Below are 63,821 nucleotides of genomic sequence, written 5' to 3' on the forward strand. Positions count from 1 at the left end.
GGACTGCTTCAATTTCATTAGAGTTTATTGGTCTATTTAAGTTGCTTATCTGTCCTTGAATTAATTTTGGGAAGTGAAATCTGTCCAGAAAATTGTTCATTTCCTTTAGATTTTCAAATTTTGAGGAATCTAGGTTTTCAAAGTATAACCTGATGATTCTCTGGATTTCCTCTCTGTCCTTTGCTATGTCCCCCTTTTCATTCCTGATTTTATTAATTTGGATGTTCTCTCTTTCTTGTTTGGTAAGTTTGGATAAAGGTTTGTCTCTCTTGTTGATTTTCTCGGAGAACCAACTTTTTGTTATATTGATTCTTTGTATTGTTCTCCTAGTTTCCATTTTATTGACTTCAGCCCTCAATTTGATTATTTCCTGGCATCTGCTCCTCCGGCTGTATTGGCTTCTTTGTTTTCTAAAGCTTTCAGTTGTGCTGTTAATTCTCTAGTTTTATTATTCTGCTGTTTCTTCAAGTGTGATATGAACTTTCCTCCTAACACTGCTTTCAAAGTATCCCATAGGTTTGGATATGTTGTGTCTGCATTCTCATTGAATTCTAGGAAGTCTATAATTTCTTTTTTTATTTCTTCCTAGACCCATGAATTGTGCAAATGGGTGTTACTTAATTTCCATTAATTTATAGGTATTCTGTAGTTTGTATTGTTGTTGAATTCTAATTTTAAATCATTGTGATCAGATAAGATACACGGGGTTATTTCAAATTTTTGTATTTGTTAAGGTTTGCTATGTTGCCAAGTATGTGGTCGATTTTAGAGAAGGATCCATGTGGCACTGAGAAGAATGTAAATTGTTTTATATTTGTGTGCAATGTTTTATAGATATCTTTTATGTCCAATTGCACCATAACTTCTATTAGTTCTTCTGTTTGTTTGTTAAGTTTCTGTCTGGTGTTCCTGTTCAGTGCCGAGAGTGGTTTGGTGAAATCTCCCAAACCGAACTCCATCTGGCACGCAGGTCATTTGTGTAAAATGACTCTGAGAAGCACTAATGAACAGGAACTGGAAACAGCTCCTGGCCTACCTGGCCTGGAGGATAGAGACCGGGCTGCCTCTGGGTGATCTGTGTTCAGAACTGGCCAACAAACTTGGTCAGACACAAAGGTGGCTTGTGTCAGATGACTCTCTAACCTTTATTTCTTAAACTATTTCTCAAGATACAGTTTCTTTGTGTAATCATGGCTGTTTTGGAACTTTCTCCAAAGACCATGCTGGTTTTGAACTCACAAAGATATGTCTGCCTCTGCCTCCTGAGTGCTGGGTGACAAGGGCAAAAGGGAGCTCATTGATTCCAGACTGAAATCTGGAGAACCTGCATAAGACTGCAGTTGGCCCTCTAAATGTGGGTGAAAATTGGGGAGCTTGGGCACCTTATGTGGTTACTATCATTGGAACGGGTGTTTATCCCTAGTACATGAACTGGATTTTGGAGCCCATTTCCTGTGGTGGGATACCTTGTTCAGCCTAGATACAGAGGGGAAGGCCTTGGTTCTGCCTAAGTGGATGTGAGAGATTTTATGATTCCTCATTGGAGGCATACTCTGTCTGAAGAATGGATGGAGTTAGGTTGGGGAGGAAGTGGGGGGAACAGGTAGTTGGGAGTGAGTGGGACCTGGGATTGATATGTAAAATAAATATAAAATAAATATAAATATAAAAATAAATATAAAAAGCAACAAATTCAGATTCCTCATTAAATCACAATCTAAAGAGGAGGAATGTCATGACATACATAGAAATTTAAAGAAAAAATATTCTTTTTCTTATTATACAAATGCATCGATGTTTAAAATCTTACAGAAGGCAGAGCACTAAGTTACTTTATCTTTCCAATAAAATGACAGTTATATTACTGGTGCTGGTGAATTCTGGTCTATGTATCTTTTCTCAGAGAAATGCTCATTTATGAGCCCTCACATAAGATCTAAGAGTCAGAAAAGCAGTACGATATCCAGCAACAAATTTAGACAGACACAAGGACATATGTAAGAGCTATAGTATGTATCACCATCATGCTACTAAAGACAGATGGGGGCCCAGATACTCCAAACTTGTGCTACAAGGCCAAGTATCAGGGGCACATGTTTACCCAGTCCACAAGTTCTTTGGTAAATGAACTTCTTTACAAATGGACACAACTCTATGTAAGCAAGTTAATGGATACAGAATAGATCCCAAATCCTAGCTTCTTGTATTTATGCTGTCTTATGCTTTGTTTCATGATCTCAAATGAATATACCACTCAGACCACTAAGTATTTTAACCTATGTATTTATGGAATTTGGGATTGTAATTGTTTTTGTGCTGCTGATGCTGAAAATACTAAAAGTTGGGAACTCATGAGATTTGCTTTGCTAACCCTCCCCCTCCAGTGACCTTCAATGCCACACAGTGCCTGACAATGACTCTCAGCTGATGCAGACACAAGGAGGAGCAGGGGAGGCAAACCAGCCTCACAATTCTTCTTCTCTGGATGGTTTATGACATGACATGTATCACTGTTGGAGAAGTATCATAACCTTGCTGACAGAAATATGTGCCAGCATCTTCAGCCTCCAGGTTGCTGATTTCAAGAGAAAACACACTGCCACTGAACCTCGATGGGACTCCATGTTCCAAGATGTTTGCATCACAGATCAGGAGCTTAGGAACTTGCTCTGGTTTCTGCTGGTACCATGATAATGCATTAGAAATGTCCTTACTAGCCTTGCAAATGAGGGTGGCTCTGTCTCCCAAAGATCCAGACAGGGAGGATGGAGTTTGTGTCATTTTGATGTCACATCTGCCACCTGCAATTAAAATCACAAAAGTAAGCATGTAGTAAGATAAATTGCCTGATAAATTCAGTCAGGGCTAATCATATTGGACTAAACAAATGACCATTGATGTGCTTCCTTACCTGGGTACCAGAGCAACAGGAATAGCAAGATCTGAGTGGGGAACCCCATGATCATGCTGTGGCCTAGTCACACTGGCTATAGCACAGATTGTGACCATCTTATGAAGAAGTGCTGAGAGCAGTGGGCTGTGCTCTGCGCATATGCAAATCCCCAGGGTCTGTGCACAGCTGCAGGCCTGCTTCAGCTCAGTAATTCAGCAAGAGATCAGGGTCCCCAGTCAGGCATGAGCATATTTTGATAGAAAGAATGTCTGTTTCTCTGGTGGAAAAAAGGACTAAATTAATCCCGAGTCTTGAGAGGTGCATGTTATTTTGAATATTCCTTATTTCATCACATTATTTTATTCTACAGTTATATCTAGGAAATGATCATTCACTATGACATAATCTCAGATGTGCAAAAATATTCATAGACTCATTTATTTTGTTGATACCTCTCATTATCTTGGATGGCTGATTTTATTTCTTTTAAAGGGAAAGTGGAAGAGTGGTTCAGCAGGAGCTCAGAGTATTCTCTTAGGAGATAGGATGAGTTAATGTGCATAAAAGTCCTCTGAGTGGGAGTTTCTCTGATCCTGGGTCAGGTAGGTATCAATGCAATGTTGTTAGAAACTAATGATAGTCACTGAAGGAGTATTGGAGTATTGCAGCTCCTTGGGTATATGTAACAAAGGTGCTTGCATGGGAGGTGTAAGAACTGATAACAACTATCACTGGTCTTAAGCTGGAAGATTGGACAAATAAACAAGTTAATAAATGAAAATAAAAGTAATCAAATATTGATAAAATGACATATTTAATTTTTTTCAGAAATTGATGCATAAGTAGTACATTTATATCATTTTCACCCCATGCCTTTCTGTTTCAACTCCTCCTCTATGCCCCCAACTTCCTTCTATTAGTGATCTCTTCTTTAATTAATATTTGCGCACACACACACACACACACACACACACACACACACACACACACCACTACTGAGTTTTCTTAGTATTGTTCCTATATGGATTTATTTAGGCTGAAAACTGTGGTCTTAAAAATGTATTAGAAACTCAAATGTTGTGTTGTAGATTCATTAGTTGAGAATTGTAGCTTGACAAATTGAGGCTGTTTTTGTCAAGGTCACTTATGATCTGCATTTTGAACAGTTATATATCTCTGTAATACTTCCTATTTAAAAGAGAATATTCTTTGATGAGGAGTGAGAGTATCAGTTATTTGAGGGTACAGGCATAATTATTTAGAATAAAGTTAGTAGTTACATTGGATGAGGAAAATCATGACTATGAGTTCTCTTCTACAGTCTGTGAAAACTCCAAGCCCAAATACTAGCCTTACTTAAAAGTAGCAGGCATGAATACGCTCACACTGAGCAAATTTTAAAACCAAAGAGGCCACTTTTGTTCACTCTGAAAACAAAATAGCTACTAATTCACCACTGAGGATATCCTTCTTAGTCATTGCTGTGATTCATGGGCTTTAGTTTCAGGAAGATATATTGAATATTTTCCTCACTGGGCAACTTATATAGAACCATACAGTAGTGGGTGATCTAGTTCTCATGGAGGAGTCTTCCAAGATAGATCCTGACAGATTCTTCAAATTCCAGTGAACAAAATAGAAATAGAGTCTTCCCATCATTGAAGCATACTACTCTCACATAGCCAGAGTACACACATGCACAGAGGCCTCATAAGGCTAAATATGGTGCTGGAGAAACCTACAGAAACATTGGACATGACCTAGTGAGAGCACTGAGAAACTGGTCATAAATCTGGGGAATCAAAATTGGACTGAACCAAGCACTTTGAATGTTGGTGCCAGCTAGAAGGCCAGGGCAATCTATGGGACCTTTAACAGTGGTCCAGTGTTTATCCCTAGAACACAAATGAACTTTGGGATCTCATTCTCCATGGAGCGATACGACTGCAGACCAGATATGTGAGGAGGGCCTGGGCCCTCCCCCAAATGATGTGATGGAATTTGATGGTTCACCATGGATGGTCTCACTATCCCTGGGGAGCGGGTAGGGGGTGAGGTGGGGGTCAGTGGGGAGCATGGGAAGATGGGAGAGCAAGGGAATTGGGGAATTGATATGTAAATAAGAGTGCTTCTAAAATAAAAAAGTAAAAAAGAAATAGAGTCCTACTTTCCTTCAAATTCTGGGGTGTAACCAAGGACGACTGCATTAGCATACATTGATGTGGGAATCTCTGGGACTTATCTCATAAATAGCTCAAAAGGAAGTCTCCCATGTTTGACACTGGAATTTTTGTTAGTTTGTGGCTCTTAGTGGTAGCATGTTATGTAACTCCATTGAAAATTCATATATATGTATATACAAACACTTGTGTATATGGTGTATGCACTGTAAATATATAATTATGTACCTCATTACAGTGTTTTCAAACAGTGATAGTGTTCTTTGTTCTATATCCTTCCCACTCCCTCATTATTACCTTCCCTGTATCCATATCAGTTAGATTCCCCTCCTGTCACTGCTTCCCTTCACATCATTCACTTTGCCTAAGTCCTACTAGCTCTCTTTCCAGAATTTCTCCCTCCTCCAAGGTCTTTTTTTACTTTCCTCATTTCTACACCTCTTCCAGGATATATACTCACATCTCGAGATTTAGACCTAGGACCCACAAAATACAAAGTAATTGAGTGTGCCCTTCTGAGACACTCATTAAGTTCCTTCTCTAAGCAGATTTTGCAGCTATAATGAGAGAGAGATAATCTGAATGGAGCTTCAAGTGGATAATCACAGGAGCCTTTAGAACACACATGTCTACTCAGAGAAATGCAGAACTCATAATATAACCAGGACTTGATGTGAGGGACACACTCTGATGATGGTTTTGAAATGAAGAGGGCCATGTTTCAAATCATGACCTACATATTAATTCAGATCTTGAAAGAGCTTGAACTGAGAAACAAGCTACACAATAGTTTGATATGATGTCTAATATGAAATGAACATTCTTGAATTCTTTCCAAACTACTTGTTCTGCTAATGGATATAGCCATGAAAATGAGAATACTTTAGATCAAATCAGTGTTAAAAAAAAAAACATACTATGAAGATAGGCAAAACAAGGGTTAAAACAATGTATTAATATTGACTTAAAGGGTATCTCCTAAAGCTTGCTTGAGGATTAAAACACCAAAGTCAGTCACAAGCTATAGAGATAAGGAGATGGGGTGGTGGTGATACACACCTTTAATCCCTACAGCCAGAAGCTAGAAGGTGTTGGTACACAGTTTTAATTATAAGACTCAGGATTAAGAGATAGAGAGATCTCTGGGAGTCCAAATTCACCCAGATCTACACAAGATTGATACAGTCCTAAAGAGAAACAACTCATTCCTTTGATTCCAGGAACTGGGAGTCACATGCCCTTAATCCCAGCTTTAGGGAGGTATATAGGACAGAAGCAAGATCTTAGAGCTGGCGTTGATTCTCCAGCCAGACTAAAGAAAGAAGGCTCAATATGAGGCATTGATTCTCCAGCCACACAGAGAATAGGAAGACAATGAAGTCTCAGGATACTCCAGCCACATTGAGAAGTTAGAGTCTGAGGTTTGGTGGAGTCAGGATCATCCCATTCACCTGAGGTAGTGGTAAGAGCTTGTGGCTTTGCTGATTTGCTTTTCAGATTTTCCACTTGAAGCTTTAATTGTGAATAATATATCACCCCACTGATCCTTGGGAAGAGAGGAGAGTATATAACTGGGCTATGTAGAGAGAGAAAAGCTGCTGCCACAGATGCTGTCTCACAGGCTGAGCTCTAAATGGAGTTTGTGTTGTATGCTGAAACTCTGAAGAGGACACTACAAAAATATTCACAGTAACAATCTGTCACATCTTCAGCCTGAATGCTGATGGTGATGAGGGTGAATTCTGACCTAGGCCCATTTCTACTGGACAAGTCAAGATGCCCTGGTAGATACCCTGATGAATGGAGGACAGGCCTGCTTCTGCTTGTGTCAATATCAGGCTAAATAACTTGCCAGTGGAGCCCTGTGAGGACCCCTCCAACCTTGCATGTGATTGTGACCCTTGATTTGCAGACAGATGCAGGGAGACTCTCCAGCTAAACCAGTTCCCACCACAACCCCTCTACTCCTCTCTAGAGTCCCCCTGAAGAAGCCTACATTTGTATCTCCTCCTAGAGGGAACAACTGGAAGTAGTGTTAGCTCCAAGCTCTCTTAGAGTATGTTTTACTTTATACACACATTCAAAAATTTATCTGGAATTCCACACTATGTAGTATACAGACAGGGCTATAAGTTACAATCACTTCCAGTTCCATTGAGTTTTAATGGCAGGATGGCTACTGATGGTGAGACATGTCATAAGAAACATTTTGGCTGGCATTCCTATCACTTTTCCAAAGATATTTCCCTAAGGCCATTATTATTCTTAACTTGCCACATACTGTGGTTTCAAGTGTCACACCTCTGCTCAGCTTGCTGATCAGGGCCTACAATCCAAGCCTTTGGGAGGCTGAGGCAAGAGGAACAGGAATTTGCAACAACCCATGATAAACACTATATACTACACAGGAACACAGCTAGACACCATCTCAAATGTATGTATGTACACACACTTCTGTCTCCCATTGCATAGAACTCCATTAACATGTTATCATTTATGTGAAGTTAACAACTTAATTTCCTATTCCTTAACATTGATTCTTTCCCTTCTTCGGTGTTTCAGTTTCTATCACTGTCCCCTGCATGTGTTCCCATAAACACACAATCGAACTGAACTCCCCAAATGCACAGATAGAAATATTAACATTAGAAAAGGTCGTGCTCTGTCTGTTCTGTGTTCATGGCCATGTTCAATGATCACCAGAGGAACTATGGAAATTTTCTATAAGGGCAACGAAAGAACTTGGGAAAATCCAAACTGCACTTCATTGCTGCTTATACAGTGAATGAATGATCCAGATGTTTCAGATACCCGACAGAGAACTTTAATTCTATGAAGAAAATTCTCAAAGTTCACATTGACATGTTATCAACAGGGAGAGTGGTTATTATCCATTTCTTTTAGAATTTATTTTGGATACTAGTTCCCATCTCTTTGTTTCCCAATCAAAATTGAGAGCTACACTTATAATTGGATAATAGACATAGAGCAAAGGATAACCAGCCTACAATTCACAACCCCACATAAGCTAGAAAGCAAGGAGGACCCTAAGAGAAACATATATCAACACCAGCAGAAGGGGAAAGGGACAAGATTTCCTGAGCAAACTGGGAGCACAGGGGAGAGAGGAGGAGGTAGGAGAAAGAGAAGTGGCAGAGGAGAACATGAGGGATCAGGAAGATAGAAGTGAGGGAAAAATAGAGAAAGAGGTCAAGAAAATAGATACCTTAATACAGGGAGTCATTATAAGTTTAAAGAAAAATCCAGCACTAAGGAAATGTGCAGGGATCCACAAGGAAGACCCCAAATAAAAATCTAGAGCAATAGTGGAGAGGCTACCCTAAATGCCCTTACTCTAAAATGAGGTTGATGAGTACCTTAAATGCCATCCTAGAGCCTTCACCCTATAGCTGATGGAGGCAGAAGCAGAGATCCACCACTAAACACTTAGCTGAACTCCTGGAATCCAGTTGTAGAGTGAGGAGTGATGAGCAAAGGGGTCAAGACCATGCAGGGGAAACCCAAAGAAACAGCTGACCTGAACAAGTAGGAGGGCATAGACATCAGTCTGACAGATGGGGAACCAGGATAAGTCTGAATCAGGCCCCCTGAGTGTGGGCATTAGTTGGAAGACCAGCACAGTTTATGGGACATCTGGCAGTGGAACCAGTATTTATCCATAGTGCACAAATGGACTTGGGAACCCATTCACTATGGAGGGATACTCTTTCAACCTCGATACATGGGGGAGGGACTAGACCCTGCCCAAAATGATGTGACAGACTTTGATGGGAGGAGTGAATGGGGAAAAGAAAGAGGGGTTGTTGGTGGGAATGAGAGTTTGAGAGTGAGAGGAAACTGCGATTAGTATGTAAAATAAGATTGTTTTTAATTTAAATTAAAAAATAAACTAAAAAACTTGAGAGCTAGGTGTCATCCTTTAAAGCATTTATTTAATATTTGTATGGTTTCCCTAAAAATTGTCTTCTAAAAGGGTTGTGTAAGAAAGGCTTGGTACTCACCTGTTATATCCAGTCATTGAGAAGTGAGAGCACCATGACATTTCTAACGCAAACACTAGGTAAAGCCATTTATGATTCATAACAAATGACATTATCATGAGGTGATAGAAATCAAGAGGTGGAGAATGGCATGAGGAGACAGGTCATGAGAGTGATACCTTTGAAACATCACTAGTCCTAATTGTTCCTCTCCTCTTTTTTCCTTCTTTTATTCAGCTCTCTCTCTCTCTCTCTCTCTCTCTCTCTCTCTCTCTCTCTCTCTCTCTCTCTCTCTCTCTCTGGATCATGATGTAAGATATCAATCCCATGTCTTCTTGCCCCCAAGCTTTCTATCAGGAAAATGATGGGCTAAACCTCTGAAAATGTAAGCAACCACCCAATGGCTTCCCTTTATATGAGATGTATTGGTCATGGCAACTCTTCACAGAATAGAACATATAAAACTATAAAACAGGTTTATTTCTACCCAAACATCTCTGAGATTATTGGTTTTTAGACTATCTATTGTGGTCTACAAGACTTTGTACCTCATGAAGCTCTGTGTTCTACAGTGACTAATCAGAAAGTTTTTATTAGATACATTAATTGGATAAGATATCACAATATTTTACTTGGCAAATTGCTTTCCCTTCCACAAGTCCTAAATTCTATTAAATACTATAAGATATAAAGAATAGAAAAGATGTCATGGTGACATGAATTATGTCCCTCAATGAGGATAGAGTGAGGTTTCTCAGTATTCAATGTTCAAAGGCCAATGGGGAGACATCAGAGTAGAATGCATGCCATAAAGAAAAGAAGAAAGCAGATGTGCTGTTGAAGATATACATAAAGGTTGTGTGTGTGTGTGTGTGTGTGTGTGTGTGTGTGTGTGTGTGTGTGTGACCTTAAGTCTAACTTGTAGATCGCAGATTTCTGTGGATTTGAACTGCAAGGGTGGCTGGTTCAAGGGAATTCAGAGAAGAATTTTAGTATGTTATCTACAGATTGTTCTTGTGAAATTTTGATAAAGAATGTGGCTGGTTTTTGCCATTGTCCCAAAAAGTTTGCCTGAGGCTGAAGTGATATTTTTTTATTAAATCCATTGACAGAGGTAATCTCAAAAACAGCATTATATAGACTCTGCCATGTGCTTTTTAATGGTAACTCTAATAAAGATATATAATGAAAAGGAGCAACCTGAACGAGACAAAATACACAGTGTAGACTAATATGAAGAACAACAGGAATTGTAATGGAGTTAAGTCCTGTGTTCAAGGAGATGAACCGATTAAAAAATGGAATAAAAAGAGTAGTGACCTCAGGGCAAGATCTTACCACCTAAATTTCTGACTTGTCAGAGGAATTAAAGAAAGCTTAGAGCCAGGTGTGGTTGTACATGCCTTAAATCCCAGCACTGCGAAAGCAGGGGCTGGCAGATCTCTGAGATTGAGTCCAGTTTGATCTATAGAGCAATTTCCCGGAAAGCCAAGCTTAGGCAGTGAAAGAAATCATGGAAAGCAGAAAGCTGGGGGAGATTTAATTCAATGAGGGGGTTTATGTTTCTGTCCCCAAAAGAAGCAGAATTTGGCAAGTTTGGCCATGTGATTCTGGCTTAGAGTCAAGGACAGAAGACAGGGTTTATAGAATATTCTTCTGAGACTAAGGAAAGCTGGTGAGGCAAGGCTTGTGTCAGGGGTGTCCGTGAATGAAGCCCCAGAGAGGCCATTGCATGAAGCTGTAAAGTTGAAGCCTGTCTACTCAGTTTATTGAACAGTAAAAGTGCCTTGAAACTAGTATCAGGTGGGTCTTTAATAAGCAAGCAAACAGTTAATTTGTAAAGCATGCATGATAGGGCAAACACACTTACATTGAGAATTCTGTTTCAAAGGTTCACCCTTTTTATTAGCAATATTTGTAGAATCACATGGTTGTATTGTCTGGCTAGAAACAGCTTAGAGACTGAGCTTCAATGGACAACAACCCCAGGATGTGTTGGTTTAGCCCTGGAGCACTGTGAGAGGAAGCGCTAGACCTTGCTGACAGTAATAGGTTGCAAGATCATCAGCCTCCACAGGGTGGATGGTGAGGGTGAAGTCTGTCCCAGACCCACTGCCACTGAACCTGGCAGGGACCCCAGATGCTAGTTTGGATGCATCATGGATGAGGAGTTTGGAGAGCTGTCCTGGTTTCTGTTGATACCAGTTCATAAGAGGAATACCAGCTGTATTGACACTCTGGCTGGCTCTGCAGGAGATGGTGGCACTTTGCCTTGGAGACATAGTCAAGGTCGCTGGAGATTGGGTCAGCACAATGTCCCCAACAGAAACTATGGTGATAAGATATACTGAAAGCACCCCAATGTAAAGGCATCATATATGTGGAACCTGTAACAGCAGTCATGAACTATACTCTGAGAAACATAAAATAAAATGGAAATTTAAAACCAATTAAATGCCATAATTTCATTGATCAGGACACCAAGTCATAAAATTCAATAATGGCCACAGTGGATTTTTCCAATATTACAGTCTCTCACCTGGAACTCTGAGCAACAGTACCCACAGCAGAAGAGCAGCTGACCCCATCTCTGAGACCTGGACTAGAGGCTGTTTCTTGGGTCCTAGCAATCAGCCTTTAAAGATGGCTGAACAATCTGCACTGTAGCTAATATCTCAATATGCAGTCAGGCCAGAAGAAGTTAACTTAGTGCTCACAGGATACCTGCTCTTGTGTCACACCATGGCAGTTAGGATTAACAAAGAATCCCCTTGAGTATTTTAGTGTATCCCAGGTGATTTTGTAACAGGCATTGTGGAATCATCATTTTCTGTTACTGAGAGGTTTCATGTGGGGAGAGCATTGTCACTGCTGTGCTGTAAAGGGTATGAGTTGCAAGAGCACTGTGTTCCCTCGGAATTAAACTTTTATTTATTTGTACTTTATGTGTATTGTGTTTTGTCTGCATCTATGCCTGTATATAGTGTGTGTGTGTGTGTGTGTGTGTGTGTGTGTGTGTGTGTGTGTGTGTATGGGAACCTGTAGCCATGCATACTTAGGGGTTGCCTACAGGTCTGCCTGACCCCACCTGCGAGGGTGTGGTCAGGGTGAGGTATAGCAAGACTTTCAGTTGGCTGAGTTTCACTTTCAGTTTTCACCCTTTTCAGCTAGCGGTACAGACTGCTGCCAAGCTGGCTTGCTAGGTCGCACTGTAAGTAAGGCTATTCCCTATTAAATACCCTTATATTCCTACTTGGCTCCGTATTGGTAATATCCCACTCCTGACACCAGATAAAAGCAGCTCTTTCTGATCCATGGTTCGCCTGGTTGTAGGGGACTTATTTCATCTCGTGAATACTCTCCTATTAAACATGTGTTCATCAAACTTGCTCTGATTCCTTTGCAATATGCATTAATTGTACCCCACTATAATGGACTTTGAAGGTCCCCTGAGTTGTGCCTTACTATACCTGGGGAGGAGTTGGGTGGTGGGTTGGGGAGGTTGGAGGGGAACATAGGAGGATGGGAGGGCAAGGGAATGGGGGTGATGGATATGTATACATGAGTAGTAATTAAAGAATTAAAAAATGTAAAACAAAGAAAACAGTTGTCAGAGGAAGATCAAGTAGTACGGATTTTACATAGTAGGCTAAACAGAAACTGGAAAGTAAGTTTGATTGACCTCTACACTGGGGGAAAATAAACATTAGTTACATAGAGCCTGCCAAGGACAAAGACCCTCTAAGACTTATGTTCTAGCATTTGGGAAAAACTACCTTGTTTTATACATTTTTCCTGAGAAACACACTGGCCCATGGAATATTTCTAGTTTTGTGTTCAAATGCGATACATGAGAAATCTTTGCCAGGTGGTGATCCTATGTCCTTGTCAAACTCATTTTGAATCAGTCCACCACTTTCTTGCCTTGTTAATGTCTCCGGGAGTCACGTGAGAAGAAACCCTCAACTGAGGAATTCTCTAGCTGAGGTTGGCATGTGGGCATTTCTGGGACAGACTGTTTTCATTGTTAATTGAGGCCAAAAGTCAAACCCTGGAATGTACACAGCACCATTTCATGGATGGCACCATGGACTGTACAAGAGTGAAGAGAGGAAGTAGTGAGCAAACAGGCAGCATGAGTTCATTTATTGCTGTCTGTTTCTGACTATGGCTGGAATGTGACAATCTGCTTGAATTATTGCCTTGACTTCCCCTCAATGATGCATGGTAACCAGAAGCATAAACCATAACCTTTTCTCTTCTAAACTACTTTTGGTCAGGATATTTAATATCCGCAACAGAAACAAAACTAAATCTTAAGGTCCTCTCCTTGTCTGGACACAGGTAGATGGTTTTCTTCCTTGAATTGAATCCAATCTGAAGAATGAAGGGTGTATCCCCAAGAGAGCATCTATTTCTGCCAGGAATCTTGAAGCCTTATTTTATAGAAGCAGTCATCTAAAATGGTGCACTTTGGGCAGTAAACTTGGCTGTGATATCTGCTTATTTCCTTCTGTTTTTTCACTTGAACCCACATGATGGCAATCACAATGTATCAGTGTAACTTCTCAAGAGAAAAAGATACAGGACAGCAACAAGTTGACCTACTGGTCATATTTTATAGGGCACCCATTATCTATGAGGAAAAGTCTCCCTTTACAGATGAATATGGAAGATCTGAAGGGCATACTCAGCAATGGTGGAAACACTGACTTCCTTCTCCTTGCTCAGCTCAGGCTACTCTGCTCAGAGCCCTAACAGTTGTCTCTGGGGAAGAAAGTGAACTTCTCATTGTCCAATTTAGAGGGGCTGCTGACTATCCAGCTCTGCAGTGAAGGGGGAAGTACTTCTGTGTATGTTTAGCTTATTGATTGTTAAATAGATTACTATTTGGCCATTGAGACAGCAAGTTAGATGGAACTGGTTGTCAAAGAGGATTCTGGGAAATGTAGTAGATAAGTGGTGATCCAGGCAGGAAGTGACATGGCAAGGAGACTCATATCTAAGCAAGAAAATAGGAAGTGCCCCCTTTTTCCCCTTCCTCCTCCAGCAGCCCAATGTGATCCACAGGCAAGGAGGGATGCCAATACGGCTTCTGATTAGATAAGTCTTATAAAATATATAGATGTATGATAATTAAGACTGAGCTAACAGATGAGAATCCTAATCATTGGCCAAGCAGCATTGTATCTAATATGTCTCTGTATTATTTTGTCAATCCACGCAATGGGCAGAACTCCCTATTCAATAAAGACACTCCCATCTGTGGTAAAAACACAATCTGGCTTCTTCAGTGAGGTCTCTTTGAAATCTGCCTTGGTTGCAAATTTTTGAAAACCAATTTGATTGAAGTCAGGTTTGTGGTTCCCATCTATCCAAGGGGAAATTGGCTAAGTTCACTGAGAAACCATACCTGAGTTGAATTACACAATTTGCTTAATATAGTTTCAGATACTTTAGAAGTCAATTATCACTTAACCATATAGAAAGTATTCAAGGATTGTGATCCTGACACATTAGGGTAAAAGTGGGTGACATACATTGTCACATAACTTCCCAGGATTATCTTTGTGTTTTCTGGGATCTAAAGGACTGTATTTGGCAACCACTGCTTAGGTGCAGGAGGGTCATCTTTCCTATATCCAGTTCTTTGTTTAAGTTCTTCGTGGGATGCTAGGTAGGTACTCTAGCTGGATTAGTACTGTAAGAGCCACACCCTGTCTTTCTTATGTATGTAAATATGTTTCGTCTTGGAGGCTCAGAGCTGATACCTCAAGTATGACCTGTTTCAATTGACTAAAAGCAGGTAGAGCTTCTGCCTCTCATATGATGATGTGAATTTCTGATGACTAGATACCCAGTACTAACTGATTCAAGAGGTGACCACATCTCTCTTCCCAGTCAGTCATTGCTGCCAGAATGCATGACACTCAGAAGCCTTTACATCTATAGTATTTGAGGTTTGGGGAAAAAAATAAAAGAGGAACAGGGCCTGATACTATCTTTGCTCTGTGACCCATTTCTGCTAATGAAATTGAGCCCAGTATTTTTTCTGAAGTCTGATAAAACTAAACCCTAGATTATATTTTATTTTGGAGATTATAATATAATTACATAATCTCACCTTCCCCTTCACATCCCCCAAATCACTCCTTGCTCTATTTCACGTTCATGACCTCTTTTTCATTAGTCTTACATGCATCTATGTATACACATATCCTAAATATATAAATATACCCTGCTCAATCCACTTATTGGAAGAGACTAACATATGAGTCAGTGTATGCAGATGGGTCCCTTAATAGTGCCTCTCCACAGTGATGGATATATAGAAACCCACAGGGAATAAAGTCCAGATGAATTGAATGATTTGGTGTAAGTGTTCACAAAAGCAGACACAGGAAGATCCAGGGTGCAAGGTCATGCAGGACAAGGCATCTTTTAAACATCACTATGAACTATTTGGTTTCCTAAGTGGAGTAGTGCTAACAAATGATAGGATTTGGGGTTACAAGATTGAAACAGACCATGGTATATTTAACAAAGATGGAGTGTACTGAACTCCATTCCTCATCAGTTTTTTCACCCCTGGATATAGGGTGTTACAGAGACTGCTGCATGATTTTGTGACGCTGTAACACTTAAATCTCTATGATTATTTCAAGCCATTAAAATCTTTCAATATCAGAATATATTTTCTTATGGTCCTCCTTTTTACCTAGCTTCTTTGGGGCTGTGGATTTACAGGCTGGCTATCTTTTACTTTACATCTAAGATCCATTTATGAGTGAGTAAATACCATGTTTGTCTTTCTGCATCTGGGTTACCCCACTCAGGATGATTTTTTTCTAATTTATTCATTTTCCTGAAATACTCATGATTTGATTATTTTGTTACTGCTGAGTAATATTCTATTCGGTAAATGGACCACATTTTCTTTATCCATTCTTCAGTTGAGGGGATTGTAGGTTGTTTCCAGATCCTGGCTATTACAAATAATGTTGCTATGAATGTAGTTGAGGAAGTGTCCTTGTGGTTTGTAGCTAGGACCCTCATTTAAGGGCAAACATGTAGGCTTTGTATTTGAGATCTTTGGTGACATCATACAGTGCTTTAGCCTAAAATGAAAACCTCCCTACCTAGACAGTCCAATTGTTATCATGTGCTACTTGCCTTAGGAAAATCTTATAAAACTGTTCAGACATTTTTCTATAACAAAAATGGCAGATCAATGAATTACAGCTGTGTACCCCATGGGAAACACAGCTTCACAGGCAACATGAATGGTTCCATCAGTTTTGCAATCCTCAGACAGGAAATATAGAGCAGAAGAATAAACATTGTTAAAATACCTTATAAATAAGTATATGTGATTAAAGGCAATGAAAGTTTAATGTATCAATAATCTTTGCTCTTCTACAGATGGTTAGTGATTCTAGATTATCTTTTGTTTTTTGTTTTTTATATATTCTTTATTTTTATAATGGTAATTAGACCAATTTCAAATTAGAAACAAGCTTCTTTTACATGTCAGTCTCAGTTCCGTCTCCCTCCACTCCTTCCCTGCCCAACACTGATCCCCTGTCCCAAATCCTTTCTGCTCCCCAAGGAGGGTGAGGCCTTCCAGGGGGAATCTTTAACGTCTGTCATATCTTTTGGAGTGGGGGTCTAGACCGTTCCTCACGTGTCGAGGATGAGAGCATATCCCTCTATGTGGAGAGAGCTCCCAAAGTACATTCATGTTCTAGGGATAAATTTTGATCCAATACCCATAGATTGCCCAGAACTGCAAACTGTCATTTTCATTGAGGGGTTCTGGAACAGTCCTATGCTGGTTTCGTGTTCTAGGGATGAATTTTGATCCAATACCAGAGTCCCCATAGATTGCCCAGAACTGCAAACTGTCATCTTCATTCAGGGGTTCTGGAACAGTCCTGTGCTGATGGAACTATCAAACTAAGGTCCATGAGCTTGCCCTTGTTCAGGTCAGCTGTTTCTGTAGGTTTCTTCAGCATGTTCTTGACCACTTTACTCATGATTCCTCCCTCTGCAACTGGATTCCAGAATCCAGTTTGGCGTGTAGCTTTGGGTGTCTGCCTCTGCTTACATCAGCAACTGGATGAAGGCTCTATGATAGCATAAAAAGTAGTCATCAATCTCCTTATCAGAGAAGGACATTCAAGGTATCCTCTCAACTATTGCTTAGGTAGTTAGTAGTGGTCAAACTTGTAGATCCCTAGTGCCAGAATTCTTTTTTTTCTTTCTTTCTTTACTTAAATTAGATTGATTATTTTCTAGTGGTAATTAGACCCATTTAAAATTACAAACAACTTCTTTTACTTGTAAATCCCAGTTCCATCTCCCTCCTGTCTTCCCCTGCCCCCCACTAGCACTCTACATTTCCCACACCCTTTCTGCTCCTCAGGGATGTTGAGACCTTCTATGGAGGGTCTTCAGAGTCTGCCATATCCTTTAGGATAGGGCCTACCAACACCTGATTTTTGACAAAGAATCTAAAGATATACAATGAAATAAAGAAAGCATTCAACAAATGGTGTTGGCATAACTGGATTAGGACATGTAGAAAATTATAGTTTGATCTATATCTATCACCATGCACAAAACTAAAGTCCAAATAGATCAAAGACATCAACATAAATTCAGTCACACTGTACCTCCTAGAAGAGAAAGTAGGTGATACTCTGAAAAAATTGGTACAGGAGATCGATTCCTGAACATAGCTCCAGTAGCACAGACATTGAGATCGACAATTAATAAATGGGACCTCCTGAAACTGAGAAGCTTCTGTAAGGCAAAGGACACAGTCAGCAAGACAAAGTGATATCCCACACAATGGGAAAAGATGTTTGCCAAACCCACATATGAGAGAGGGCTGACTACCAAGGTATACAATGAACTAAAAAAGCTAGCAACAAAATGCTGAAAAATACAAATAAAAAAGTTGGCTGCAGAACTAAATAGTGAATTCTCAACAGAGGAAAATAAAATGGCTGAAAGTCACTTAAGAAAGTGTTCAACCAAAATAAAAGACACCAATAAGAGTTCATGATGGAGAGGATGTGGAGAAAAGGGAACACTGCTGGTGGGAGTGCCAATTTGTACAGCAACTTTGGAAATAAGTATGGCAACTACTCAGAAAATTGGGAATCAGTCTACCACAAGATCCAGCAATTCTACTCTTAGGTATACACCCAAAAGAAGCACATTCATACAACGACATCTGTTCAACCATGATCATAGCAGCACTGTTTGTAATAGAAACTGGAAGCAGCCTAGATGCCCGTCAAGCGCAGAATGGATAGAGAAAATGTGGTACATTAACACAATGGAGTACTACTCAGTGGGGAAAAAACAATGAAATCTTGAACTATGCAGGAAATTGGATGGAACTAGAAGAAACCATACTGAGTGAAGGAACCCAATCACAAAAAGACAAACATGGTATGTACTCACTGATATGTGGATTTTAGGCATAGAATATATGATTACCAACCTACAATCCACACTCCCAAACAAGCTAGTAAACAAGGAGGACATTAAGATAGACAAGTGTGGTCCCCTGTAGAATGGGAATGGGTCAAGATCCCCTGAGCAAATTGGGAGCACGGGAAGAGAGGGGAGGGAGCTAGGAGAATGAGAAGGGGAGAAGAGCAGGGATTCAGAGGACATCGGGGAGCAGAAAAGTTGAGTCAGTGGAAGAATAGATGATAACAAGAAAGGAGATACCATAATAGAGGGAGAAATTTTAGGTTTACAGAGAAATCAGGCACTAGGGAAATATGGATATCTACAATGATGACACCAGGGAACAATCTAAGCAACAGAGGAGAGGCTGCCTTAAATGACCTCTTGATAATGTGATTGATGACTAACTTATATGCCATCCTTTTGCCTTCATCCAGCTGTGGTAGATATAGAAGCAGACACCCACAACTAATCACCGAGCTGAACTGGAACTCTGATGCAGGGAAGGACGAGTGAAAAGCAAAGGGGTCCAGATCAGGCTTGTGAAACCCACAGAAACAGCTGACCAGAACATCGGGGAACTCTTGCTCCACAGACTGATAGCTGGAATACCAGCAGGGGACTGATCCAGACCCCAGGAACATGGGTTTCTGTGCAGAAACCTTGGAAATCTATGGGACCACCTGTAGTAGTCCAGTACTTATCCCTAACATAGGTGCAGATTTTGGGAACCCATTCCATATAGAGGAGTACTCCCTGAGCCAAGACACACAGGAGTGGGTCTAGGCCCAATCCCCAAGGATACAATAGACTCTGATGACACCCTGTGGAAGGCTTCACCACCCAGGGGTAGCAGAAAGGATATGTAATAGATAGGGATTTAGTTGCAGGGGGGTGGTAGGGGAGGATAGGAGGGAGAAGGGAACTGGGATTGTCATGTAAAACAATCCTATTTCTAATTCAAATTTTAAAAAGTTAAAAAAAGAAACAAATCATAAAAAAGAAAGTGTTCAACATCCTTAGCCATCAGGGAAATGCAACTCAAAACCACTCTGAGATACTTTCTAACTCCTGTCAGAATGGCTAAAATTAATAACGCCAATGACAATCTATGCTGGAAAGGATGTGGAGAAAGAGGAACTTTCCTACATTGCTGCTGGGAGTGTAAACTTGTACAACCACTGTGGAAATCAGAATGTCGGTTTCACACTAAAATGGGAATCAGTCTACCTCATGATCCAGCAATTCCTCTATTGGACATAAACTCCAAGAATGCACATACAAACAATAAGGACATATGTTCAACTATGTTCATAGCAGCACTATTTGGAATAGCCAGAACCTGAAAGTAGCCTAGATGACCCTCAACTGAAGAATGGATAGACAAAATGTAGTACATTTACACAATGGAGTACTTACTACTCAGTGGGAAAAAAACAATGGAATCTTGAAATTCACAGGCAAATGGATGTACCTAGAAGAAACTATCCTGAGTAAGGTAACCCAGTCACAAAAAGACAAACATGGTATGTACTCACTCATATATGGATATTAAGCATAGAGCAATGATGACCAGCCTACAATCCACACTGCCACAGAGCTAGGAAACAAGGAGGACCCCAACAGAAGATTGCATAGTCCCTCGAAGGAGCATAAGGGGACAAGAACCCCTGAGCAAATTGTGAGGGGGGGGGGAGGAACAAATATTCTATAATTGCATTTGGTTTTGAGTTATTTCAAAACAGATATGTAGTGACCAATATTCCATAATTTTCCAACATATTAATTTATAGCTTAATGATGTTATACATCAATATTTTTAACACATAGATCTAACGAAATTTATTCACTATAAGCATTTATTTCAGGAAATACTCATAGACAGTTTGAAACAATACTTATTTTGCTGTGTTTGGGGATACAGTTCAGCCAAGTTCTCCTAGTCCAGGTGGATTAGGAGTGTTATTTCAGTCTTGTACATCCTTGATGACTTCATGACTGCATGATCTTTCTGTTGCTGAGAAAACTATTGGGCAGGGTGGATCAGGCTTCTCATACTGACACATGAGTGGTTGAATGAGTTCAATTGGAAAATCAGGGTCACTTTTTGAATCTAAGTGAGACCCTTAAATAGAAATAAAATGGAAACAAAAAATTAAGGGCTAGTAAAAGATCTTATTAATAGGGCATAAGTCTAGGGTGCATGACACCCTATCTCCAATTCTAAAAATGGTGTATAGAGACATGTTTATTTCCCCAGGTATTATTATACTTTACTTGTACTTTTCTTTAATTTGATCAAATATCCTTTACGCCATTTGAAGCTCCGTATTAACAGAACTTGCATAAACATTGGAAATTACAATGTTACCTGATAAATTAACCATTTTAATGTTATGTAAACCCCTTCTTTATTTCTAGAGTCTACATTGTCTCATATTAGCATAGACATGCTTAAGCATTTTTAAGCCATAATTTTTCAGTGTTTATTCATTTATATTCTTGAAAGAAAGGGAAAATCTTGTCATGGAAGATGCAATGTGACACACTGAGTCACTCTGTAAATCCCTTTATCCATACATCTTCATATGTAGGCATTGATCACAAAGAACCATTAGTTTGGTTCAAGTCCTGCTATGCTACTGGTACACTAATGACACTGGTCCCTAACTGACACCCTTCCTGGATGTCTTGTTGCTGCCCTGTGCCATGGATATCCTGTAGCCCTGGATCTTCACAGCTCCCCCCACTCCACATGTGCTCCAAGAGATCACAGCTTGACTGGGTTTTGGGGTTAGCCAACTCATAAACCTGAGGCTGAGTAGTTGCAGGGTTGGTCAGAACACCAGCTTTCCCCTGTCTTAACCACCAGGGTGAGTTCTCCAGCATTGCCCTGGTGAGTTCATCTCTTGCATAAATGAACAGGGAGTGGGGCCAGTTCTCCTGTTTTCACATCCCCAAAATTGGTCCTCTCACATCTATACCTACAAGGCTAGATATACTATGTTAACCACTGGAGATGTGTGGACCACTCTCATGTGTGCTGCAGCTGATGAGGGGCAGGGTCAGCTAGCCCACCTTAGGTGGGAGAGGGAATTCTGCCGCTCTGCTCATGCCATCACATGACTAATGAGTAATGGTGACAGCTCTCCCACCTGCCTCAGGAGTTTTTAAGAAAGGGCTGAAGTCTCCCCCACTCATGCTGCCACAAGACACATGGGGGATGAGGACAGTTATCCCATACTCACAACTTTGGGCCTGGCTCACCCACACCTCAGTCAATAGAGTTAGCTCTATTGTGCTGTTTATGCAAGGTTCTGGGTCTTTTCTCACAATTGTTGTAGCTGGTCAGAGTAGTAGGAGTTCTTTGCTCTTGAACCTGAGAGGCAGTTCTCCCAATTGCCTCAAGCATTGATGGGGGCATTTCTCCCCCACCCATGCCAAATACAGCAGATTAGGAAAGGGGCCAGGCCTCCCATACTCACAGGGGCCTTATCTTACCAGATAAAAGGCCCAGGACTCTTACTCCATTGCAGTCTACATCACATCTCTCTGTGACTGTCCTTCCCAGAATTCTCCTTCTCTCCTAGACCCACCTATTGTCCTGCCTCATTGGCCACAGTGCTTTATTAAACTAAGAATAAGAGAAACATATGTACAGAAGGCATCCCATCCACATCACTCATCAATGGCGTCAGCCCAGGCTCAAGGCCTGCTTTCCAGAGTGTTGCAGCTGGTAAAGGAGTCAGGTCCCTCACTAGCTTGAGGCAGTAGGGGAAGGGTAAATGGTATAAGAGTGAACATGAACAAAGAAACTTACACAAGTCTAGGTGTGTTGCTTGGGCAGAGTGTGGGATACCTTGAGGCAAGTGAGGGAGAGGGAAAGCTCACTGTCTCTTAGCATGCTTCTCCAAGAATACACCACTGAATTTTACTTGTATGTGTCAGTTATTTGACCTTCCCTGCCACCTTTTTCTTATGATCAGCCTTTCTCTCCTCATGACTTTAGAATTCGAGTGGCCATTTCTCTCAATACATTATGAGATATATGATGGGGGAATCCTTTTCTGGAAGGTCATCTATGTTCTACTGAATTGAGTGCTGGGATCTAAGGTACATTTGGTGAGCATCGTTATTGAAAAGGAAAGGAGCCTAAACAAATGTGTAGAAAGTTACAACCAAAAAGAATGAATCCTGGTGTTCAATTGATAAAGGAACCAGAGTTAAAAGTGATATATATTTCAATATTTCTAATTGATTTTAATTCACGTACCTCAAGGAAATTGTAAATGATTGAAGTTGAAGAACTGATGACATACATATACATGTACGTATATGTACACATACTTGTGAGATTATCTAGGTTATGAATAGCTTCTGTGAAAGTCTGAGAGGGATTATCTTTATTAGGTGAATTGATATTGGAAAATCCTTTCACGTGTGGGCAAGACCATGCCTTGTGTGTGATTCTTGACCTGCACAATATAGAGAAAGCGAGTTGAGCTCTAGCTTCCTTCACTCTTTGCATCTTAGTTGTGGTTGTGATGTGAGCAGCTGCTAGAAGCTCCTTCCACTGTGTCTTCCATATTATATTAGTTTTATGCTCGAACTGAGGCCTCAATCAATCTATGTTCCAAAGTAAGGAACAAAGCTTACTCAACTTGCTTTTATAGGTGTTCTATAATAACAACAAAGAGAGACAAGAACACATGCTTGTGAGCCCAGAAGTTAAGTCTTTACTGATATGGTTCTCCCAGAAATGCACTCAGACTCTTCAGTCTTGATAGAGAGGAAAACTGAATTCTGCATCAAGGTAATCCCCTGGTCCCTGAAGTAAGAAGAGAGAAGAGAAAAATTAACTACAAACTCCTGCTTTCAAATGAAGTCATTTTCATATGTAAGCAATTTGTTGCACTTCTCAGGTTCAAAGAACAGACTTTACAAGTCACAAGGAGCCTTTAGAAGCCATTTAAACAGCCTCTTCTTTCCCCTGATCTCCTCTTCCTTAGTTATAGTCTTTAGTGGTGCACAGGTCTTTATTTTTTTCAGGAATTTTCCATCTTGCCTATTTACTCAGAAGGCATTTGTGAGGCTGTGGAGATATTTCAATGTTTAAGAGAACTCACTGGCTGTTCTTCCAGAAGATCTATGTTCATTCCCAGTACCCACATGGTGACTCACAATGATTTATGACTCCAGTTCCAGGGAATCTGACTCCCTATTCTGTCTTTTTTAGGCACCACATATGTGTATTGCACAAGAATGTGTGCATACCAGAAACACATAGACAAAAAAAATAAGAAAGAAGATGCTGACATCATCTCTATTTCTCTCCCAGTATGCCATCATGCATGTTGAAGCTGATGGGTCACTAATGGGTTTATCTTAAGTGCATTTTGAAATGGGTGGCAAAGAGCCCTCAGCTATGACAGGCTGCTTCTCCAACCTCATCCTGTCACACAGACTCAGAGAATCTGCACATTCCTGCATGAGAGAAGCAGCATGCATGACTGGGCTCCTTGAGCAGGCAAATTTTCTTCATGGCTATCACTCTGTTGTAGAAACTCTTGTAATATCTTGAATAAAGTACTAAACTCCCACGTTCTCAGTTACCCCCCATTGCTATTTTTTTGTTTTGGTTTTATGAGACAGGGTTTCTCTGTGTAGCTTTGGAGCCTATCTTGGCACTTGCTCTGGAGACTGGCCTTTAATTCATAGAGATCTGCCTGCCTCTGCCTCCAGAGTGCTGGGATTAAAGGCATGTGCCACCAATGCTTGGCGTTTTTTTTTTTTTGGTATGACAAAAATTTTTGAGAGATTGACTCCAAGCATAGATTATCCTGGCCTAGAATATGTCATGTATCTCAGTCTGCCCTCAACCTCATGATGCTCCTACTTCTGTGTCCCCAGAATTGGCATTACAAATGTGAATCTTGACTCATTGCCACATTTATTTATTTAATTATTTATCTATTTATTTATCTGTTTCTTGTAGATTACACATAATACTGGGTTTATAATGCACTTCCTACATACATTTTCAGAGGCCACTAATCTGAAGTCCAGGAATGTTCTGTGCTTCATTTTTTTATTGCTTTTGATTTTCATTCATACTCAAACATGTTTTTCCTTTATATGACAACAATCTCTGATGTAGAGGCCCATTGGTCTCTGTAAAACAGTTACTTGATTTGCGATGCTACGTCCCTTCTGGGAATGTCTTTTCCTGTTCACTATGTCAGCAAGACCATCTTAACCAGTTTCAATATTGCTAATTTCTAGATTACTCAATAACATGCATTTCTCTACTAGACACTTTTGGCAGTTTTGGTCTGCATCCATAAATTCTTGAAGAAATCTTGTTCTTTTCATCCCCCCAATCTAAAGCATTCTTTCTGTTTTCTGAAGGTGTGAAGAGTATGTATACTTGTTTGTTTCTGTTGTGTTTACCTTTGCTTTATGATTAAAGTTCCTCAGCTCTCAGGTATAATTTATTGCCCCAATGATTACCACAGAGTGAATAAGGTCTGTTCTTTGCACCTCTGTTTGCAGCTCTGTTCCATTTTTGGTCCAGAATCTGCAGCACAAATGTCATTTTGCTTAGGATTAAGAATGGGTTTGGAGATGGGAGATAATGAGAAAAATTAGCATGAATTCTCTCATTTTGGGCTTTACTCTTTTCTACCTTCCACCCTTCTTTTCTTTTGTTGCACATTTTTGTTTCCTCTATGATATCTAATTTGTTGTTGTAACTTTTTTAAACATAATGTTTCAAAAGAACTGTCAATCAGATAAAGCTCCCCTAATGTTTCTGCAAAGGTCACCTGATTTAAATATTCTTAGATTTTAACCAAAGCTTATACTAGGGAACCTTGTAGACTTCTATTGGAGAGCTGAAAGCCAATATCTTCAGTTATATATGTTGCTCTCTGTGACGATATATTTGCCTGCTGATTGACACCAGCCACTCTCACACCTACTGCCCACGCATCTGCTTTTGTATTTGCTGACTGATTTGCATGGGACCCTCCAGCCTGGCCCAGATGCTTTGAATTATATACCAGGCCTTGATAGTGAGAACTAAGCATCATCAGACAGGCCAGGGTAGCAAGATGGAGTCACACACCCAGGTCCTCATGTCTCTTCTGCTCTGGGTGTATGGTGAGAAGAGTATTATATTTTCAGAGTCTCTTCTTTGTATATAAGAAATTCATAATGTGTGCCAGCGTTTAATATTTTTATGTCATAGTACTTTGACAACATGTTGCAACAAGGACATTGAATGACTAATTTTATATGTCTTAAAATCTTTTTATTATATACATGATTATTGGTTTTTCTGATTGCAGGTGCCTGTGCAGATATCGTGATGACACAGTCTCCATCCTTCCTGGCTGTGTCAGCAGGAGAAAGGGCCACCATTAGCTGCAAGTCCAGTCAGAGTCTTTTATACAGTGCAAATCAGAAGAACTACTTGGCCTGGTACCAGCAGAAAGCAGGGCAGTCTCCTAAACTGCTGATCTACCATGCATCCACTCGGTACACTGGGGTCCCTGATCGCTTCACAGGCAGTGGATCTGGGACAGACTTCACTCTCACCATCAGCAACATCCAGGCTGAAGACATGGGAGATGACTACTGTTTGCAGGATTATAGTGCTCCTCCCACAGTGCTTCACTCTCCAACAAAAACCTCTTCTGAGAGTCTCACCAGCTGCTTGCACCACTCACAGCCCTGGACCTGCAACTTCCCTCGTCTGCCCAAGAGCCTGAAAACTCATGAAACACCTCATGAAAATGTTTGCAGAGTCCAGCAAAAATAATGGGTTCAATGTCTCTTACATCTTTTGCTATGAAAAAAAATCCTTTATACAAAATGCAAAGGGGAACTCACTATTATCCTTCTATTCTTTCTGCAATACATTACCACAAATTGTTGCTTGAATATGAAGGATTTATATTTTTCCCTTTTTTATTTAAATTAGAAACAAGCTTCTTTTACATGGCAATCCCAGTTTTCTCACCCCGCCCCCAACTGACCCACGATAAAATCCCCTTTCTGCTCCCTAGGGAGGGTGAGAGCTTCCATGGGGAATCTGATAAGTCTGTCATATCATTTGGAGCAGGGCCTAGACCCTCCTCTTTGTGTCTAGGCTGAGAGACTATCCCTCTATGTGGAGTGGGCTCCCAAAGCCCATTAATATACTAGGAATAAATACTGATACACTACTAGAAGCCCACAGATTAACCAGAGTTCCAAGCTGACATCCTCATCAGGGTGTCTGGATCAGTCCTATGCTGGTTTCCCAGCTATCAATCTGGGGTCCATGAGCAACATGTTGTTCAGTGCAGGTGTTTCTGTGTGTTTCTCCAGCCTAGTCTTGACCCATTTGCTCATCACTCCTCCCTCTTTGCAACTGGATTCCAGGAGATCGGCTCAGTGCTTAGCTGTGGGTTTCTGTTTCTGCTTCCATCAGTGACTGGATGTAAGGCTCTAGACTTTAAGGCTCTAGACTTTAGGATGACATTTAATGTAGTCATCAGTCTCATCATAGGGGAAGGGTATTTAAGGTAGCCTCTTCACTATTGCTTAGCTTGTTATTTGGGATCTTCCTGTAGATCTGGACATTTTCCTAGTGCTAGATTTCTTTTCAAACCTTTAATGGCTCCTTCTATTATGGTATCTCTTTTCTTGCTCTCCTTTTTTTTTTTTTTGAGGGGCATCTAGGATGTTTCCAGATTCTGGCTATTAAAAATAATGCTGCTATGAATTGTTTTTATTTGCATTTCCCTAATGGCTACACATGTTGAACACTTTCCTTTGTATCTTTCAGGCATTTTAGATTCCTCAATTGAGAATTGCCTATTTAGTTCTGCACCCCATTTTTTAATTAGATTGTTTGGTGTTTTCAAGAATAGCTTCTTGAGTACTTTGTATATTTTGGAGACCAGCCTTCTGTCAGATGTGGGGTGGTGAATATCTTTTCCCAGTCTGTGGGCTGTCCTTTTGTCTTGCTATGTCCTTTGTCCAACTGAAGCTTCTCAGTTTCAGAAGGTCCCCTTTATTAATTGTTGGTCTCAGTGTCCATGCTACTGATGTTATGCTCAGGAAGCACTCTCCTGTACTGATTAATTCAAGTGTATTTCCCACTTTGTCTTCTAGTAGGTTCAGTGTGGCTGGGGTTTATGTTGAGGTCTTTGATCCATTTTGACTTAATTTTTGTACAGGGAAAAAGGCTTGGGTCTATCTGTAATCTTCTACATGTTTGCATCCAGTTATGCTACCACCATTTGTTGAAGATATTCTCTTTGTTACTGCATATATATTTGGATTGTTTGTCAAAAATTAGGTGTTCATAGGGTGTGGGCTTATATCAGGGTTTTCAACTCTATTCCATTGGTCTACCTGTCTATTTTGTGCCAATACCAAGCTGTTTTCAGGACTATAGCTCTGTAATAGATGTTATATTTTGGGATGGTGATGCCTCCAGAAGTTCCTCTATTGTACAGGGTTGTTTTGACTATCCTGGGTCTCTTGTTTCTCCATATAAAGTTCAGAATTGTTCTTTCAAGGTCAGTGAATAATTTTGTTGGAATTGTGTTGGGGATTGCATTGAATCTGTAGATTGCTTTTAACAAGATTGTCATTTTTATTATGTTGACCCTGACTATCCAAGAGCATGGGAGATCTCCCCATTTTTGTGTATCTTCTTTAATTTCTCTCTTTAGAGACTCGAAATTCTTATGGTACAGGTGTGTCACTATTTTGGTTAGTGTTACTCCAATGTATTTTATGTTGTTTGTGGCAATTGTAAAGGGTGTTGCTTCTCTGATTTCTTTCTCCACCAATGTGTTATCCGTATATATTAGGCCTATAGATTTTTTTGAGTTAATCTTGTATCCTGCCACTTTGCTGAAGTGTTTATCATCTGTAGGAGTTCACTGGTTGAGTTTTTTGATTCACGTATGTAGACTATCATATCATCTGCAAATAGTGAGAGTTTCATTCTTCCTTTTCATTTGTATTCCCTTGATCTCCATTATTGCTCTAGAGAGAACATCAGGGACAATATTGAAGAGGTATGGAGTGAGTGGACAGCCTTGTCTTGTTCCTGATTTTAGAGGAATTGCATTGAGTTTCTCTTCATTTAATTTGATGATGGCTGTCAGCTTGCCTTATATTGCTTTTATTTTGTTGGGTTATGTTCCTGTTATCCCTGAATTTGCCAGGAACTTTCTCATGAAGGGGTGTTGGATTTTGTCAAAGGCTTTTTCGGCATCTAGTGAGATGATCATGTGATTTTTTCCCTCAGTATATTTATTTGGTGCATTACATTGATGAAGTTTCATGTGTTGAACCATCCTTGCATCCCTAGGATGAAGCCTAATTTATCGGGATGGATGGTTTCTCCCATGTGACTTTGGATTTGATTTGGAAATATTTTATTGAGAATTTTTGATTCAATATTCATGAGGGATATTGGTCTTAGGTCTCTTTCTTAGTTTTATCTTTTTGTGGCTTGGGTATCAATGTTGGTAATGACCCTTCTGCTTCTATTGTGTGGAATACTTTGAGAAGAATTGGTGTTAGCTGTACTTAGAATTTCTGGTAGAATTCTGCACTATAGTCATTTGGCCCTGGGATTTTTTTGGTTGGGAAACTTCGAATGACTGCTTCAATTTCATTAGAGTTTATTGGTATATTTAAGTTGCTTATCTGTCCTTGAATTAATTTTGGGAAGTGAAATCTGTCCAGAAAATTGTTCATTTCCTTTAGATTTTCAAATTTGGAGGAATCTAGGTTTTTAATGTATAACCTGATGATTCTCTGGATTTCCTCTCTGTCCTTTGCTATGTCCCCCTTTTTATTCCTGATTTTATTAATTTGCATGCCTAGGGATGGGATCTTAATGTTCTTTGGTCCCCACAGTAGTTTTCTGGTGGTGCTCCAGGCTCATTTCTGTCAGCATCTTTATGTACAAACTTAGATATGTATATTGACTCATTCTACTCTTAGTCTCATACTGTAAAGGAGGGCCAATTGTTGTAGGACAAAAACAAGACAAAGAATATCTGAGAAATGGGCTTCCAAAAACTTGGTGATAAGGGGAGAAGACAATAGGTAATATTAAGAGCAGACTATGATGGGGAAGCCAACACACAAGTGACAAGGGCAAGAGGGAGCTCACTGATTCCAGACTGACATCTGGAGAACCTGCATAAAACTGCAGTTGGCCCTCTAAATGTGGGTGAAAATTGGGGAGCTTGGGCACCTTATGTGGCTACTATCATTGGAACGGGTGTTTATCCCTAGTACATGAACTGGATTTTGGAGCCCATTTCCTGTGGTGGGATACCTTGTTCAGCCTAGATACAGGGGAGAAGGCCTTGGTTCTGCCTAAATGGATGTGAGAGATTTTTATGACTCCCCATTGGAGGCCTGACTCTCTCTGAAGAATGGATGGAGTTAGGTTGGGAAGTGGGGGGAACAGGTAGTTGGGAGTGAGTGGGACCTGGGATTGATATGTAAAATAAATATAAAAAACAACAAATTCAGATTCCTCATTAAATCACAATCTAAATAGGAGGAATGTCATGACATACATAGAAATTTAAAGAAAAATATTCTTTTTCTTATTATACAAATGCATCGATGTTTAAAAACTTACAGAAGGCAGAGCACTAATTTACTTTATCTTTCCAATAAAATGACAGTTATATAACTGGTGCTGGTGAATGCTGGTCTGTCCCGCGCGCTCTGTATTTCTCGCCAGCAAGAAATCATACGCAGGACACTCGGATCCTTCTGCAGGAAAGCTTTAATGCGTCTTGAGAGGAGAGCATAAGCTTACCAGAGCGGAGACCCCAAGCCAAGAATCCTGTCCCCTAATAAAGGCTGGCAACCGCCGCCTCGGACGTGTCACCCCATGATTGGCTGCAGCTCATCCGGCCATATGACGCCACGGAATAGGCAGAGATCAAGGAATGGAAAATTACCCAGCGCCTGCGCAATAATCTTGTTTACATTCGGTGCCTGCCGGATGCAGGCGCCATCTTGTAATGGAGAATGCAGGGACGGCTCCCTACAGATCCCCCTTTTTTATTAATTAATGATAAGGCTTTATATTTTTACAAGCAAATAGGTCACCCAAATGTTGAGGGATAGAGGCAGAGGTTGTACCTTCCCAATCAAATATTAAGACTGTGTACAAGAGTCGCCATCAGGCTGTTAGCTTGACCCAAAGCGCTCTCGACCTGTCCTCTGTCGTTTTTCTGGGAAAGGGAGACTAGGGCAGGCAACCCTTATGCAGGACAACATGCCTCCCAGAGAAGCCTGCATACTGGGCAACTCTCTGTGCGATGCCTTGCTCGACATCCCTCATGGGCTGCTCAAGCCAGGCACTCTACCCTGTGCAATGAGCCTAGGCTCCGGGTGTGCAAGAGCTGTCTGGCCAGCGGCCTATTGCTTAAGCATAGTTATCCAAATATCAGTGGAAGCCCCTTGTTCCAAAGCTACAAGCGCTTGGGCGATAACCACCTTGTCTCTCTTAGTTTGAGCCCTGAGCCTACAGACCAGCCAGAGAAGCAACATCAATCCGCAGCAAACGGCTGCACCAAACAATCCCACCTCCACCCATTTCCTTAAAATAGGAGACAGCTGAAGCAATCCATGATGACAGTCCCTCCGTCAAGGACAGGAGTTAATCTGGATAATAGCGGCTCTCAACTCCCGGGGAGAGGGTGGAGTTCCGACTTTTGAGGGTCCAAAGGGGCTCTTCGGGTGAGTCTTTCCGGGATCCACAGGGGATTCTCTTCATCCTGTGGAAAAACACATATCGCTCCCCTGGATCTTATGAGAATAGGATCCGGGCCTCTCCAAAGACCAGTTAAGACATCTTTCCATTTTACCATCTCCTTAGATCTATCAGGTTCTGAGGTATGACGCTTGGCCGCTGTATGGCCCTGAACGTCGGTGTTTAGAAAATTAAGGGTAAAGAGTGCCATGGATATTGCAACTCTTGGCACCGAGGGTAAGGATGCTCCCATTCCCTCCTTTTGTTTGATTAAATAAGACTTAAGTGTGCGATGGGCACGTTCCACAATGCCTTGTCCTTGAGGATTATAAGGTAGGCCAGTTAGATGGGTAATTTCCATCTGTCTGTAGAAGTGTCGGAACTTTTGAGAGGTATAAGCCGGCCCATTATCTGTTTTTAAGAAGCATACAGGTGGCTAGGTAAAGTCTTATTTCTGTAATACAGCTGAACTTTCTTAAACAGTAGCTTAACTTCTTTCTGAGGCAGGGTTTTTCTCTGACTTTGGAGCCTGTCCTGGAATTCGATCTGCCGGACCAGGCAGGCCTTGAACTCATAAAGATCCATCTGCCTCTTACTCCCAAGTGTTGGGATTAAAGGCGTATGCCGCCAACGCCCAAAACTTAAAGGCGTGTGTCACCAACACCCTGAGCTTAAAGGTGTGTGCTACCAACATAATAGATTAGCATCTTTTACAAAACAAGAACTTTACATTGTCAGGCTTTGCTTAAAAATAATTCTAAATTGAAGCTCTTTAAGTACAAACATTAATAAAATTAAACATTTGAAAACTGGTTTTAAAAGAAATTTAAATTCCCTTAAGGTCTTTTTGTAATATATAGAAGCATTAACATTTTAAATCTTAACTGAAAAACTTGTTTCTAAGATGGTACCTCTGATTTCCATGTGGTCACCTTTAGTTAAGATGGCGGTCTAAGTATCCTTTTTTTAACTTTAGCAAAATGGCTACCGTCAGTCATGTGACCAGCTACAAAATGGCCGTACCAGGAAATAGAACATTTTAAAACAAGCATACATAAATTACTTGAGCATCTTTAGGATATGAGGCTTTTCCCAGGCATCCCAGGCCTCCAAGCAGTGTTGAATAACATGCATGGCCTTTTCCCCTATCAAAGACTGGGAAAGCCATTTGTAATTTTCTCCGCTCCTCTGATGGTAAAAAGGAGTCGGTACCAAATAGTGGGGGTGCTGATGGAAGTACACCCGCTGGATTAATAGGTCTCTTAAATTTACCGGGGTGTGACCGGTTATTCCCTATTTTCTCTCCCTCCTTCTCTGTCTCTCCCTCATCCAGCTGAGCTGTTCCTTCCAAAACCCCATCTCTTGAGCTTTTAGAGTCATTAGAGCTATCAAGATTTAAAGCTTTAAACTTATTTACAGAATCATCTAACAAATTATTCACTCCCTTGTCAGTAGACATTCCAGGAGGTCCTTTTTTCTTATTTATTGCTGTTTCTCTTAACAAATTATTCACTCCCTTGTCACTAGACATCCCGGGAGGTCCTTTTTTCTTATATTTTATTGTTAGGCGCGCCCCATCTCTCACCACATTCGGTTTCTGATATGTAATTCTGGACTTCTTTAAGATTGCTACAACAGTGAGAAAAGTCAAAATAGCTCCTAGTAAAAGCATAGAAGCCTCTATATTAACCTCCCACAATAGCAACATTCCCAAGCCAAAGTCCAGAAAAAACATACCTCTCCGAATTTACCACCCTGCAGTTCTGAATCCGCCTCGTTAGAGGGGTCTCCGAGGTGCTGGAAATGTTCACATGTTCCCGGGTTTCCGCACCATATGTCCCGCGCGCTCTGTATTTCTCGCCAGCAAGAAATCATACGCAGGACACTCGGATCCTTCTGCAGGAAAGCTTTAATGCGTCTTGAGAGGAGAGCATAAGCTTACCAGAGCGGAGACCCCAAGCCAAGAATCCCGTCCCCTAATAAAGGCTGGCAACTGCCGCCTCGGACGTGTCACCCCATGATTGGCTGCAGCTCATCCGGCCATATGACGCCACGGAATAGGCAGAGATCAAGGAATGGAAAATTACCCAGCGCCTGCGCAATAATCTTGTTTACATTCGGTGCCTGCCGGATGCAGGCGCCATCTTGTAATGGAGAATGCAGGGACGGCTCCCTACACTGGTCTATGTATCTTTTCTCAGAGAAATGCTCATTTATGAGCCCTCACATAAGATCTGAGAGTCAGAAAAGCAGTACGATATCCAGCAACACAGATTGGACAGACACAAGGACATATGTAAGAGCTATAGTATGTATCACCATCATGCTACTAAAGACAGATGGGGGCCCAGATACTCCAAACTTGTGCTACAAGGCCAAGTATCAGGGGCACATGTTTACCCAGTCCACAAGTTCTTTGGTAAATGAACTTCTTTACAAATGGACACAACTCTATGTAAGCAAGTTAATGGATACAGAATAGATCCCAAATCCTAGCTTCTTGTATTTATGCTGTCTTATGCTTTGTTTCATGATCTCAAATGAATATACAACTCAGACCACTAAGTATTTTAACCTATGTATTTACGGAATTTGGGATTGTAATTGTTTTTGTGCTGCTGATGCTGAAAATACTAAAAGTTGGGAACTCATGAGATTTGCTTGGCTAACCCTCCACCTCCAGTGTCCTTCAATGCCACACAGTGCCTGACAATGACTCTAAGCTGATGCAGACACCAGGAGGAGCAGGTGAGGCAAACCAGCCTCACAATTCTTCTTCTCTGGATGGTTTATGACATGACATGTATCACTGTTGGAGAAGTATCATAAACTTGCTGACAGAAATATGTGCCAGCATCTTCAGCCACCAGGCTGCTGATTTCAAGAGAAAACCCACTGCCACTGAACCTCAATGGGACTCCATGTTCCAAGATGTTTGCATCACAGATCAGGAGCTTAGGAACTTGCTCTGGTTTCTGCTGGTACCATGATAATGCATTTGAAATGTCCTCACTAGCCTTGCAAATGAGGGTGACTCTGTCTCCCAAAGATCCAGACAGGGAGGATGGAGTTTGTGTCATTTTGATGTCACATCTGCCACCTGCAATTAAAATCACAAATGTAAGCATGTAGTAAGATAAATTGCCTGATAAATTCAGTCAGGACTAATCATATGGTCTAAACAAATGACCATTGATGTGCTTCCTTACCTGGGTACCAGAGCAACAGGAATAGCAAGATCTGAGTGGGGAACCCCATGATCATGCTGTGGCCTAGTCACACTGGCTATAGCACAGATTGTGACTGTCTTATGAAGAAGTCTTCAGACCAGTGGGTGATCAAATCAGTGTTAAAAACAATAACATACTATGAAGATAGGCAAAACAAGGGTTAAAACAATGTATTTATCTTGACTTAAAGGGTATATCCTAAAGCTTGCTTGAGGATTAAAACACCAAAGTCAGTCACAAAATATAGAGATCAGGAGATGGGGTGGTGGTGATACACACCTTTAATCCATACAGCCAGAAGCTAGAAGGTGGTGGTACACAGTTTTAATTATAAGACTCAGGATTAAGAGATAGACAGATCTCTGGGAGTCCAAGTTCACCCAGATCTACATAAGATTGATACAGTCCTAAAGAGAAACAATTCATTCCTTTGATTCCAGGAACTGGGAGTCACATGCCCTTAATCCCAGCTTTAGGGAGGTATATAGGACAGAAGCAAGATCTTAGAGCTGGCATTGATTCTCCAGCCAGACTAAAGAAAGAAGGCTCAATATGAGGCATTGATTCTCCAGCCACACAGAGAATAGGAAGACAATGAAGTCTCAGGATACTCCAGCCACATTGAGAAGTTAGAGTCTGAGGTTTGGTGGAGTCAGGATCATCCCATTCACCTGAGGTAGTGGTAAGAGCTTGTGGCTTTGCTGATTTGCTTTTCAGATTTTCCACTTGAAGCTTTAATTGTGAATAATATATCACCCCACTGATCCTTGGGAAGAGAGGAGAGTATATAACTGGGCTATGTAGAGAGAGAAAAGCTGCTGCCACAGATGCTGTCTCACAGGCTGAGCTCTAAATGGAGTTTGTGTTGTATGCTGAAACTCTGAAGAGGACACTACAAAAATATTCACAGTAACAATCTGTCACAGCTTCAGCCTGAATGCTGATGGTGATGAGGGTTAATTCTGACCTAGGCCCATTTCTACTGGACAAGTCAAGATGCCCTGGTATATACCCTGATGAATGGAGGACAGGCCTGCTTCTGCTTGTGTCAATATCAGGCTAAATAACTTGCTAGTGGAGCCCTGTGAGGACCCCTCCAACCTTGCATGTGATTGTCACCCTTGATTTGCAGACAGATGCAGGGAGACTCTCCAGCTAAACCAGTTCCCACCACAACCACTCTACTCCTCTCTAGAGTCCCCCTGAAGAAGCCTACATTTGTATCTCCTCCTAGAGGGAACAACTGGAAGTAGTGTTAGCTCCAAGCTCTCTTAGAGTATGTTTTACTTTATACACACATTCAAAAATTTATCTGGAATTCCACACTATGTAGTATACAGACAGGGCTATAAGTTACAATCACTTCCAGTTCCATTGAGTTTTAATGGCAGGATGGCTGCTGATGGTGAGACATGTCATAAGAAACATTTTGGCTGGCATTCCTATCCCTTTTCCTAAGATATATCCCTAAGGCCATTATTATTCTTAACTTGCCACATACTGAGGTTTCAAGTGTCACACCTCTGCTCAGCTTGCTGATCAGGGCCTACAATCCAAGCCATTGGGAGGCTGAGGCAGGAGGAACAGGAATTTGCAACAACCCATGATAAACACTATATACTACACAGGAACACAGCTAGACACCATCTCAAATGTATGTATGTACACACACTTCTGTCTCCCTTTGCATAGAACTCCATTAACATGTTATCATTTATGTGAAGTTAACAACTTAATTTCCTATTCCTTAACATTGATTCTTTCCCTTCTTCGGTGTTTCAGTTTCTATCACTGTCCCCTGCATGTGTTCCCATAAACACACAATTGAACTGAACTCCCCAAATGCACAGATAGAAATATTAATATTAGAAAAGGTCGTGCTCTGTCTGTTCTGTGTTCATGGCCATGTTCAATGATCACCAGAGGAACTATGGAAGTTTTCTATAAGGGCAACGAAAGAACTTGGGAAAATCCAAACTGCACTTCATTGCTGCTTATACAGTGAATGAATGATCCAGATGTTTCAGATACCCGACAGAGAACTTTAATTCTATGAAGAAAATTCTCAAAGTTCACATTGACATGTTATCAACAGGGAGAGTGGTTATTATCCATTTCTTTTAGAATTTATTTTGGATACTAGTTCCCATCTCTATATCTCCCAATCAAAATTGAGAGCTACATTTATAATTGGATAATAGGCATAGAGCAAGGGATAACCAGCCTACAATTCACAACCCCACATTAGCTAGAAAGCAAGGAGGACCCTAAGAGAAACATATATCAACACCAGCAGAAGGGGAAAGGGACAAGATTTCCTGAGCAAACTGGGAGCACAGGGGAGAGAGGAGGAGGTAGGAGACAGAGGAGCGGCAGAGGAGAACATGAGGGATCAGGAAGATTGAGGTGAGGGAAAAATAGAGAAAGAGGTCAAGAAAATAGATACCTTAATACAGGGAGTCATTATAGGTTTAAAGATAAATCTAGCACTAGGGAAATGTGCAGGGATCCACAAGGAAGACCCCAAATAAAAATCTAGAGCAATAGTGCAGAGGCTACCCTAAATGCCCTTACTCTAAAATGAGGTTGATGAATACCTTAAATGCCATCCTAGAGCCTTCACACTATAGCTGATGGAGGCAGAAGCAGAGATCCAACACTAAACACTTAGCTGAACTCCTGGAATCCAGTTGTAGAGTGAGGAGTGATGAGCAAAGGGGTCAAGACCATGCTGGGGAAACCCACGGAAACACCTGACCAGACCAAGTAGGAGGGCATAGACATCAGTCTGAAAGATGGGGAACCAGGATAGGTCTGAATCAGGCCCCTGAGTGTGGGCATCAGTTGGGAGACCAGCACAGTCTATGGGACATCTGGCAGTGGAACCAGTATTTATACCTAGTGCACAAATGGACTTGGGAACCCATTCACTATGGAGGGATACTCTCTCAACCTAGATACATGTGGGAGGGACTAGACCCTGCCCAAAATGATGTGACATACTTTGATGTGAGGAGTGAATGGGGACAAGAAAGAGGGGTTGTTTGGGGGAATGAGAGTTTGAGAGTGAGAGGAAACTGCGATTAGTATGTAAAATAAGATTGTTTTTAATTTAAATTAAAAAATAAACTAAAAAATTTGAGAGCTAGGTGTCATCCTTTAAAACATTTATTTAATATTTGTATGGTTTCCCTAAAAATTGTCTTCTAAAAGGGTTGTGTATGAAAGGCTTGGTACTCACCTGTTATATCCAGTCATTGAGAAGTGAGAGCACCATGACATTTCTAATGCAAATACTAGGTAAAGCCATTCATGATTCATAAAAAATGACATTATCATGAGGTGATAGAAATCAAGAGGTGGAGAATGGCATGAGGAGACAGGTCATGAGAGTGATACCTTTGAAACATCACTTGTCCTAGGTGTTCCTCTCCTCTCCTTTTTTTTCCTTCTTTTATTCAGTACTCTCTCTCTCTCTCTCTCTCTCTCTCTCTCTCTCTCTTTCTCTCTCTCTCTCTCTCTGGATCATGATGTAAGATATCAATCCCATGTCTTCCTGCCCCCATGCTTTCTATCAGGAAAATGATGGGCTAAACCTCTGAAAATGTAAGCAACCACCCAATGGCTTCCCTTTATATGAGATGTATTGGTCATGGCAACTCTTCACAGAATAGAACATATAAAACTATAAAACAGGTTTATTTCTACCCAAACATCTCTGAGATTATTGGTTTTTAGACTATCTATTGTGGTCTACAAGACTTTGTTCCTCATGAAGCTCTGTGTTCTACAGTGACTAATCATATAGTTTTTATTAGATACATTAAATAGATAAGATATCACAATATTTCACTTGGCAAATTGCTTTCCCTTCCACAAGTCCTAAATTCTATTAAATACTATAAGATATAAAAAATAGAAAAGATGTCTTGGTGACACAAATTATATCCCTCAATGAAGATAGAGTGAGGTTTCTCAGTATCCAAAGTTCAAAGGCCAATGGGGAGACATCAGAGTAAAATGCATGCCATAAAGAAAAGAAGAAAGCAGATGTGCTGTTGAAGATACACATAAAGGGTGTGTGTGTGTGTGTGTGTGTGTGTGTGTGTGTGTGTGTGTGTGTGTGTGTGTGTGTGTCCTTAAGTCTAACTTGTAGATCGCAGATTTCTGTGGATTTGAACTGCAAGGGTGGCTGGTTCAAGGGAATTCAGAGAAGAATTTTAGTATGTTATCTACAGATTGTTCTTGTGAAATTTTGATAAAGAATGTGGCTGGTTTTTGCCATTGTCCCAAAAAGTTTGCCAGAGGCTGAAGTGATATTTTTTTTTATTAAATCCATTGACAGAGGTAATCTCAAAAAAAGCATTATGTAGACTCTGTCATGTGCTTTTTAATGGTAACTCAAATTAAGATATATAATGATAAGGAGCAACCTGAACAAGACAAAATATACAATGTAGACTAATATGAAGAACAACAGGAATTGTAATGGAGTTAAGTCCTGTGTTCAAGGAGATGAACAGATTAAGAAATGGAATAAAAAGAGTAGTGACCTCAGGGCAAGATCTTACCAGCTAAATTTCTGACTTGTGAGAGGAATTAAAGAAACCTTAGAGCCTGGTGTGGTTGTACAGGCCTTAAATCCCAGCACTGGGAAAGAAGGGGCTGGCAGATCTCTGAGATTGTGTCCAGTTTGATCTATAGAGCAATTTCCCGGAAAGCCAAGCTTAGGCAGTGAAAGAAATCATGGAAAGCAGAAAGCTGGGGGAGATGTAATTCAATGAGGGGGGGTGATGTTTCAGTCCCAAAAAGCAGCAGAATTTGGCAAGTTTGTCCATGTGATTCCATCTTTAGAGTCAAGGAAAGAAGACAGGGGTTATAGAATATTCTTCTGAGACTAAGGAAAGCTGGTGAGGCAATGCTTGTGTCAGGGGTGTCCGTGAATGAAGCCCCAGAGAGGCCATTGCATGAAGCTGTAAAGTTGAAACCTGTCTACTCAATTATTGAACAGTAAAAGTGCCTTGAAAATAGTAACAGTTGGGTCTTTAGTAAGTAAGCAAACAGTTAATTTGTAAAGCATGCATGATAGGGCAAACACACTTATTTGAGAATTCTGTTTCAAAGGTTAACCCTTTTTATTAGCAATATTTGTAGAATCACATGGTTGTGGTGTCTGTCTAGAAACAGCTTAGAGACTGAGCTTCAGTGGACAGCAACCCCAGGATGTGTTGGTTTAGCCCTGGAGCACTGTGAGAGGAAGCGCTAGACCTTGCTGACAGTAATAGGTTGCAACATCATCAACCTCCACAGAGTGGATGGTGAGGGTGAAGTCTGTCCCAGACCCACTGCCACTGAACCTGGCAGGGACCCCAGATGCTAGTTTGGATGCATCATGGATGAGGAGTTTGGAGAGCTGTCCTGGTTTCTGTTGATACCAGTTCATAAGAGGAATACCAGCTGTATTGACACTCTGGCTGGCTCTGCAGGAGATGGTGGCACTTTGCCCTGGAGACATAGTCAAGGAAGCTGGAGATTGGGTCAGCACAATGTCCCCAACAGAACCTATGGTGATAAGATATACAGAAAGCACCCCAATGTAAAGGCATCTTATATGTGGAACCTGTAACAGCAGTCATGAACTATACTCTGAGAAACATAAAATAAAATGGAAATTTAAAACCAATTAAATGCCATAATTTCATTGGTCAGGATACCAAGTCATAAAATTCAATAATGGCCACAGTGAATTTTCCCAATATTACAGTCTCTCACATGGAACCAAGAGCAACAATACCCACAGGAAAAGAGCAGCTGACCCCATCTCTGAGACCTGGACTAGAGGCTGCTTCTTGGGTCCTAGCAAACTGCCTTTAAAGATGGCTGAACTATCTGCACTGTGGCTAATGTCTCAATATGCAAATCAGCTCAGAAGAGCTTGACTTGATGCTCACAGGACACCTGCTCTTGTGTAGCCCAATGGCAGTTAGGATTAACAAAGAATCCCCTTGAGTATTTTAGTGTATCCCAGGTGATTTTGTAACAGGCCCTGTGGAATCATCATGTTCTGTTACTGAGAGGTTTCATGTGGGGAGAGCACTGTCACTGCTGTGCTATAAAAGGTGTGAGTTGCAAGAGCACTGTGATCTCTCAAAATTAAACTTTTATTTATTTGTACTTTCTGTGTATTGCGTTTTGTCTGCATCTATGCCTGTGCATCGTGTGTGTTTGTGTGTGTGTGTGTGTGTGTGTGTGTGTGTGTGTGTGTGTGTGTGTGTGAGAGAGAGAGAGAGAGAGAGAGAGAGAGAGAGAGAGAGAGAGAGAGAGAGAGAGAGAGAGAGAGAGAGAGAGAGAGAGAGAGTCTGTGTGTAGAGACTTGTGATCCACGAGAACTAGGCATACAGGAGGCTATGAATTGCCATATGGATGCTGTAATCTGAGCCCATGTACTCTGCAAGAGCAGAGAGGGCTATTTACCACTCAGATAACACCCCATCCCCAAACTAATTTTGAATCTCAACACAGCAAACTAATTTTTGAATCTCAACACAGAATCAATGTATTTATTGGCATTGTGATACTTCTCAAAAAGAGAAAACAATCTGGTTTAGTAAGAGAGAAAAATGTGTCATGGTTTGGATTAGAAATTGAACTTGGCCTCATCCTTTCAATTTGTATGGGGTACTACTCAGCAGAAAAAGGCAATGGAGTCTTGAAATTCCCAGGCAAATGGATGAAACTAGAAAAAAATCCTGAGTGAGGTACCCCTGTCACAAAAAGACAAACATGGTATGTACTCACTCATATATATGAATTTTACACATAGAGCCTACAATCCTCATCACAAAGGGAACTAGGAAACAAGAAGTACAGGTTTGTCATTTCCATCTATCCAAGGGGAAAGGGACTACGTTCACCAAGAAACCAGTCCTGAGTTGAATTACAGAATTTGCTTAATGTAGTTCCAGATATTTTCGAAGGCAATTATCAATTGACCATATAGAATCTATTCAAGGATTGTGATCCTGACACATTTTGGTGAAGGTGGGGGACATATATTGTCACATAACTTCCCAGGATTATCTTTGTGCTTTCTGGGATCTAAAGGACCATGGATGGCAACTACTCCTTAGGTGCAGGTGGATCATCTTTCCTTATATCCAGTTCCTTGTTTAAGTTCCTCATGGGATTCTTGGTAGGTACTCTAGCTGGATTAGTAGAGTAAGGGCCACACCTTGTCTTTCTTATGTATGTAGAATGCATATGTTCCTCCTTGGGGACTCAGAACTGGTACCACAAGTAGGGCCTGTTTCAAATGACTGAATGCATGTAGAGTTTCTGTCTATCATATGATGAGGCGAACTCCTGATGCCTAGATATCCAGTATGGATATAAGAGAGGACCACATCTCCCTACCCAGTTACTGATAGCTGCCAGAATCCATGATACTCAGAAGCCACTATACCTATACTGTTTGAGGTTTGGGGAAAAAGTAAAAGAGGAAGAAGGCCCAATACTGTCTTTGCTCTGTGTCCCAGCTCATCTAATGAAATGAGCTCAGTATTTCTTCTGAAGTCTGATAAAATTAAACGTTAGATTTTCTTTTACTTTAGAGATTAAAATGTAATTACATAATTTCCCCTCCCCCTTCTCTTCCCAGTAACACTCTTTGCTCTCATTCAAGTTCCTTTTCATTAGTCTTACATGCATCTATGTATACACATATCTGAAATACATAAATATACTGTACTGAGTGTGTATAAAATTTACATGTATGTATGTGTTCAGGCTGATTCTATGGTATCAGATATGTCTTTGTGTTTTCCCACTTTAGGAAGACTATTTCTCCTGGACCTATGAGTTACCTGTAGTTCTTTGTGGAGGGTTAAGTACGTGTAGGCTTTCACCTACCTAGTTTGGAGTGTCATTGTTATCCTCAACCAACTCATGTCTAGACAATCATTTAGTGGGAGTTAACAAATGCAGCCTCTGACATTCCTAGGAAACACAGTCTCACAGCAAACCTACTGTTTCTCTGAATTTGCAATCACTCAGCTGCCTCCTCCAACATGATCACTGAGCTTCAGGTGAGGGAATTGTTTTATATATATATGTCAGTTGGGAATAATCTCCACCACCTTGCAATTTATCCAGTTGTGGTTTTCAATATATTCTCCATATGTTGCAAAGAGAATTTCACTGGGTGAGCATTGAAGACTACACTGTTGTTATGTTTTAGGACAAGTATCTATAGGTAGGTAGTGTGATTCTTTAGTAAAGTGTTGATTAAAGGATCTATCGCAGATCCAGTAATTCCCTAGTCCTATTTATTTGTCTAGGCATGAGTCTTTCACTAGGCATGAGTTCCTCATTGTTGCTTTGAAGTGTTATGATGGCTTTCGGCTGGAAAGTTAAGGCAACTCTTCCTACATTCCCGAGAGAATTCCCCAGTGGATGCAAAAATGAAGGTATCCTCCATGTATTGGAAGAGACTAACATATGAGTCAGAGTATCAAGATATGTCCTTTAATACTGTCTCTCCATAGTGATGGCTATCTAGACACCCATGGAGTGTATAGTCCAGATGAACTGACTGATGTGGTTTGCGTGTTCTCAAAAGCAGACACAGAAAAATCCAGGGTGCAAGGTCATACAGGACAAGGCATCTTTTAAAGATGACTGTGAACTATTTGGTTTCCTAAGTGAAGTAGTGCTAACAAATGATAGAAATTGGGGCTACAAGATAGATACAGATCATGGTACAGTTAACAAAGATGGCGTGTGCTGACCTCCATTCCTCATCTGTCTTTTCAACCCTGGATATAGGGTGTTACAGAGATTGCTACATAATTTTATGATGCTGTAACAGTACCCTCTCTATGATTATTTCAAGCCATTAAAAGTTTCCAATATTAGAAGATACTTTCTTATTGTCTTCCTTTTTTCCTATCTGGGGCTGTGGATTTGCATCCTGGTAATCTTTTGCTTTACTTCTAAGATCCATTTATGAGTGACTAATCACCATTTTGTCTTTCTGTGTCTAGGTTACCCCTCTCAGGGTGGTTTTCTTTCTAATTACATCCATTTCCTTAAACATTCAAGATATCATTCTTTTTCACTGCTGAGTAATACACCATTGTGTCAATGTAGCACATTTTCTTTATCCATTCTTCAGTTGAGGGGATTCTAGGTTGTTTCCAGATTTCGGCTATTAAAATTAATGATGCTATTAATATAGTTGAGTAAGTGTCCTAACAATTAAAACCACCCTACTTAGACAGTCCAACTGTTATACTGTGCTACTTGTCTTTGGAAAATTATACAAAACTGTTCAGACAATTTTCTATAAGAAAAACTGCAGATCAATGAATTACAGCTGAATCCTATACCCCATGGAGAACACAGCTTCACAGGCAACCCTGAATGGTTCTCTCAGCTCTTCCATCCTCAGACAGGAAATACAGAACCTAAGAATAAACATTGTTCAAACACCTACTAAATAAGTGTATGTGATTAGAGGTAATGAAATTGTTAAAGTATCAATCATCTTTGCTCTTCTAAAGAGGGTTAGTGATTTCTAGATGATCTTTTGAATTTTTTTTACAAGTCAATCTCAGTTGCCTCTGCCTTCTCTCCTCCCCTGCCTCCCACTGATCCCCTGTCCCAAGCCTTTTCTGCTTCCCAGGGAGGGTGGGGCCTTCCATGAATGATCTTCAAAGTCGGTCATATCATTTGGAGCAGGACCTATACCCACCCCCATGTGTCTAGGGTGAGAGAGTATCCCTCTATATGGAGAGGACTCCCAAAGTCCATTCCTATGCTACGGATGAATACTAATCCAATACCAGAGGCCCCACAGATTGCCCAGACATCCAAACTGACATCATTATTAAGGAGGTCTGGAACAGTCCTATGCTGGTTTGCCAGCTATCAGACTGGGTTATATGAGCAGCCCCTTGTTCATGTGAGATGTTTCTGTGGGATTCTCTGTGCTGGTCTTGACCACTTTTGTCCTCATTTCTCCCTCTCTGCAACTGAATTCCAGAGTTCAGTTCAGCATTTAGCTGTGGTTGTCTGCTTCTGCTTCCATCAGCTTCTGGATGAAGGCTCTAGGATAGCATATAATGTAGTCATAAATCTCAATATTGGAAAAGGACATTCAAAGTAACCTCTCAACTACTGCTTGGATTGTTAGTAGGGATCAAAATTGTAGATTTCTTGGCATTTCCCTAGTGCCAGAATTCTCTATTTATTTATTTATTTATTTGTTTATTTATATTTGAAACAAGAATGTTTTACATGTCAATCCCAATTCCCTCTCCTTCCTCTCCTCCATCCCCCCACCCAACACCCTACATATCCCACACCCTTTCTGCTCCCCCAGGAGGGTGAGGCCTTCCATGGGAGATATTCAAAGTCTATCATATCCTTTGGGATATGGCCTACTAACACATGATTTTTGACAAAGAATCTAAAGTTATACAATGAAAAAAGAAAGCATCTTTAACAAATGGTGCTGGCATAACTGGATGCTGGGATGTAGAAGATGCAGATAGATCCATGTCTATTGCCATGCACAAAATTAATTCCAAACGGACCAAAGACCTCAACACAAATCCAGCCACACTGAACCTGTCAGAAAAGAAGATAGATGGTACCCTCGAACAAATTGGTACAGAAGAAAGCTTCCTGAACATAACACCAGTAGCACAGAAACTGAGATTGACAATTAATAAATGGGACCACCTGAAACTGAGAAGCTTCTGTAAGGCAAAGGATACAATCAGCAAGACAAAACAGCAGCCCACAGAATGGGAAAAGCTCCTCAACAACCCCACATCTTACAGAGATTTCCAAAATATTCAATGAAAACAAGAATCTAGCTACCAAAACACCAGTCAATGCAATTAAAAAGTGGAATGCAGAATTAAATAGAGAATTCTCAACAGAGGAATTGAAAAACACAGAAAGACACTTCAGAAAGTGCTCAACATCCTTAGCAATCAGGGAAATGAACTCAAAACAACTCTGAGATATTATCTTACTACTGTCAGAATGGCTAAAATCAGTAACACCAATGACAGTTTATGCTGCAGTGGATATGGAGAAAGAGGAACACTCCTCTCTTGATGGTTGAGGTGAAAACTTGTACAACCACTTTGGAAATCAGTATGGTGATTTCTCAGGAAAATGGGAATCTACCTCAAGATTCCGCAATTGCTCTCTTGGGTATATACCAAAAAGAAGCACACTAATACCAAAAAGACATCTGTTCAATGGTGTTCATCACAACATTATTTGTTCCAGAACCTGGAAACAACTTAGATGCCCCTCAACTGAAGAATGGATAGAGAAAATGTGGTACATTTACACAATGGAGAACTACTTGGCAGAAACAAACAAACAAAAAACAACAATTGAATCTTGAAATTCACAGGCAAATGGATGGAACTAGAAGAAACCATTCTGAGCGAGGTAACCCAGTCACAAAATGACAAACATGGTATACACTCTTATGTGGATTGTAGACATAGAGTAGAGGATTACCAGCCTACAATCCACACTGCCAGAGAAGCTGGTAAACAAGGAAGGCCCTAAGAGAGACATACATGTTCCCCTAGAGAAGGGGAGAGGGTCAATGATCTCCTGAGCAAATTGGAAGCATAGGGGGAGGGAAGAGGGAACTAGGAGAATGAGAAGGGGAGAAAAGGAGGGGTGAGAAAGATATGATGGGGCAGGGAGGTTGAGTTGGGGGAAGAACAGAAGAGAGCAAGATAAGAGATAGTGTAATACAGGGAGACATAGTTTTAAAGAGAAATCAGGAACTGGGGAAATGTCTGGAGAGCTATAAAGATGACGCCAACTAACAATCTAAGCAACAGAGCAGAGGCTATCTTAAATACCCGCTCCTGATAAAGAGACTGATGACTAATTCATATGCCATCTTATAGCCTTCATCCAGCAGCTGGGGGAATTAAATGCACACACCCACAGATAACCTTGAATCTGAACTGAAATCCAGTTTCCATGAAGGAAGACAGATGAGCATAGGGGTCTTTTCAAGGCTGATGAAATGCACAGAAACAGCTGACTTGAACAAGGGAGAGCTCTGGGTCCCCGGACTGATAACTTGGATACCAGCATGGGACTGATCCAGATCCCCTGAATATTGGTGTCAATGAGGAGACCTTGGAAATCAATGGGGCCCTTTGTAGTGGATCAGTACTTCTTCCTAGCATAGGAATGGACTTTGGGATCCCATCCCACATGGTGGGATACTCTCTGAGCCTAGACACAAGGGGGTGGGCATAATCCCCATCCCACAGGCTATGACAGGCTTTGAAGGCACACTACATAAGGCCTCATCCACCGTGGGGAGCAGAAAGGATATGGGATAGGTAGGGTGTTAGTTAGGGGGAGAGGCAGGGGAGGAGGGGAGGGAAAGGGACATGGGATCAACATGTAAAATAACCATATTTCTAATAAAAAATAAAAAACACACCAAAATATTGAATTAAAAAATTCAAAAAACGAACAAACAAAAAAACACAAATGACCCTGAAGACCAAGGGTATATCATATGCCTTTTCTGGGGGACGGTCAGGTTGCAATCCATTTCAGTACTTGAGAGGGGAGCACCAAGTTTCACTAAGCCCACGAATTATAATGGTGTTATGTTTGGACATGAGGAACTTTCTCCCAAACAAAGACTTGGTATTGGAAATGTTTGAGTTTCACTTGTATTATATACATAATGTTCCCCATGATCAATGCATCCAGTTCGGGCACCATGGAGAATTTCCTGTCATGAAAGAGCCCCAGCTAACCTGGGGTTTGTCTTAAAGGCTGCAGTCCTGTATGGAATTGATGGTGAATGTCCAGAGGGACACAAGTCCAGCATTGTAATTTGCCATGTATTTCTGACAGAGACATTGCCAGAACTTCTGATACTGTCCACCAGTTGGGATTAGAAAGCTAAGTGGTTGATTGACTGGGTTGATTCTAAGTTTAGGTTTCCAGCCTCCTTCTTTATCCCATGCTCCCAGCTCACTGCCTTTTCTGCTGATGATGACATTTAGATTAATTCCTCTTAGTAAAGCCAACTTCGACTTATTTTTTTCCTCTATCTTATTAAACCAGCTTGTTTCTCTCTTTGAGAAGTAGTACAATGTAAAATATGGTGGTATTATAAGATGCAAAAAATTAGTTTAGGCAGGAGAGATGGCTTAGTAGTTAAGAGCACTTCTTGCTCTTGAAGTGGACTTGGGTTCACAGCAATTAAACTTTTATGAACTGATTTGCATATTGTGATATTAGCCACAGTGCAGATTCCTCTAACCATCTTTAAAGGCAGCTTGCCAGTGCCTAACAAGCAACTTCTATTTCAGATCTCAGAGATGGGGTCAGTGCTCTCCTGCTTTGGGTACTGCTGCTCTGGGTTCCAGGTGAGAGGATGCAGTTTGGGGAGTATCCATTGTGGCCGTCAATGTTTTTGATGCTTTGGTGTCATAATCACATCTTGAATTTTTCAAGTTTACAGTTCTTGCTTAGGATAGTGAACCTATTTTGTTATTGGTTTCATAATGCTTCATAACAAGTTAATAAAAATGATGCAGTGGCAACCACAGCACCTATAATCTGAGAGTGTATGTGCCCTGGTCCTCTCTCAGGTCCTATAGGCTACAGTCAAGGTGTTGTCAAGGCTGCACTCTCATCTGGGTACCCAGAGAGTCTTTTCCCAAGGCCTGTGAGGGTATTTGGACCATCTCTTTTAAACGTGTCTTTCTGTAAACAGGGCAGCCAGGAAACGCATATGGAGCTGAGTATTACCCAGACTTAAACACATAGTCTGTGAGATCTCACATCTTTCTTCTCTATGACATTCCCTTGTCTCATCTACACTGTTTTACCCTATTTTGTGTTTCTCTAACTGAATACCAAAAGCTGGGGATGTAACAGAAAATGCATCTATTTGTTTCTGCTCTGGGTTTGAGGAATCCTAAGAGCATGTTACTATGATTGGACCACATCTCCAGAGGGTTTTCTTTGTGTTTCAAAACATAATAGAAGACATCACATTCTTGTATTGACAATTAGTCAGATCTTCTATTTTTGCCTCTAATATAAAGCTAATGTGTCTCATGGGGGCCTTCCCATAATGATCTCACATAACCCTAACTACCAGCCAAACACAATACTATTGAATTCCTTGACCTGAATTTGAAGAATGAGTTTCCAACTCTTACATTTGGCATGATGCACTCATTCAGATACGGCCTACTCTTTCTTACCTTTCTTCTCCACTCTTGTGTCTTGTTCATGTGTATTCTTTCCCGCTAGTTCGTGCTATGGTTGGTGTCCCACAGAGATGTCCTTCTGGTCAGTCTTCACTGGTTACAGTAGGTTGCTCCTCTCCCTCTTCTAAACATAAAGGATTTTCACAGCAACCAACAGGGACAGTCTGATTATGTGTTTTCTATTTTTTTTGGTATGCGAATTTCTAATTACTTCCTTATAGTAGGAAATTACTAATACGGAATCAGGTAGAAATATAAGGGTATTTAATAGGGAAAAGCCTTACTTACAGAGCGAACCAGCCAGCCGGTTGTAGTCTGTACAGCAAGAAGCAAAGGGAAACTGAAACCAAAAATGCACACCCCCTACTCACTCTGACCACGCCCTCACAAGCCTGCCCAGGTACTCCTGTAGCCAGCCCCTAAGAAGGTGTGGCTACAGCTTCCCCTACACTTCCTCTTCCTTACATTTGAACCTGTTGTTTAACAATTAGTTGCTAACCTTTACCAGTCACTACAAATTCAGGATTTCCATCTTCTACTCATTAAGACATGGTCCAGTTAGAGAACTTAACAACAAATAACATTCTGACATTGCAAGCTGTTAGTGCATTTCCTCATCAAGTCCTATCATCCTCCACACTGGTGATGAAATCAGTTTGTCTGAATCATGCCTAGTCCTTTGTATTTCATTCAAATGTTTTAGTTAAGCACCCAGTCACAAAGCTTGTTCCTGCCTAGTGCTATGGTAGACTGAGCAGACTCAATAGACACATATGCTAGATTGTCCTGGACTTCCAGGAGAAAACATGGGCCTGCCTTGTGGTGTTAGACAGATGGAGCATTGTTATAGTGAACAAATATCCAGTGTGTTAAAGGGTAGAAAGAAACAGAATGGTTCATTGCTTATTAGACAGAGGCCTATCTAAAGAAGTGAAAGCATTGAGCGGCAGGTTGAAGTGGGTGACATGATTGCTACTTAGTGTCATGGTAATTTCTAGGCCTGGGCTGCTGCTGAGACCCATGCCTATATTTATGGCCTTGATGCAATGACAGTCTGTGTTGATGCCTGATGTCTTTGATACCACCAGAGAGGAAAGGGTTGCACAGCGTTGGCCCTGCCTCTCTTGTGTGCAAAGTGGTAGCATGAGTTAGGGAAAGATCAACTCCTCCCTTTGGCCATCAACACCACAAAAGTTCTGGGACCTGATTCAATGAGGTGCTTCCTCCTTGATCTGCAGTGTGGTGGAGGGGATGAGGGAAAAATGCCCTCTCCGCTTCCCCTACTGCTACAAGCTGGCGAGGGACCTGACCCTGTACCAGTTGCAGCACTCAAGAAAAGCAGACCCATCTGAGTATGGCAGTTGGCTCCTCTGAGTATGGGAGACCTGGCTCCTTCCCGCATCTGCCATAGGTGGCATGGCTGGGGGAGAAATGCCCCAAATGCCTGAGGCAACTGGGAGAACTGGCTCTTAGTTTCAAGAGCAGTAGGACTCCCCCTACTCCCAACAGCAGAAACAATTGGGAGAAAAGGCCCTGCACCTTGCATGAGCAGCTCAATAGAGCTAACTCTGTTGACAGAGTTGTGGGTGAGCCAGGCCCAAAGTTGTGAGAATGGGATATCTGTCCTCATTCCCCATCTGTCATGTAGCAGCATAGGCTGGGGAGAGATCTCCAGCCCCTGCCTGTCAAAGCCTGAGGTAGGTGAGATAGCTGTCACCATTTCTCATCAGTCATGTGATAGCATGAAGGAAGGGGGCAGAATTCCATCCCCCACTAAAGGTGGGAGAGCTGTCCCTGCCCCTCATCAGCTGCAGCACTCATGAAAGTGGTCCACACATCTCAAGTGGTTAACAGAGTAGATCTCGCCTTATAGATATAGATGTGGGAGGACCAACTTTGGGGATGTAGATCTATATTTTTCTGGATTTGAACTGTAGGGGGGCTGCTTCAAGGGGTTTCACAGAAGAATTTTAGTATGTTATCTAGTGATTACTCTTTTGAACTCTTGGTGAAGAATGTGGCTGCTTTTTGGATTGTCACAGCAAGTTTACCTGAGGCTGAAGTGATAGATTTGGAATAAATCCGTTGACAGAGGTAATCTCAAAAACAGCATTGTATAGGCTCTGTCATATACTTTTTAATGGTAACTCTAATTAAGATATATAATGAAAACCAGCAAACTGAACAAGAAAAAATGCACAATGTAGACTAATATGAGAAGCAACCGGAAGTTAAATGGAGTTAAGTCCTTTGTTAAAGGAGATGAACGGATTAACAGATGGAATAAAAGGAGTAGTGACCTCAGGGCAAGATCTTACTCAACCAAATTTCCAACTCCTGAAAGGAATTAGAGATGCTTATAGCCAGGTATGGTTTACATGCCTTAAATTCCAGCACTGGGAAAGCAGTGGCTGGCATATCTCTTAGCTTGAGGGCCGTCTGATCTACAGAGCAAGTTCCAGGACAGCCAAGCTTAGGCAGTGAAAGAAATCATGGAAACCAGAAAGCTGGTGGGGATGTAATGAGGCAGTTATGTTTCAGTCCTGAAAAGCAGCTGAATTTGGCAACTTTGGCCATGTGGTTAGACACGGATTATAGAATATTCTTATTCTTCTGAGACTAAGGAAACGTGCTGAGGCCAGGCATGTATCAAGAGTGTCTCTGAATGAAGCCCCAGAGAGGCCACTTAATGAAGCTATAAAGTTGAAGCCTGTCTACTCAGTTTATTGAACAGTAAAAGAGCCTTGAAAATAGTATCAGGTGGGTCTTTATTAAGTAAGGAAACACTTATTTGTAAAGCATGCGCAATAGGGCAAACTCACTTACTTTGAGAATTCTATTTCACAGATTCAGACTCTTTACAAACAATATTGGTAGAAACACATGGTTGTGGTGTCTGGCTAGAAACAGCTTAGAGACTGAGCTTCAGTGGACAGCAACCCCAGGATGTTTTGGTTTAGCCCTGGAGCACTGTGAGAGGAAGCGCTAGACCTTGCTGACAGTAATAGGTTGCAACTTCATCACCTCAACAGGGTGGATGGTGAGGGTGAAGTCTGTCCCAGACCCACTGCCACTGAACCTGGCAGGGACCCCAGATGCTAGTTTGGATGCATCATGGATGAGGAGTTTGGAGAGCTGTCCTGGTTTCTGTTGATGCCAGTTGATAAGAGATACCAACTGTATTGACACTCTGGCTGGTTCTGCAGGAGATGGTGGCACTTTACCCTGAAGACACAGTCAAGGAAGCTGGAGATTAGTCAGCACAATTCCCCCAGTAGAACCTGTGGTGATAGGCCCATATGCTGTCACACATATACTAATATCTCCCCAATGTAAAGCCATCATATATGTCAAACCTGTAACAGCAGTCATGAACTATACTCTGAGAAACAGAAAATAAAATGGAAATTTAAAACCAATTAAATATCATAATTTCATTGATCAGGATACCAAGTCATAAAATTCAATAATAGCCACAGTGGATTTTCCCAATATTACAGTCTCTCACCTGGAACACTGAACAACAATACCCACAGCAGAAGTGCATCTGACCCCATCTCTGAGACCTGGGCTAGAGGCTGTTTCTTGGGTCCTAGCAATCTGCCTAAAAGATGGCTGAACAATCTGCACTTTCGCTAATGTCTCAATATGCAGATCAAGTCAGAAGAGCTTGACTTAGTGCTCACAGGATACCTGCTCTTGTGTCACCCCATGGCAGTTAGGATTAGCAAAGATCCCCTTGAGTATTTTAGTGTATCCCAGGTGATTTTGTGACAGGCCCTGTGGAATCATCATGTTCTGTTACTGAGAGGTTTCATGTGGGGAGAGCACTAACATTTCTGTGCTGTAAAGGGTGTGAGTTGCAAGAGCACTGTGATCCCTCAGAATTAAACTTTTATTTATTTTTACTTTATGTGTATTGCGTTTTGTCTACATCTATGCCTGTACATAGTGTGTGTGTGTGTGTGTGTGTGTGTGTGTGTGTGTGTGTGTGTGTATCGGAACCTGTAGCCATGCCTGCTTATGGGCCTGCTACATTTCTGTCTGACCCTGCCTTCGAGGGTGTGGTCAGGGTCACATAGAGTAAGAGTTTCAGTTGGCCTAGTTTCACTTTCAGTTTTCACCCCTTTCGGCTTGCTGTATAGACTGCTGCCAAGCTGGCTGGCTACGTAGCTCTGTAAGTAAGGCTTTTCCCTTATTAAATACCCTTATATTCCTACTTGGCTCCGTATTGGTAATATCCCATTCCTGACACCAGATAAAGACAGCTCTCTCTGATCCATGGTCGCCTGGTTGTAGGGAATTTATTTCGTCTCGTGAATACTCGCCCATTAAACATCTGTTCATCAAACTTGCTCTGATTCCTTTGCAGTATGCATTAATTGTACCCCACTATAATGGACTTTGAAGGTCCCCTGAGTTGGGCCTCACTATACCTGTGGAGGAGTTGGGTGGTGGGTTGGGGGCGTTGGAGGGGAACATAGGAGGATGGGAGGGCAAGGAAATGGGGGGTGATGGATATGTATACATGAGTAGTAATTAAAGAAATAAAAAATGTAAAAGAAAGAAATCAGTTGTCAGAAGAAGATCAAATAGTACGGATTTTACATTGTAGGCTAAAGAGAAACTGGAAAGTAAGTTTGATTGACCTCTACATTGGGGGAAAATAAACATTAGTTACATAGAGCCTGCCAAGGACAAAGGCCCTCTTAAGACTTATGTTTTAGCATTTGGGAAAAACTACCTTGTTTTATAAATTTTTCCTGAGAAACACATTGGCCCATGGAAATTTCTAGTTTTGTGTTCAAATGGGATACATGAAAAATCTTTGCCAGGTGGTGATCCTATGTCCTTGTCAAACTCATTTTGAATCAGTCCACCACTTTCTTGCCTTGTTAATGTCTCCTGGAATCACATGAGAAGAAACCCTCAACTGAGGAATTCTCTAGCTGAGGTTGGCATGTGGGCATTTCTGGGCCAGACTGTTTTCATTGTTAATTGAGGCTAAAAGACACCCCTGGAATGCACACAGCACCATTTCATTGATGGCACCATGAACTGTACAAGAGTGAAGAGAGGAAGTAGTGAGCAAACAGGCAGCATGAGTTCATTTGTTGCTGTCTATATCTGAGTATGGCTGGAATGTGACAATCTGCTTGAATTATTGCCTTGACTTCCCCTCAATGATGCATGGTTACCAGAACCATAAACCAAACCTTTTTCTCTTCTAAATTACCTTTGGTCAGGATGTTTAATGTCTGCAACAGAAACAAAACGAAATCTTAAGGTCCTCTCCTTGTCAGGACTCAGGCAGATGGTTTTCTTCCTTGAATTGAATCCAATCTGAAGAATGAAGGATGTATCCCCAAGAGAGCATCCATTTCTGGAGGAATCCTGAAACCTTATTTTATAGCAGCAGTCCTCTAAAACTAAAACTAAATGAGCATTTGCTACCTTGGGAAATGGTGCACTTTGGGCAGTGAACTTGGCTGTGATGTCTGCTTATTTCCTTCTGTTTTTTCACTTGAACCCACATGATGGCAATTAGAATGTTTTAGTGTTACTTCTCAACAGAAAAAGATGCAGGAAAGCAACAAGTTCACCTCCTGGTGATATTTTATAGGACACCCATTATCTATGAGGAGAAGTCTCCCTTTACAAATGAATATGGAAGATCTAAAGTGCATACTCAGGAATGGTGGAAACACTAACTTCCTTCTCCTTACTCAGCTCAAGCTACTCTGCTCAGAGCCCTAACAGTTGTCTCTGGGGAAGAAAGTGAATTTTTCATTGTCCAATTTAGAGGGACTACTGACTATCCAGCTCTGCAGTGATGGGGGAAGTACTTCTGTGTATGCTTAGCTTATTGATTGTTAAATAGATTACTATTTGGCCATTGAGACAGCAAGTTAGATGGAACTGGTTGTCAAAGAGGATTCTGGGAAATGTAGTAGATAAGTGGTGATCCAGGCAGGAAGTGACATGGCAAGGAGACTCATATCTAAGCAAGGAAACAGGAAGTGCCCCCTTTTTCCCCTTCCTTCTCCAGCAGCGCAATGTGATCCACTGGCAATGAGGGACGCCAATAAGGCGTCTGATAAGATAAGTCTTATAAAATATATAGATGTATGATAATTAAGACTGAGCTAACAGATGAGAATCCTAGTCATTGGCCAAGCAGCATTGTATCTAATATGTCTCTGTATTAGTTTGTCAATCCACGCAGCGGGCAGAACTCCCTATTTAATAAAGACACTCCCATCTGTGGAAAAAACACAATCTGGCTTCTTCAGTAGGTCTCTTTGAAATCTTCCTTGGTTGCAAATATTTGAAAACAAATTTGATTGAAGTCAGGTTTGTGGTTCCCATCTATCCAAGGGGAAATTGGCTAAGTTCACTGAGAAACCATACCTGAGTTGAATTACACAATTTGCTTAATATAGTTTCAGATATTTTAGAAGGCAATTATCACTTTACCATATAGAAACTATTCAAGGATTGTGATCCTGACACATTAGGGTAAAGGTGGGTGACATACATTGTCACATAACTTCCCAGGATTATCTTTGTGTTTTCTGGGATCTAAAGGACTGTATTTGGCAACCACTGCTTAGGTGCAGGAGGGTCATCTTTCCTATATCCAGTTCTTTGTTTAAGTTCTTCGTGGGATGCTAAGTAACTACTCTAGCTGGATTAGTACTGTAAGAGCCACACCCTGTCTTTCTTATGTATGTAAATATGTTTCTTCTTGGAGGCTCAGAGCTGATACCTCAAGTATGACCTGTTTCAATTGACTAAAAGCAGGTAGAGCTTCTGCCTCTCATATGATGATGTGAATTTCTGATGACTAGATACCCAGTACTAACTGATTCAAGAGGTGACCACATCTCTCTTCCCAGTCAGTCATTGCTGCCAGAATGCATGACACTCAGAAGCCTTTACATCTATAGTATTTGAGGTTTGGGGGAAAAAATAAAAGAGGAACAGGGCCTGATACTATCTTTGCTCTGTGACCCATTTCTGCTAATGAAATTGAGCCCAGTATTTTTTCTGAAGTCTGATAAAACTAAACCCTAGATTATATTTTATTTTGGAGATCATAATATAATTACATAATCTCACCTCCCCCTTCACTTCCCCAAAATCACTCCTTGCTCTATTTCACATTCATGACCTCTTTTTCATTAGTCTTACATGCATTTATGTATACACATATCCTAAATATATAAATATACCCTACTCAATCCACTTATTGGAAGAGACTAACATATCAGTGAGTGTATGCAGATGGGTCCCTTAATAGTGCCTCTCCACAGTGATGGATATATAGAAACCCACAGGGAATAAAGTCCAGATGAATTGAATGATTTGGTTTGAGTGTTCTCAAAAGCAGACACAGGAAGATCCAGGGTGCAAGGTCATGCAGGACAAGGCATCTTTTAAACATCACTATGAACTATTTGGTTTCCTAAGTGGAGTAGTGCTAACAAATGAAAGAAGTTGGGGTTACAAGATAGAAACAGACCGTGGTACAGTTAACAAAGATGGAGTGTACTGACCTCCATTCCTCATCAGTCTTTTCACCCCTGGATATAGGGTGTTACAGAGACTGCTGCATGTTTTTGTGATGCTGTAACACTTAAATCTCTATGATTATTTCAAGCCATTAAAATCTTCCAAAATGAGAATATATTTTCTTATGGTCCTCCTTTTTACCTAGCATCTCTGGGGCTGTGGATTTACAGGCTGGCTATCTTTTATTTTACATCTAAGATCCATTTATGAGTGAGTAAATACCATGTTTGTCTTTCTGCATCTGGGTTACCCCACTCAGGATGATTTTTTTTTCTAATTCTATTCATTTTCCTGAAATATTCATGATGTGATTGTTTTGTTACTGCTGAGTAATACTCTATTGTGTAAATGTACCACTTTTTCTTTATCCATTCTTCAGTTGAGGGGATAGTGGGTTGTTTCCAGATTCTGGCTATTACAAATAATGTTGCTATGAATGTAGTTGAGCAAGTGTCCTTGTGGTTTGTAGCTAGGACCCTCATGTGAGGGCAAACATGTGGGCTTTGTATTTGAGTTCTTTGGTGACATCATACAGTGCTTTAGCCTAAAATGAAAACCTCCCTACCTAGATAGTCCAATTGTTATCACAGTATCATGTGCTAATTGCCTTTGGAAAATCTTATAAAACTGTTCAGACATTTTTCTATAAGGAAAATGGCAGATCAATGAATTACAGCTGAATGTGTACCCCATGGGAAACACAGCTTCACAGGCAACCCTGAATGGTTCTATCAGTTCTGCCATCCTCAGACAGGAAATATAGAACAGAAGAATAAAGATTGTTGAAATACCTTATAAATAAGTATATGTGATTAAAGGCAATGAAAGTTTTAATGTATTGATAATCTTTGCTCTTCGACAGATGGTTAGTGAGTTCAAGATTATCTTTTTGTTTTTTTTTGTTTTTTTATATATTCTTTATTTTATAATGGTAATTAGACCAATTTCAAATTAGAAACAAGCTTCTTTTATATGTCAATCTCAGTTCCCTCTCCCTCCACTCCTTCCCTGCCCCACACTGATCCCCTGTCCCAAATCCTTTCTGCTCCCATAGGAGGGTGAGGCAATCCATGGGGAATCTTCAAAGTCTGTCATATCATTTGGAGCGGGGGTCTAGACCGTTCCTCATGTGTCTAGGATGAGAGCATATCCCTCTATGTGGAGAGAGCTCCCAAAGTACATTCGTGTTCTAGCAATAAATTTTGATCCAATACCAGAGTCCCCATACATTGCCCATAACTGAAAACTGACATCTTCATTCAGGGGACAGGAACAGTCCTATGCTGGTTTCCCAACCATCAAACTGGGGTCCATGAGGATGCCCTTGTTCAGGTCAGCTGTTTCTGTAGGTTTCTTCAGCCTGGTCTTGACCACTTGCTCATCATTCCTCCCTCTGCAACTGGATTCCAGAATCCAGTTTGGCGTGCAGCTTTGGGTGTCTGCCTCTGCTTACATGAGCAACTGGATGAAGGCTCTATGATAACATAAAAAGTAGTCATCAATCTCCTTATCAGAGAAGGACATTCAAGGTATACTCTCAACTATTGCTTAGGTTGTTAGTAGTGGTAAAACTTGCAGATCCCTAGTGCCAGAATTCTCAATTTTTTTCTTTCTTTCTTTACTTAAATTAGATTGATTGTTTTATAATGGTAATTAGACCAATTTAAAATCACAAACAACTTCTTTTACATGTAAATCCCAGTTCCAAATCCCTCCTGCCTTCCCCTGCCCCCCACTAGCACCCTACATTTCCCACACCCTTTCTGCTCCTCAGGGAGGGTGAGACCTTCCATGGAGGGTCTTCAGAGTCTGCCATATCCTTTAGAATAGGGCCTACCAACACCTGATTTTTGACAAAGAATCTAAAGATATACAATGGAAAAAAAGAAAGCATTCAACAAATGGTGTTGGCATAACTTGATTAGGACATGTAGAAAATTGTAGTTAGATCCATATCTATCACCATGCACAACACTAAAGTCCAAATAGATCAAAGACATCAACATAAATTCAGTCACACTGTACCTCCTAGAAGAGAAAGTAGGTGATACTCTGAACAAATTGGTACAGGAGATCAATTCCTGAACATAGCTCCAGTAGCACAGACATTGAGATCAACAATTAATAAATGGGACCTCCTGAAACTGAGAAGCTTCTGTAAGGCAAAGGACAGAGTCAGCAAGACAAAGTGATATCCCACACAATGGGAAAAGATGTTTGCCAACCCCACATATGAGAGAGGGCTGACTTCCAAAGTATTCAATGAACTCAAAAAGCTAGGAACAAAACACTGAACAATGCAAATAAAAAGTGGGCTGCAGAACTAAATGGAGAATTCTCAACAGAGGAAAATAAAATGGCTGAAAGACACTTAAGAAAGTGTTCAACCAAAATCAAAAACACCAATAAGAGTTCATGCTGGAGAGGATGTGGAGAAAAGGGAACACTGCTGGTGGGAGTTCCTACTTGTACAGCACTTTGGAAATCAGTATGGCGACTACTCAGGAAATTGGGAATCAGTCTACCACAAGATCCAGCAATTCCACTCTTAGGTATGCACCCAAAAGAAGCACATTCATACATCAAGGACATCTGTTCAACCTTGTTCATAGCAGCACTGTTTGTAATAGACAGAAACTGGAAGCAGCCTAGATGCCCCTCAACCAAAAAATGGATAGAGAAAATGTGGTACATTAACACAATGGAGTACTACTCAGTGGGAAAAAACAATGGAATCTTGAAATTTGCAGGAAAATGGATGGAACTAGAAGAAACCATACTGAGTGAGGGAACCCAATCACAAAAAGACAAACATGGTATGTACTCACTGATATGTGGATTTTAGGCATAGAATAAATGATTACCAGCCTACAATCCACACTGCCAAACAATCTAGTAAACAAGGAGGACCATAAGATAGACATGTGTGGTACCCTGTAGAATGGGAATGGGTCAAGATCCCCTGAGAAAACTGAGAGCACAGGAAGAGGGAGGAGGGATCTAGGAGAATGAGAAGGGGAGAAGAGCAGGTATTCAGAGGACATGGGGGAGCAGAAATGTTGAGTCAGGGGAAGAATAGATGATAACAAGAAAGGAGATACCATAATAGAGGGAGACATTTTAGGTTTACAGAGAAATCAGGCACTAGGGAAATATGGAGATCTACAATGATGACACCAGGTAACAATCTAAGCAACAGATGAGAGGCTGCCTTAAATGCCCTCCTTGATAATGTGATTGATGACTAACTTATATGCCATCCTTTAGCCTTCATCCAGCTATGGGTAGATGTAGAAGCAGACACCCACAACTAATAACCAAACTGAACTTGAACTCTGATGCAGGGAAGGACGAGTGAAAAGCAAAGGGGTCCAGATCAGGCTTGTGAAACCCACAGAAACAGCTGACCAGAACATCGGGGAACTCTTGCTCCACAGACTGATAGCTGGAATACCAGCAGGGGACTGATCCAGACCCCAGGAACATGGGTTTCTGTGCAGAAACCTCGGAAATCTATGGGACCACCTGTAGTAGTCCAGTACTTATCCCTAACATAGGTGTGGACTTTGGGAACCCATTCCATATAGAGGAGTACTCCCTGAGCCAAGACACATGGGGGTGGGACTAGGCCCTATCCCAAGGGATACAATAGACTCTGATGACACCCTTTAGAAGGCTTTACCACCCATGGGTAGCAGAAAGGTTATGTAATAGATAGGGATTTAGTTGGGGGGGTGGTAGGGAAGGATGGGAGGAAGAAGGGAACTGGGATTGTCATATAAAACAATCCTATTTCTAATTCAAATTTTAAAAAGTTAAAAAAAAACAAATCATAAAAAAGAAAGTGTTCAACATCCTTAGCCATCAGCGAAATGCAACTCAAAACCACTCTGAGATACTATCTAACTCCTGTCAGAATGGCTAAAATTAATAACGCCAATGACAATCTATGCTGGAAAGGATGTGGAGAAAGAGGAACTTTCCTCCATTGTTGCTGGGAGTGCAAACTTGTACAACCACTTTGGAAATCAGAATGTCTGTTTCACACTAAAATGGGAATAAGTATACCTAATGATCCAGCAATTCCTCTATTGGGCATAAACTCCAAGAATGCACAAACACAAAATAAGGACATATGTTCAACTATGTTCATAGCAGCACTATTTGGAATACCCAGAACCTGAAAGTAGCCTAGATGACCCTCAACTGAAGAATGGATAGAGAAAATGTGGTACATTTACACAATAGAGTACTTACTACTCAGTGGGGAAAAAACAATGGAATCTTGAAATTCACAGGCAAATGGATGTACCTAGAAGAAACCATCCTGAGTGAGGTAACCTAGTCACAAAAAGACAAACATGGTATATACTCACTCATATATGGATATTAAACATAGAGCAAAGAATTACCAGCCTACAATCCACACTGCCACAGAGCTAGGAAACAAGGAGGACCCCAACAGAAGATTGCATAGTCCCTCGAAGGAGCAGAAGGGGACAAGAACCACTGAGCAAATTGCGAGGGGGGGGAGGAACAAATATTCCATAATTGTATTTGACTGTGAGTTATTTCAAAACAGATATGTAGTGACCAATATTCCAGAATTTTCCAATATATTAATTTATAGCTTAATGATGTTATACATCAATATTGTTTAACACATAGATCTAACAAAATTTACTCACTATATGGATTTATTTCAGGAAATACTTATGGACAGTTTGAAACAATACTTATTTTTGCTGTGTTTGGGGATACAGTTCAGCCAAGTTCTCCTAGTCCAGGAGGATTAGGAGTGTTATTGCAGTCTTGTACATCCTTGATGACTTCATGACTGCATGATCTTTCAGTTGCTGAGAAAACTATTGGGCAGGGTGGATCAGGCTTCTCATACTGACACATGAGTGGTTGAGTGAGTTCAATTGGAAAATCAGGGTCACTTTTAGAATCTAAGTGAGACCCTTAAATAGAAATAAAATGGAAACAAAAAATTACGGGCTAGTAAATGATCTTATTAATAGAGCATAAGTCTATGGTGCATGACACCCTATCTCCAATTCTAAAAATGGTGTATAGAGACATGTTTATTTCCCAAGGTATCATTATACTTTACTTCTACTTTTCATTAATTTGATCAAATATCCTTCATGCCATTTGACGCTCCGTATTAACAGAACTTTCATAAACATTGGAAATTACAATGTTACCTGATAAATCAACCATTTTAATGTTATGTAAACACCTTCTTTATTTCTAGAGTCTACATTGTCTCATATTAGCATAGACATGCTTAAGCATTTTTAAGTCATAATTTATCAGTCTTTATTCATTTATTCTTGAAAGAAAGGGAAAATCTTGTCATGGAAGCTGCAGTGTGACACATCCCCACAATTGGTCCTCCCACATCTATACCTACAAGGCTGGATGTACTATTTTAACCACTTGAGATGTGTGGACCACTCTCATGAGTGCTGCAGCTGATGAGGGCCAGGGACAGCTCTCCCACCTTAGGTGGGAGAGGGAATTCTGCCCCTCTGTCATGCCATCACCTGACTAATGAGTAATGGTGACAACTCACCCACCTGCCTCAGGAGTTGATAAGAAAGGGCTGAAGATCTCTACCCCACTCATGCTGCCACAAGACACATGGGAGATGAGGACAGTTATCCCATGCTCACAACTTGGGCCTGCCTCACCCACGCCTCGGTCAATAGAGTTTGCTCTATTGTGCTGTTTATGCAAGGTTCTGGGTCTGTTCTCACAATTGTTGCAGCTGGTCAGAGTAGGAGGAGTTCTTTGCTCTTGAACCTGAGAGGCAGTTCTCCCAATTGCCTCAAGCATTGATGGGGGCATTTCTCCCCCACCCATGCCAAATACAGCAGATTAGGAAAGGGGCCAGGCCTCCCATACTCACAGGGGCCTTATCTTACCAGATAAAAGGCCCAGGACACTTACTCCATTGCAGTCTACATCACATCTCTCTGTGACTGTCCTTCCCAGAATCCTCCTTCGCTCCTAGACCCACCTATTGTCCTGCCTCATTGGCCACAGTGCTTTATTAAACTAAGAATAAGAGAAACATATGTACAGAAGGCATCCCATCCACATCACTCATCAATGGAGTCAGCCCAGATAAGGCTCAAGGCCTGATTTCCTGAGTGTTGCAGCTGGTAAAGGAGTCAGGTCCCTCACTAGCTTGAGGCAGTAGGGGAAGGGTAAATGGACTAAGAGTGAACATGAACAAAGAAACTTACACAAGTTTAGGTGTGTTGCTTGGGCAGAGTGTGGGCTATCTTGAGGCAAGTGAGGGAGAGGGAAAGCTCACTGTCTCTTAGCATGCTTCTCCAAGAATACACCACTACATTTAACTTGTGTGTGTCAGTGATTTGACCTTCCCTGCCACCTTTTTCTTATGATCAGCCTTTCTCTCCTCATGACTTTAGAATTTGAGTGGCCATTTCTCTCAATACATAATGAGATATATGATTGGGGGAATCCTTTTCTGGAAGGTCATCTATGTTCTACTGGATTGAGTGCTGGAATCTAAGGTACATTTGGTGAGCATCGTTATTGAAAAGGAAAGGAGCCTAAACAACTGTGTAGAAAGTTACAACCAAAAAGAATGAATCCTGGTGTTCAATTGGTAAAGGGACCAGAGTTACAAGTGCTATATAATTCAATATTTCTAATTGATTTTAATTCATGTACCTCAAGGAAATTGTAAATGACTGAAGTTGAAGAACTGATGACATACATATACATGTACGTATATGTACACATACTTGTGAGATTATCTAGGTTATGATTAGCTTCTGTGAAAGTCTGAGAGGGATTATTTTATTAGGTGAATTGATATTGGAAAATCCTTTCACATGTGGGCAAGACTATGCCTTGTGTGTGATTCTTGACCTGCACAATATAGAGAAAGCGAGATGAGCTTGAGCTTCCCTCACTCTCTGCATCTTAGTTGTGGTTGTGATGTGAGCAGCTGCTTGAAGCTCTTTCCACTGTGTCTTCCATATTATATTAGTTTTATGCTCAAACTGCGGCCTCAAACAATCTATGTTCCAAAGTAAGGAACAAAGCTTACTCAACTTGCTTTTATAGGTGTTCTATAATAGCAACAAAGAGAGACAAGAACACATCCCTGTGAGCCTGGAAGTTAAGTCTTTACTGATGTGGTTCTCCCAGAAATGCACTCAAACACTTTAGTCTTGATAGAGAGGAAAACTGAATTCTGCATCAAGGTAATCCCCTGGTCCCTGAAGTAAGAAGAGAGAAGAGAAAAATTAACTACAAACTCCTGCTTTCAAATGAAGTCATTTTCATATGTAAGCAATTTGTTGCACTTCTCGGGTTCAAAGAC

At 40.9% G+C, this 63,821-nt stretch overlaps 5 gene segments (V, D, J or C); 1 reads left to right on the forward strand and 4 right to left on the reverse strand.

Moving 5' to 3' along the window:
- Positions 1-2,490: 2,490 nt before the first annotated feature.
- LOC113837066 lies at positions 2,491-2,966 on the reverse strand. The segment is given in 2 exon segments: positions 2,491-2,801; positions 2,912-2,966. Coding segments are annotated over 2 exon segments (366 nt in total).
- Positions 2,967-11,074: 8,108 nt separating this feature from the next.
- On the reverse strand, positions 11,075-11,662 carry LOC113837064. The segment is given in 2 exon segments: positions 11,075-11,403; positions 11,614-11,662. Coding segments are annotated over 2 exon segments (378 nt in total).
- Positions 11,663-25,672: 14,010 nt separating this feature from the next.
- Positions 25,673-26,382, forward strand: LOC118237668. The segment is given in 2 exon segments: positions 25,673-25,721; positions 25,910-26,382. Coding segments are annotated over 2 exon segments (522 nt in total).
- Positions 26,383-34,142: 7,760 nt separating this feature from the next.
- On the reverse strand, positions 34,143-34,617 carry LOC113837065. The segment is given in 2 exon segments: positions 34,143-34,453; positions 34,563-34,617. Coding segments are annotated over 2 exon segments (366 nt in total).
- A 5,199-nt stretch (positions 34,618-39,816) lies between these two features.
- Positions 39,817-52,434, reverse strand: LOC118239293. The segment is given in 2 exon segments: positions 39,817-40,145; positions 52,386-52,434. Coding segments are annotated over 2 exon segments (378 nt in total).
- Between the last annotated feature and the right edge of the window lie 11,387 nt (positions 52,435-63,821).

This window comes from Cricetulus griseus, chromosome 8, assembly GCF_003668045.3.
Source record: "Cricetulus griseus strain 17A/GY chromosome 8, alternate assembly CriGri-PICRH-1.0, whole genome shotgun sequence".
Classification (NCBI taxonomy): Eukaryota; Metazoa; Chordata; class Mammalia; order Rodentia; family Cricetidae; genus Cricetulus; species Cricetulus griseus.